The 58,561-nt window shown below is 26.9% G+C and overlaps 2 protein-coding genes across 4 annotated transcripts; both read left to right on the forward strand.

The window, feature by feature from the left end:
• Positions 1–10,685: 10,685 nt before the first annotated feature.
• Positions 10,686–28,576, forward strand: LOC135927616 (protein FAM78B-like). 2 transcript variants are annotated; one of them, XM_065463723.1, is made up of 8 exons: positions 10,686–10,830; positions 21,661–21,835; positions 24,222–24,335; positions 25,404–25,481; positions 25,890–26,074; positions 26,238–26,296; positions 27,061–27,244; positions 28,226–28,576. In XM_065463723.1, the coding sequence occupies exons 1-8, from the start codon at positions 10,806–10,808 to the stop codon at positions 28,324–28,326; spliced, it is 921 nt and encodes a 306-aa protein (XP_065319795.1). In that variant the 5' UTR covers positions 10,686–10,805; the 3' UTR covers positions 28,327–28,576. The 2 variants fall into 2 exon arrangements, with proteins under 2 accessions (XP_065319795.1, XP_065319794.1); XM_065463722.1 differs by lacking the exon at positions 10,686–10,830 and adding an exon at positions 18,100–18,622.
• Positions 28,577–42,209: 13,633 nt separating this feature from the next.
• LOC135927693 (excitatory amino acid transporter-like) lies at positions 42,210–56,168 on the forward strand. 2 transcript variants are annotated; one of them, XM_065463855.1, is made up of 10 exons: positions 42,210–42,418; positions 42,594–42,815; positions 43,210–43,408; positions 43,696–43,930; positions 44,312–44,484; positions 45,018–45,144; positions 45,366–45,599; positions 46,673–46,867; positions 54,002–54,136; positions 55,879–56,168. In XM_065463855.1, exons 2-10 carry the CDS (start codon positions 42,669–42,671, stop codon positions 56,048–56,050), a joined length of 1,617 nt encoding a protein of 538 aa, XP_065319927.1. In that variant the 5' UTR covers positions 42,210–42,418; positions 42,594–42,668; the 3' UTR covers positions 56,051–56,168. The 2 variants fall into 2 exon arrangements, with proteins under 2 accessions (XP_065319927.1, XP_065319928.1); XM_065463856.1 differs by lacking the exon at positions 42,210–42,418 and having other exon boundaries at positions 42,493–42,803.
• The last annotated feature ends 2,393 nt before the right edge of the window (positions 56,169–58,561 follow it).

Genomic DNA, 58,561 nt, shown 5'->3' on the forward strand with positions numbered 1-58,561 from the left:
TCAAGATAAATTAAGCGATTTAACCTTTGATTTACACCCGCAACTCCAAAATATGGATTTTTTTGTATATAAGAATAATTAACGAAGTTATTTAATTTTTTGTAAAAACCAATAATGTCCGAGTGGATAAAAATTTTTTTTAGTGATTAAGTTTTATTTTCACTTATTGGTGAGTGGAGGCCGGCCGAATTTATTGCTAATACTTATATTGAACACGGGTTGGTGTGCTGAATTTTCTTATCCTGAAAAATAATTTTTAATATAAAAATATATCGATAATTTATTTGAAAAAACCTTTTATTGTAAGTTTCATATAAAATTTACAATTTCATCTATTAAAATCGAGAAATAATATGTGAAAAATTATTTAAATATATATGAAGTATGGGATACCTGTTTGATTGCTTGGGGCCGAAGACCTACATCAACAAGATATAGTCCAGGCCACGATAAGCATTTATCGAAATTTTTTAATGATATTATATATAATACCACAGGGAATGGGGTTAAAAATGCAAGATCGTCATCGAAATTAGATGGGAGTATAAGGGTAGTTTCGATTTTAACTTAATTTTATTGCCAATTTAAGTTTTATATATTCTATATAATATATAATTAAAGTTATCTCTGGCTCGAAAATATAAATACACTGCGCAGATAATTGTTATAATAATTTTGCTTCTTTCTCTTTTCCTGGTATTGGAGATTTTCAATAAAAATTGTGTGAAAAGCTAAAATAAAATCAGAGTGGAATTTAAAAAGCCAAATCGGTTAGACCATTAAGAAATCCAAACCAATACCAGAACCTGAAGTTAGGTTTACTGAATTCTTAGTTCTACCATTTTTTTATCGTTTAAGAACGAAATTCTGATATAATTGCAAAGAAAATGTATTTTAACTTATATTTTCTAGAATCTTCTTTAGAGCCAGAATCTGAATCTAAAGAAAAGTAATTAATATTGTGGACTCCGATAGTATTTTGACCTCTCACAATAATATTATGATATTTTAATAATTATTAATAGAAATAAGTACTCATTCATGGAATAATGTAATTTAGAATATTGTTCGAAAATATGCCAAATATTAAAACGCATGGTATTTACATATATCTGAACCATCACTCTCTTTATATTTTTATTTAATATGGCTCCTAAACAAGATTTTTTTTTCTCTCTTCCAAATACTATTTTATTTCCTCTCCTTATTCTTTCGCATCCAAATCCTAACTCTTCGTACATTATTGCATATAATATTGTTCGCTAAGACTCTCGTATCAAGATTCGCCAATTAATAGCCAACAGGTTGATGAATATTTTTAACATTTCATTTATAAAAAAAAAAAATTTTGCCGAACCAAATTTTTTTTAAACCTCAAAACCATTCTTATAAAGCGTTTAAATTGTGCGAATTTGACTCTACCAAATAATGAATTTCTAAATATAGTGTTGTCGCCAAATATCATAATTAAGAAAGTGTAAATTTGCCATTCATTTATTATTTTTAAATCCTCAATATCGCCTCTATTTAAACAAAGCTGTATAGTTTTTTTTTAAATATTTCTTTTGAATCACAATCAAGCCCATATCCACGGTGGAATGGGGCCTGGGAGGCAGACCCCTTCAAAAATATTCGGTTCTTAATTTTAAAAAAATATTAGTTATTGAATTTTATTCGCCATTAACAATTAAATAAATGAAAAAAACAAAATTCTTAGAAAAAATTTTTAAAATTAATTTTATTTGGCCAAATTAATTGGATAAACAAGAAAATACTTATAAAAATATTAGTTATAAAATATCGATTCGCGACAAAACAAACAATATCCGAGTTTTTTTTCTCGGTAAAAATATACTAATATTAGTAAATTAGTCAGTTGCCGTGATGAGTACTCTCTCTTCTTGAACATGGTAAGTCAGTCAATGTTAGTTTATCATGTGATATAGCATTATTTCGTATATTTATATTCATTTTTACAAATTTTCAAAAAAAAAATATCAAAAATTTTCTTAGTTCCTAACAATTTATTTTATTTCAAAAAAATATTGGTCCTCCCTCACAAATTAACAGTTGCCTTTCTACAGGAAATTCCTGACTACAGGTCTGATCACAATATAAATTGCGATTGCTTAGTTAGAAAGCACTATTAGGCAATCTGTCAAGCACTGGGAAAATTTTCAGATAATATTTACAAAAAAATGTAATATATAATTTTAAAAAAAAACAAGCTTGATATGTCCAAGTTTGAAATATTAGAAGTATTTTTATATATAAAGATTAAGAAGACCTGCAAAATAATAATTCCTCGATACAAACATGACTCGGACAGGGGCTTGAGCTTAAAAAAATGTTATAGGCAAGAAATCTCAAATTCACAATATTTATTTTATACTCTTATTTTTTGTGCATTAAAAGGATATTTATCTATTTTATTCTATTAATTATAAAAAATATTATAAGAAAATTATTAATAAATATTTCTCACTCTTTTGCTTTTATTTAAAAAAAATTTTCTTAATTTTTAAAATTCATTTTTATAATTGTGATATTCAATCAGGCAAAATTAAGGAAAGAATTGGAAGGAAATATAATATTAAAATTTTTACGGGCCATGTGTAGGTATATTTTATTAATGATGTTCAGGCCAGCACTATAAGACTAAGAAATTATAATGCAAATATTTTATTGTACAGTATAATATTTCTATCTTTAGACAGGTACTTGAAATTGAAAGATATTTAGCTAGTTATGAAAACGCTATCGCCATTTTAATATTAAAAGGGGGAGGAGTGGGGGGTAGATTTGATTTTGATTCATTTGTTTTGATTTGATTTTTATATTTTTAATTAGGATTTGGTTAGAGAGGGGTAAAATTTTTGAGGAGTAAAATCGTAATTGGCTTAGTGAATGTATAAGGCACTGATCTTACAAAATTATTCCTACTTTATTATTTTTTTAATTAACCAATTAAATATATTCTTTTAACTTTTATTAATAAAGAGCCGAGATACATTATTCATACTATCGCGGCCTACATTCTATTTTAGAAAATGTTTTTTGGCTCATTAAACATGATGCTAAAGGTTGAACAGAATCTAAAAAATTTGTAATATTTTTCACATCGTTTGAATGCCTGTAGGTCAGTGCTTTAAAGAAGCGCCAGGGCCCTATAAAGAGGCGTAACTCGGGTAGGGGGATGTACTCTCTTCGTAAACATATGTCAATATCCATTTGATCTTTAGAGCATTTGATATTCTAGTCTCGGGGAGAGGAGAGGGGGGATTCTAAAAGGCTCTGAAGTATTATCTACATTTTTCAGTTTTATCTTCTTTATTTTAAAATAAAAAAAAGGTGTAATACGTAAATCTAATTTTTAATATTGTTATAGTTAAATTTAATTAATTTAATTACATAGTGGTTTTATTTACAAGCATAATTATGCTTTAAAATTTTTTTAAATACAATCGATAAATTAATATGAGAGTGAAAAGAAGAAAATCTATACAATGCATATTTGTACCACATTTTAAAAACATATCGTATAGTTTTTTAGTAACTAGAGTATTAAAGTAAAAATAAAGAAAGGGTAGAAAAGTTTTTGTGAGAAAAGAGAAAGGGCTATTATACCTAGTGGAATACTTTAAATTGATTGGATTTTTAGTTGACACGGTTTTATCCATTTAAATCACATAAAATTTTTAAGTCCTTTGATAAAAAGTGATGAGAGTAAAAGTAAGAAATAGAAATGAATGATTAAAAAAAAGATTTGAGGGAAACTGTATAAATTTTGAAATGTTCGCATAGTGAAGAAAAACTTGACCTTTGATTCAAAAATTGTGAAATCATTCTACAATGGTGCTTTCCAAAAAAATAATATCGTTTGAGTCTTGATGGGATACCAACAGATTTAATGAATAAATTACTTTATAATCATTCTCTTATTTTATCTCTTAATTTTCTTATAACTTCTAAATCTAACATAATTTATATTACTAGTAAGGAAATTATATAATTAGTGCTAAACATTGAAAGAGGACTTTTTTTTTCACACCCGTCACCATTTACTATTAGCCAAAATAAATGTAGTTAAATAAAAGAAAAATACTCTCACTTTTTATTAATTATTTTTTGAGCAAAATGCTGGTTTACTTTATATTGAAAAAATAAATTTGTATAAAAATAAGTCGTTTTAATATTTATGTACTATACTATGGTCATTCATAGAGAATTTTACACTCCATTAATATTTAATATCTTACGTAGTTTATTAAAAATCCAGTAAACCATAGATAAAGGACTCCCTCAAGGACGACCCTTTAGCAAACATCAGAGTTGTAGTATAACTAGATTCGACAAATATGATATCTGTACCTAGATATACTTTTATAAAAGTTGTATCTAGATACTATTTTAGAGGTATTTAAGATAAGAATATTTGAGTTAAATTCATTTTATAATATGTCAGAGTTTATTTCATTACAAAAACAAACCAGAAAAATTCTATTTTACTCATTTTGTATTATTATTTATTTTATTTATAGTAATTTAAGAAATATATATCTACTTTTAGATCAATATATCTAGAATATTTCTAAAAATTTAATATAAGATTTTTTGAGGGTACCCTGTAGAAAATATAAATATTCATGAGTTTTGACTCTAATTAAATTTTGATTAATTTTGTAATAACATATTTAATGATTATACCAATATACGGTTGTTATTCATTCATTAAATATAATAAACACTGCCGTCAAGTGAGAAAGAGCCTAGTGTGGCTAAAAATGTAATCACAGATAAACGAGGGTACCTTAATTATAAAAATTTTGTGAAAGTTTTATTATTAAAATCTAACATTTTATAATCTTTTAATGATTTATATTTTGTTTATAATTTATAAAAATCTATTATTATTTTAATGATACATTTGTATATAAATGTGATATCAGCTCAATATATTTTTTCCCCTCACTTCGAAATTTGAATTTTAGAAATAGAATCCTATATGCATTATGCATACCTTAATGAAGTATAATAAAAATTGTATCTAGATACGTTTTTAGACGATGTATCTTTATCTAGATCCATTATTTAGATGATGTATCTATATCTTGATCCATTTGAAAAGTATCATTTAACAACTCTGCTAAACATATAGAGTTCAACGTATAAAGAAGAGTTACAAGTCTGGAATAAAAAAAAATATTGGCCCAGACTAGTTTGAGTATGAGAAATAAAATTCGGGCTTGGCCCGTTTTCAATTTTTGTCTTAAGAACTGGCTGAAGGCCTAAAAAGGGAAGGAAAAAAAATAATTTTATGTATTATTTTATTAAAATAAATTCGTTCATAAATTTTATTTAATTTAACTTAGCAAATGTAAATATTTACTTTCAACTAAAAATTGGCCGCTGGGCTCAGGCCTATATAAATTATAAAATTTGAGTTGGGCTGAGACCACTAGGGTTTAAAAATGAATGAATTAATAATATACGATATTTTTTGTATGTTTTTTGTTAAACTTATTTCGAATAATTACTTAATTCTCACACTAATAGATCTTGAGTTATAAAATTTAAAAACAAAAAAATGTATAATTTAATAAGATATATAAATAAATTTTTAAAAAAAATAATAATATTTTTTTCACCGCAAGAGCATAACCAAGTAAAAATTTAACCTTTTTACAAATAAAAAATTTTAAATAGTGTATTTCTCATACTAGTTATCAATTCTTAATTGTAAATAAATCTCCATTTTAACTAACAAATATAAAAATATTGATAATATTTAAGATAATTTAATATTCTGAAATTAATTTTTAAATAAATTCGAAGATCAAGGTGTCATAGATTCCACCACCAGAGCAGGCCGGTTAGTCAGAAATTTCCAGCTAGGTCTGGGGGTGCGGGGGGGGGGGGGAGGCAACTGTTTATTTGGGAGGGCCAATATTTTTTGAAATAAAATAAATAGTTAGACACTCAGAAATATTTTGCTATTTTTATTGTTGTCAAAATACATATATCATTCACATATAACTCGAATTCGTAGCGAAATATAGAAAATATGCTGTATTTTTATCTACTTCGCTACAAACAAAATAATCATATAATACGACGAATTTGATTTCTAGATTTTAACATAAATGAATTAATTATAAGATAAATTTTGGAATATTTTTTTTCATATGTCATTAAAACTAAAAATAAAAATAGTCTATCTTTCATTGTTTCTAAGCAATTGGAAGTACAACTTAAAATGAAAATATTGAATAACTTACTTTATACTCAAATATTATGGGTTGGAAATTATTAATTAAAATGTAAGATATCTGTCTGAGTACTTCACGGTGCCTGAGGGTGGTTTAGTTACACTCCACTAAGGAAATTGATATTTTAAAATAATAATCGCCCTATCCATAGTAAAATATTCGTCCTTATATTATTTTAGTATTTGATATGTATTGATCTATAATTAACTTGTATGATCGCATGGTAGGCAGGAAGTAGTTTGACATTTTTAATATTTAAACTTAACTAGGAAGATAGATATTTTAAAGTATTCGTTATCTTCATATAAGAATATTCGTTCTCTTTTAATTTTTTAAAATATTATATTAATAGTTGACACTTGACTTGTATTAGTCTAATTATTAAGTATCATCTCATGCTAAGCAGGAAGTGATTTTCAATATCTATAATTTATCTTAATTGTTTAATAAATTAAATCTAACTAACATTGATTGAGTTACCATGTTCAAGAAGAGAGATTAAGAAGAATCATCATGGGAACTGACGAATTTAAAAAACATAATGTCTTTTTGCAAAGGAATAAAAAAGACGGATATTGTTTAATGGTTAATAAGTAAATGGATATTTTATAACTAATATTTTTATAATTATTTTCTTATATATCTAATTAATTTGGCTAAATAAAATTTTAATAGCTAAAATTTTTCTAAGAATTTTGTTTTTTTCATTTAGATTTAATTGTTAATGGCGAATTAAAATTTAATAACTAATATTTTTTTTAAATTTTAAGGCCGGAAAAATATTTTAGGTCCTTTTGTGGGGCTCAAAAATTTTACCGAAGGGCCAGAGAGTCGAGAAATTTTCTAGAGAGAGGGACTACTCTCTCTCGTGGCTACATGATTTCATGGGAGAAATGTACCAGGGATTTCTACTCAGGGATGGGGGACTAAAATTGGAAGGTAAATTTGATTTTTATTTTTTTATTTTATAATTATTTTTAATTGGGGGGGGGGGGGGGGGGGGAGATGGAGGAGAATAGGAGAGTTACAATTTTGAGGTAGATAGAGGGTAAAATTTGAGGCGGTATAATCCTCATTGACTTAGGTAGGGTTAAGAAGTTCATGCTTGAGGTAGGCCAAATTTCATATTAAACTTTTCTAAGTATTCTGAATCTAACTTTCTTTACAAATTAAATGACAGTTTTAGGTGACAAGTTCTTGTCAAATGATATACAGGGTGGTCCGATTAAAGTTACACCCTTTTTACATAATCAAAACTCCGTCAGTTTTTATGATTTTTTTACGGAATTTTAGAAGAGTGACAAAATAACTCATTCTTAACAATTCTGCAAAGTTTTATAAAAGATTTTTAATAGGTTTAGAAAATAAGCAACTTTTTAAAAATAATATTAAAAAACTAAACAATTTTTCGATACCAAATTGGGAAAAAAATATGTGTTTTACTAAAAATTATTTAAGTTTAATTAAAATTTTAGATCAAGAACAACATTACGGTACCAAATAATTATTTCAAAAGTTCTCAAATAGAAAATGGTCACCTTTGGGACTCAATCGGTTGATTCGCAAAATGGATACAATGGGATCAGCAGACAAAAGGTATGTGATGGGATATCATGAAAAGCACGAACTAGGACAAATATTAAACTTTGTTGATAACTTGTAATTAGTCAAGAAGACCAACAAGGTAGACGATTTTTCAAATATCCAAAGAGATTGATTTATATCACAAACTTCGGTATATTAAATTATTCATAAACATTTGCGGCAAATGTTTAAGGGCATTGCTCTTTTGTTTTGTGCTAAGAAACCTTTGCGTAAATTCAATCCAGGTTTGATTCATTTTATTTAGTTTATCGATGAAAAGTTATTTACTGTGACTTTACCCGTTAATTTTCAGAATGATAATTATGTTACATCCACAACAATAAAGAGAAAATTCAGTACTAATCGATTACTCAGCTGCCATTCAAACTTTTCAAAATCTCTCAAGGCTATTATTGGTGTTTAAAATTTTGACAGTATTTCATTTATATTGATCCATGTGTTAAGATAAACGGATCTTATTACAGGGATATCCTAAAAGAGTACTTATTGCCCACAATAAATTTCTGTTGAGTATATTTCAGCAGTACAATGCACTTGCTCACTGTGCCCTTGAGATAAAAATTTGCTAGAACGCGAGAACCGGACTTAATTACTCATTGTAGCCCTCAAAGAGCCCTAAACTCCGACTAGCGGATTTTGCTATTTGAGGTATTCAGCAGGAACGTGTGTACCGTACCACAATTAATTATGATAATAATATTAAAGCAAAACTTTGGAAGAATTGGAAAATTTTGATCAGGCAATCACAAGTACCATAAAAAAATAGATAAATCGCCTTCGCGCATGTCTAAAGAAGGTTACTTTAAGATAGTTCGTGTCACAAAGTAGGGGGGCACAGGGGCTCGAGTTGGAAATATTTTTAAAGGCCAGCTGAAGTTTCGAAAATGGTTTGAAAACTGATAATTAGGCAAATTTATTTCGTTTCCTTCATAAAAAATTATTTAAAGTCCCGACTGAACAACTTGTACAAAATATATTTTACGGATTGGGTCGGGTAAAAATATTTATGGGATTGGGCCGACAAATCCGTTAGAAAAATTGTACCGACTAGGTCGCCATAACAACTAAGAATAATTTTATACTTTCGATATTTGCTTCCAGAAGCCATCAATTGCATCATTGAAATTTAGGATAGGGGGGGGGGGGGGAGGGGGGAAGTACCTTATTTTAGTCAACATACAAGTCTTATTTATTTTATAATTGAATCATTAAAATATTAATCAGTGGCACCTCAGCATCGTTGCCTTAGGGTGAGGTCTAGAGATCGCCAGATAAGCGGGCAATCAGGGGAGGGGAGGGGGGGGGGTGGGGGGGTCTCGCCTTTCTATCTGTAATTTGTTTGTTCTCGTAAATATCATTTTAAGTTAATAAAAAAAATTCCCCCTGCACACCCTCCACCCATCTCCCCCCAAAAATGAATACAATATTTCACTATAAGGAAGAATTTGAAAGAAAAATTAGTAATAGATAGTTACAATAAATTTTTTAAATAACGACTATAATTCAAAAAATTTATAAAAAAAAATAAGTGAAAACCCCAAAATTATTTTTATAAAAATATAATATAGTCAAATGCCTACAATAAAATTTATGAAAGAAAAAAACTCCGTTTATTATGTTCACTCGATTTAGGAAAATTCTGGATACGCCTATAACTCCTGATGCTGCTTATTATGGGAATAAATTCCATAATTGTAATTCTTTTTTTTTATAGAATAAAATTAAATATTTTTATATATTTCATGAAGTGTTTTAATTTTTTTTTAAAAATTATCTTTTCTTTAGTGTTCCAGTGCGCGTTAAAATTATGCGTGAAGTTTACGTATATTATTTCAGTTAATATTTCTAGATCGAAATTCCTTTCCACTAACCCTACAGATATTTGATCTATTCAAAAAAAACAATTTATACAATGAATTTGAAAAATATTTTAAATTCACGATTTTATGCTTTATTCCCCAATCTATACATAATATTATACTCTTTATTTTCCATTAATTTTTTATAATTTTGGTTTTTTAAAAAAATTAATCTTTTAACCATTATTTATAATAGATTGCCTCATCGCATCGCATAGATGTTTTATGCTACATTTTCCTTATGAATTATCATATTTTGATTTAACTAAAAAAAATATCTATGATTGATGCAGCACAAATAGTATGATTTTGCTTATTGTGTGCGAAAAAAAAAATGAAAATATTAATGAAGAATCAAAAACTTTGGTTTATTATGAAAGAGAAAAAAAACCTTAGGCAGCTGTTAAAATAGGTTTTTTTGTTAACAAAAAAAATATGAAAAATACATTACCACAAAACCAGGTTTATTATTTTCTATTCTATTGCGTTTTATTTTTTCGTTTTTGCCTTTCTTTCGTTCTTTCTTTCTCTCTTTTTTCTTTTTCTTATTCCTTTTCTTATAAATTTTCTTTTTTCCTCTTTTGCGTTAGGTTATATGGCCCATATAATTTACCTCTGTTTGTTTAAACCATATTAAAAACAAATAGAGGAAGGATTTTTCAGAATCGACTATATTTACCTTGCATAACTAATTTAGAAAGAAAAAAACATATTTGTTTTTAATATTTGCATTATTAGCATACATTCATTCATAATCGTATATTAAACTACATTTTAAAAAAAATTATTGATTTTAAAATTTTATTTATTTTTATCACAAAAAAACGCAATGTAATTTTCCAATAAATTTTTAATTTTTTATTATTTTTTATTAAAATATTACAGATTATCTTCATTTAAACCTCATTTTTAAATTAAATTTTACATATTTTAAAAGAATTTTAATATTATTTAAAAGTAATTAAAAAACAAATTTTATCTTCCATATTTTTGTTAATTAACAAATTGAGTTTGGGTATAGCTCTTGCTCAAGTATGCATTCATATCTAAAAATTAGTTATTCTTATTACACATGAATCATGAGATGAGATCACAAAGTGAGAAAAATAAAAATAATTAATTTTTTTTAAATTACCACATAATAAAATAGGCGTCCATATAGCTGACTTTTTAATCGCTTTTTTCACTCGCTTATTTAACGCTGTATGAAATTTTTTTTTTTAATAGCAGCTGATTAAAAATTATAAATGAATTGGATCAACTCATGTCTCAAAGATTGGTTAAGAGGACCTTTAATATATTATTTCTTTGTTTCTTTAAATAGGTGATTTTTCAGATGTCCAGGATTTTTATTTGCCGATTACTAATAGTACTACTATTCTGTAATGTCCCTTAACCTTAACCTTTCTTTCATACATTTCTTTCATGTATATTAAGATGTCAAATTTTCTTGACAGTTAGAAGGAAATTATCTGAAAAAAAATTTAAAAAAAGAGATAATTTGAAATAAATAGCAAAGTTTAAACATGTGGGAAGAAATGAAGGTTCATCTTTGACTCAGGCAGCTCAACATAGTTTTAAAAATTAAGAAGAGAAGAAAAAAAATTGAGTGACCGACGAGCATTATCGACATCGGGATGTATCTTAATGAAGAAAAAATACACCATTCTGCCCCCTGTTCTAATAGATCTAGATTAACCCTCTGTCCAACGGCCTATAAAATCAAAACACTTATAAAGTGACAGAAAATCTATAGGTGGTGTTGGTATTACTAAGGTTTATAGACATCGGCGGTTTTTTATCAATAGATTATTGAAAGTCATTTTTTTTTTAAATTTATGAGTTGTCAGATCATAAAATCGATATTAATTTTATTATAAACTAATAACTGTTTAACAGAAACAAAAAAGGGAATAGTTTTAAAAGAGATTTATTTTTAGCATAAATCTTCCTTTTTAAATAAAAAAATAAATAATTTCCTTACCCCTTTTTAATTTAAATTTATTTAGTTATTGACTATTTTAGTTATTATTAGCTGATGCCAGATGGTTTAATTTCACATTCATTACCTTGGTCTTTAGGAAAATAATTTATTTAGGGACTTCAAGCATGCGTCTTTTCCTTTCCGAAAAATGTCAAAATTCTCAATAATAATATAATTTATATGTTTTTAAAACTCGCCATCTCTTCCTTTGGACATATGTCAAACGGACACATAAGTTTTTTTGAAAAATATAAGCTGTTAGATCAGAGCCATTACGTCAGAACCCAAAGAATTTTCTTCTATCTAAAACAAAAAATGCATGTTAATTTTTTTAATCAGTTGAATAGATCTTTTAGCTATCGATTGATACCCTATATTAGACATATCTTATATTATAAGACCAAAAAAACAACATTGAAAATTAATGAAACGAAACGCGTGGAAAACGCTTAAATAAGATTCCTCTTTATCACGATTAAAACGTGATAATACCATATTATCATTCCTAACATATAATCCTAATTTTTTAGTTATCCCTTTAAAACCAGTGAAGATCCCGGATAGTTATGATCCCTTTAAAAATTACGACATATATTTTATTAATTTAAATTTTCTATTTCAAATATTAAGAACGTTTTAAAAAATATATATTTAAAATTATTTAAACTAAAATATTATTTAAAAAATTATTGCATAGAGCCGAGGATGGAGATTAAATTAGATTTACATATCTCAAGAGATATTCTTTGTTTGAGATATTAAATATTGATAACAAATTATAAGTGAAGTTTTTTAATAAGAAATGAATAGTAAAATTAATTACTTTATTAATTTTTAAGTTTTTTTTAAATAATTTGAGTTATTTAAAACAAATGTGCATGTTAAATTTAATTTTCTGTTTTTACGAAGTTTTTATATTTTTTTTGAAGTTCAGAATTTTTTTTTTAAATTCTAAATATTGGTACTGTTTGATTAAACTAGAGAAGCTTCAAATACTACCTGGGAAAATTATTTATATACTCAATTAATTAAATTCAGTCATAAAAATTAAATTACTGGATATTTATTTAATAATAAATAATATAAATTAATAATTCTATTAAATTTAATAATAAGGTTAAGGTATATTATAAATTAATTATTATGAATATTTAAAATATTTATTTTAGTGTATTTTTGGATGAAGTTAGGGTTGTGTTAGGTCTAAAAGGGTCGCCAGATATGGGATAGGTAATAAAATTTTGTAGATTAATAAAAATTGTTGTTATTTAGTAATTTGTATTCGATTCGGAATAAGCCTTCATTTAGGTTGTGATATCGTCACTCCCTCATCTTGCAAACTCTACCAGCTCCCTATTCCTAGACCATAGCCTTCTTCATTGCCGCTTCTGGAAAGGCAGCAATCCTTATTTATTACCAAGCAGTAAATTCGATTATCGCAAGAGCTCTCTCCTCAGCCAATATTTCCTCAACGTTGGAATCAGGAACTTAATGTCGGAGACAATATGAGGTCGATGGGATGGCACTCATTCCTTAGAGCAACGAAATCCCAATAACCTGAATTACACACTCATTGATCGTTTTGCAGCATCCTTTAGTTCAAATTTTTGTTAGAGAGGAAATTAGAAAAATTAATAAATATTGTATCATTCCATCATTTTAACCCATTGTTTCCGACTATTCTTTCAAATCAAGACCACGGGATTTCTTCAAAACTAGAAAATTATTTTCTATATAATTATAAAAAAAATAAATGTCACCTTACGGATTAAATATTGTAATTTAATATTGACTTATTCTATTTTTTTTTGGATATAATAATTTAACCTAGCGGCCCGGTCCGGACAATTTTGGTTCGGGCTGGATGGGATCTAATATTTTTTTAGAAAAAAAAATCCAAATGAAATTGATTATTTTAAAATTTTTGCATGAAATAAGACTCCAAAAATTAAATTTTATTTGTTTGTAGAAAACTAGGCTGAAATATATATTTTATTTATAATATCTCGCTCTACCACGACTAAATTAGTTACGAATTTAGTCAATTCGTTAATTAATTTATCAAATGCCTCTGTTATTAACTAAAAATATTTTTTGCATATTTTTTTATTTTCAAAAATTGTTTAAAATAGTTCACCCTACGGGGTCCTATCTAGGGGAGGAAATCGAAGACATTATTTTTAATAAAAAAAAGTCGTTATATTTTATTATCTTTTCATTTTAAATTTTTTTTTAAAAAAATTTTTGTGTTTTTTTTAAATAAATTTTTGTGTTTTTTTTTATTAAACATAAATATGAATCTTAAAAATTAAAAAATTACTAAACCATCTTGTTGAAAAATTGTCCTCTTTTCTTATCTTAGGACCTTCTTATTTTTACTAATTAATATAAAATGTTAATATAATTATTTGATATCATTGTTTCATCTTAAAGATCATCCATCCAATTATCGCAAATATTATTCCTTTTTATAAGAGTTCTTTATCAAAATATATAAATACAAATAAATATACGAAGTAATCTTTTATTCTTCAAATTTATCGGCTCAGCAGCTAAGCCCCCAAATATTATATATTATTTCGCAGCCAACGTATTATTATAATTTCCAGTAACCAGTTACCGTCTGATTTTTGAAGATTAGATAATTTTTGAAGGAGTGAAGGAGATGCTTTTTTGGATTCCGTCATTAATAAAGGCCGGAATATATAATAAATTCCTCCTTAATTCAATGCATCATTTTTTTTAAAAAAAGTTATGCGGCGATTAAAGTATTAATTTTTATATTTTTTTGGCTCGTTCTTGCTTTTCATCCCTTTCAATATTTTTTTTATGCAATTCTGGTTATGTCCTGGTTTGACTTAATCTCGATACTTAATTGTTTTTTAGCCTAGACTGAACAGCTTTTTAAACTAAGACATCCTATTTTGATTTTTTTGTATTTGGTGGTGGCATTGTTATTTTTCATATTTAATTTTCCCCATGTTTTCTTTTGATTATGAAATTGATTATGTTTTTAATTTGTAAAAAAAAACGATATTAACAAAATAAATCTTGTAAATTGTAAAAATAAAAAGTAAAAAATAAAATAAAAAAATATTATGTTTCGAATTAAAATGAAAATTTTGAATTCGCTTCGTTTATCTTTATAGTTTTGTATAGCAAGGCTACGTTAAAATAATATAATTTATAAACCAATGACTAGGAGCTTTTAAAATAAATAATATTAATGTAACATTTATACAAATTTTTTTTTCTTTAAAATTTTTAAATTTATATATTTTTTTTTTGAAAATCGATGCATGGCGTGCTTGAGAAATCATTTATTTTATTTATTTTATTTTTTTAAAACTAATTAGATTATCTTTTATAGGATTAATTTTTTTTTATAATTATTGCCATTTGCCAGAAATTTTATTTTGTTTTAAAAAAAAAAATTTTGTAATTTATGATAATATTACAAATTTGAAGCATTTTTTGCGTTAATAAATTTTCAAATAATGTAAATTTTTTTAAAATGACGCGAAAAAATTTTTTTAAGTGTTAAAAAAAACGCACTTTTAAAATTTTTTTTTAACGCTTCTTGTTCAATTTTTAACATTATATGATTATACATAATTATCTTCTTTTTTCGGTGGTTAGAACTAGTCATCTGCATCGGGCCTAATTTTTAAAGACTGACCAGCCTAAAAAAATTTTAAAATATTTGTCCTGCTTGGCCCGATCCCGAATAAAATTTTTTTATTTGCCCCGAAAAGTCCGACCCGAAATATAAACAAACCCTGCCAGAATTTTTTTAAATATAAAAATATAGAAATAAAAAATATTAGAGCCTTGTTTCTCTCAAGAATTTTATATTACATCAGTTTATTGACAAACTAATGATATCATATTTAAAACTTTAAGCCAGACCAGGCCCGAAATTTTTTAAAAATAGGGCCGGGGACCATATGCAGGTTGGGCAGTGATTTGCAGATCTCTAATGAGAACCGAGCTGATATTTATTTTAGGCCTCGAGCCAATTCTGAAATTTAAAAATTAAACGAAAAATTTTTATAAATAAAATAAAAATCACTAATTGCTTTTCCTGATCCCACTGAAATTTTTTATTTTTTTTAAAGGATTACATCACTTTCTATTTTAACAAAACTCGTAATTGCCCCCCCCCCCGAAATGTTATAAGAACATACAAATTTCCAGAAACCGGTGACGGGCGCTGACAAAAATACAAATAAATTTACGTATGATATAATGTTCGACATGTTGTATCCCATAATGGGCATACTACATGATTTCCCTTTTGGAACCCGTTCACACAAAATAAATTAACGAGAAAGAAATACAAATCTAAATATGAGAGACAAATTTGAAGCCCGCTCAAATCCCCAAAATAGGGTACTTTTTATTTTCTTTTTTCTTTTCTTACACTTTCTATTGGTTTTGTTTGATACATTTAGAGTTTATTTCCTGTTTAGTCCTTTATTTATTTTTTATTGCATATTAGCAAAGTCTAGAAGGAACCATAAACCTGAAACACTCGAAACCTCAAAGGGAACAAGAAACATTATTTTTTTTTAAATATATTCATAACCGGACCCCCCTTTATTTAAGTTCCTTTTCTGGTTTCTTGATTTCCCGTTTAAAATTCTGGAAGAAAAAAAAAATACATCCTTTTTCTAAACATCCTCCTTTTCTTTCGTTAATTGTCTTTTTGTAAATAAAAATAATTGCTCTCAATTTTTTTTTCCACACTTAATTAAATAATATAAATAAATTTTTTTTTATAATAAGAAATAGATTTTTGTATATTATAATTACAAATCAAATTTTTAATTAAAAAAAATGAGCAATTATACTCGAATTTAAAATCGAAATGATTAAACTTAGTATAAAATTAGCCTCTAAGAATATAAATGAAAGTAATGTGCCTAATATAATATAAGATTAAATACTTACAACAAAAAATGTCCCATTCTCTTGTCCGCCCATATGCTACTTGACAATTTCTAGTTACGGCCAAGACATGTTCTAGAATAAAAATTTAGTGAAAGGAGACTAGTTTCTAACGTTACCCATAGTTACCCCCCCCCCCTACAGTATACGATATGAAATTTAAAAAATGTACTGTATAAATAATAACTTTCCTAATTCTGATACCATTAAACTCTTATTCTAGAAGGAACTACCTATCTTCCTATACGCATAATTGGGTCATTAAATTGCCTTTCTTCTGCCATTTGCCATTCCTCTCTCCTTCCCCTTTCCTCCTGTATTCTCTCTCAATTTGATATTACAATTTTACTATTCAATACATGATTTTTTAAATATTTTATATAATATTAACATATCAGAACGACTAATCTTTAAAAAAAATATATTATTTTCTGCTTATATTAGATCAAGGCATTCATGGGATAAATATTCTTTTTTTTAAACTAAATTACCTATTAATTTTAAAAAAATAGCAAACGTTTATTAAAACCAACTAAAAAAAAAAATTTTTGTCAAATCACGTCATATGTGAAATTTTCTTTTTCCCAAATCCAATCATAATTTTTATAATAATAATTTTTAAGTATAATTATGATTCGTGATTAAGTTATTTTATAGAAATTTTTTATTTTAATTATTATTATAGTAATCTTGTTGATGATTAAAAATTAAAGACTTTAAATTTAAGAATATTGTTAATGTTATACTTAACGAGATGGGAATTAAATATTGAAAGTGTCATCCCTTCTTATCATACACGACTAAATTCTTAAGTGATTATATAAATAAATAATTGTTTAGACATTTTTTATATTTATTTCAAAAATCGATATCCAAAAAATATAATTAAAAATTTTAATTTTTGAATATTAAAAAAAACCAAAGTTTGAAAAAAAAATCAAAAAAAATAAGATAGTTAATAAAAAAAATTCAAATAAAAAAAACAAGGTGATATATAAATTTTGTTTTTTTAATATCGTTAATGAACCTTCATTTTTTAAATATTTTATAAAAAATATTTTTCATCAAATAAAAGAAATATCCAAATTGTTAAGGTCAGATATGAAAATTATTTTGACATTAATTCATATTTGTTATATATATATTTTGTCTTTTTCGTTTTTTTAATTTAATATATTATTTTTTTAAATTTTGACAGGTAATACCTTAAAACATTACATATAGGATATGAAAACAATCATTTCTGGATCTCATCAAGAAAAATGTATAATGTTATTTATTTTACTAATATTAAAGAGACTTAAATTTTCTATAAAATATAAAACTCAATAAATTTCGTTTTTTAAAACTAACAAGCATAAATTCTCCCTTTACAAAGTTATTATACAATATCATTGGTTTATCAATGTGTATATAAATAATTATCATACTTCTAGAAAATGAAATTAGTATTTCTTATAAAGTTTTTGATTGTTTTTTTTTTAAAAAAAATTTCGTTTATTATGTTTACCTCCTAAATTTTATCATACTTCTTTTGAATTATATAAATCCTGTATGGCAATATCTCGCGCGCATTATAGCATTATAACAGAACTCTTTATTTCTGCCTTAGCTAATAAGGAACCCATTCTGGCTTTTAAAAAAAAAATTATTTATCTAATAATAAAACAAAATTAATACAATACAATACTCTTTTCATTCATTAAAGTTATTAAATTATTAAACCTTCATTTAATAAAATTCCATCAACGAATCAAAATAAATCGGAGAAAATTCCATGGGCAGTGGTTTGTCCAACTGCAAAGACGGTGAAGCATTCACTTTAGATAATTATAATCAACATATATCGCTTAAATCTACGGAGGATTTCGTTTGTGCCACTAATAACTTACACAATCACAACGAAATGAACAATAACTATAGTCATTTGACGAAAGATATGCCTTTTTATTCAGGTAATTATATAATAATTAATAATAATATAAAGATAGATAGTATGAAGGAGGAAAGAAAAGGAAAAGAAGGGAAAGAAGGCTTGAAAACGTTTCTTTTCTCAGTGCAATATATTTTCAAAAGGCGACGTTTCTTGAGTATACCTAAAAAATCTTTTATCAGTTTCCCTTTATTTTAGTCGGAATTTGTTAGTAAGCGCGAAAATAGTGTACGCTTCCCATCGCGATATACTTGCTTAATTTGCTGTGCAGAGCTATACCGCGCATACTATAAATTCCAGGATATTTTATAATAAAATAAGTTTAACATTTCAGGTAGGGTAAGAGTAAATCGACACTTTTAATATTTAATCGTTATCATTAAAGTTGACGATAACAATGCTTATACGACCTGTCCGCTGGTCAAGCGGACTGGTTATCCTGTATTAAAAAAAAGAATAATGTTGTTAAAGTTAACTAGTTAAATTTTTGCGAAAAGAATAACTGTTATATTGCTTGGGATGTGACAACAAAAGTAACAAGTTACACTAAGTTTTTTAAAAAAAATATGATATATATCCCATTTTACTTTCTATATATTAGATACCTGCAGAGGTACCACACGACCCGGCCCCGATTTAAAAGGAATATTTATTATTTTTTAAATTTTATAGATAATAATAACTATTTAAAATATTTGATCTTAAAATACTATCCGGTTACCCGGGCCGGGCCTGAAGGTCTCTGCTATATATAATGATTTCTCAAATTAAAAATTACTGTTTATAGCAGAAAGAGTTTGCTTAGCCTGGGCAAGCTTTTGGAGAAAAACAAAAAATTTAAACATGAATTTTGGAAATAGTTTATTGAATAAATTCCGAGTTTTATAAATAATTCATAACTTTCAATATAACTTACATTTGAAATGTGGCTGTAACTTGTTACTTTTTAAGGATATAAAAGTAACTTTTAACAATATTAATAGAAATGTGGGCATAAATATTCCCACTAGAAAAATATTTTCAATGGTAAATATAAGAGTTTTTAAAATACATGTTTTACTTATTTTTGTAAAATTTTGAGTTTTTTTCGGTTCTCATCGCTTGACATTTTTGTGAAGGCCATCACCATTTGGACAATATTGCATTGCTTGGTTATTACATCCATAGATAAAGCCCAGCAACTCAAATATTTTTTTGAGCTAAGCCCCCCCCCCTTCCACAAAATATTATCTAAAGTTCCACGAGGACTCGAATTTAATAATTTAAAAAATAGATAAAAATTAAATGCATTGCTAATAATTTATTTTGTAAACATTGTAGTATATAATATAATAATCGTGAGTGCAAAAAATCTATAACCTTTTGTTTAGGATCCTTTTTTTGGTATTAATTATAAATTTATATTTTAATCTCGTTAATTATTTATTATTGTGATTCAACAAATTAAATGAGCATCGAGTTTAAATTCAAAGATGATATCATCCAGCCTAAGTAAATCAATATATTTTTTTTAGTATATTTTTCATGTTTTGATTTTTTTTTAAATTGGTGTTTGTTGTTACACGGCTCCTTAACTTGATATTTTATCCAGAAATATTTAACCCAAGCCTGAAGATTTTGCTGGCCACAAAGATTTTGGCACCTATGAACGAAATCTCAAAGGGTTCTAGGCAATATTTTTCTGAAATATTGAGTTAACCGTTTTTTAAAAATCGGATCTCGAGCCATTTAGCAACTCTACATTGAGTGTTTGTTCTGTTTGTTCAACACTTCAAGGTATCACATTAAAACCATTTCCCCTAATAAAAAAGGAATAAACACTTTATTACATTATTAATATACACACTTACCTATATTACATTATAACTACGTATAGTTAAGCCATTTGCAATTATATTTACAAGTTAGCGTTATTAGACCACCCATTGATTTTTTAAACGCGGCCCGATTGAGATTTTAGCCAAAATAATTTTATGACAGCCGGGAAATTTTGCTCACAGATGTCAGAAAGGTTTGGAAATAATATTATTTTTTCTTAAATCTTAATAGGGCCATTTTTAAAAATCTACCCGAATCTGGCCGTTGAAACAACAATTAATAGAGGTATTAAATTTCGAAAAATTGAAAAATATTTATACACGAAAAATTAATTATACAGTATATTACTCTCTCCCCCCCCCCCTGACCTCTCTATTTAAGATCTTATAAAACTTTCATCGAGTTTATATATAATATAACCTTTTTTTCTCCTTCTGTTTCCTTTCTCTTAAAATATTTTATTACCATTCTATTAAAATACAAAATCCATTATTGATTTTTAATATTAAAAGAAAAATAGAAAAATATTTTAAAAAAATATATAAAATATGCTTCTTTTTTTCAAAAAATCAGTGTATTTATTTGAAGGGGTTTTTTTTATCCAATGTCATTTTTTTTTAGTAATAGATATTTATATCATTTCGATTCCTACATTATATGTATAAAAAATGAATTTTTATCTCAAATCATCTTGTAATAATAATTGAATTGTAATAAGATCCCAAATTATTATATTTTTTGAACCATACATATTTTGAAATAATGGAGTGTTTGGATAAAATTTGAATTTAAAAACAATCTAGTTAGGAATTGGAACAAAATTTATTTTTAAATATCAATCAAATTCTAATCTAAATTAAACAACTATTAAAATTTTAAAACTATATGAAATGTAAGAAATAAATATGAAATTTACCCGAATCAAACGAGGTGTATTTTTAAATTGTAGGTTTGGTTAATGATTACAGTTAGAATCCGAAAAGTAATTTAGGACAAAAGCTCACTGAACTGAGTTCACAGCTCAGGGTTCGATTCGAAACCTTGAATCAAAACTAATCTCACGTTTGATTGCTAAAATTGAATATAATTCTTTATCATCAGTCAAGGGAAAATATAATGAAGATACAATAAGATTCGTTTATAGAACTTTTGCTATTTGAATAACCAACCACGCTTACGCGTTTTCTCTTCTTATATTCTCATATTTATGTCTTTTTATTTTTAAAATACAAAACAAATTAGCTGCCGACAACAAGAGAGTTAAATCACTTCCAGAGCATAGGGTTAGGATCAAACGACCCGATAAGGAGAGTGTTGATATAGTCGTCCGTTCCTTTTCAATGGGAATCGATCCCGGGCCCATTCAAGTCGATGAATCATCTGACTCTATTTTCCGCTTCAAAACCCCATATTTTAGGTTTTTCTTAAAAAATGGATTATTATATTCGTTATCTTATCTACATTATAACTCTTTATTACAAATTATTACCAAAATATAAATGATAATAATGTATATGTCCGAAAACGAAATGTCCCGTTAACTAGAGAGTGGGAAAAGTATACCCTAATTTTGGTCTCGTCCGGTCTCAGTTTGTTTGAAAAACAGTCCGTCATTCGTAACGCGTCTGATAGACATTCTACAAAAACAAGACTGAAAACCAGATTTATTCATTATTATATTAAATACGCAAATTCTATTATAATTTTAGAATTATGTTACTCTTAATGAATATGGAAAATTAGGTAAATTAATTATTGACTATTATCACCGAATTATCATTAGCGAATTTCAAAATGTCCCAAGATCCGGGTAGGACAAATTTTTTTGGAAAAATATCACGTGTTTGAAAAAGGACACTATATTTGCAAAACGCTTTCTGTCCTAAAATTTATTTTACAAAAAATGTGTCCCAGAAACCGTCCTCTGTCCCAAAAAGACAGGGACCGGTTAAACTTGCCGGATGTAATGGGTATATTACATAAAAAGCGTTAACTTTATACCACCTCTAATACCTACATTTTGCATACTAATTGTTATAAACGAAATATTTATTCTTGCATTACAATCATTTTAACTCATTACCTGTTTCGCTTTTCATGATTGGTTCCTTTTTTCCTATGCTTCCAAAAAAAAAACATTTTAAAATTAACAATATTTTCACATTATGCTTAATTACTCATTTGAATAAAAGATTTTAATTAATATACAAATTACTTTATGCAAATGCAATTCTATTATGATTGCGAAATTTTTATGGTTAATACAAACTTTTAGATCATGTTTTTCAATTACATTTATCAAATAAAGTAAGGTTTTGTAATGATCCCCTTGGAAACATCATTTAAAACAATCCTTTTTGTAAGGAATATTGTATTTTCATTATAAATTATGCTTTCTTAATCAACCTACGCAAACTTAAAATCTAGGTTTTTATTTTTATTTTCATTATTATAGGCTCATATGTCATAACAAAAGAAAATACGTTACAATTACTTATTTTATATTATTTGGCTTTATCCTTAATATTACCTTGCAAGGTTAATTCAAATATAACTCTTACATTGACAATTTTCTTTATTTGAGCATTTTGCGAAATAAATATTTGTAACGTAATTTCATTTTTTCATAATTTTATTTATTTATTTTACGTTGGGGAAATCAAGTTGAAATGAGTTCCATTTAGCAATATATGATATATTTGATCCAAATTTTTTTGATAAAAAAAACGATTTTTTTATAAACTAATGTAAATTTTTGGCATCGAATCGAAATTGTATTTTAATAGTTACTTATAATTTATAAAACTCCATTAAGTTTACAAAAATTTTTAATTTTCTCATTTAAGTAAGTTTGAATAATAATGCCTAATAGTGGGGTAATAGCGTTGAACGTTATTGATTTTTTTTATAGGTATTTAGTAAAATATTGGATAGACTCGTAAAAATATCGTTCATTTCTGTGGCCTAGAGTAGTTATAGCTATATGATGGCTATCGTCATCTATCATTAGCCTCCTATTATGGAAAATTACATATTATGAATGAGTGTAAATAAAAATAAAAGCGAAGGCGGTGTCAAATTTAAATATTTTATACTTGGCTCTTGATCCTAGTTACAGATAGATTTATGTTTATTTTGGATGGTGGATATAAAATTAATTTTTTAATAATTAATAAAAAGGTATTTTCAATATCCCAATGTCAATATAGAAAAGATAATGGCTTACTAAAAAAAATCGATTTTTGAGTAAAAATATCTGCTAGCTTTGTTCGACCTGACTGCAAAATAATTTTTACTGGTCATGCCTTAATTTCGCGTATCTTTTTAAGCTTAGAATTAGATAAAAACCTTTTCCTTCATAATAAATTATTACGGGCGGGGGCAAACCACGTACAGAAATAATTCGGACCCGTGCGATAAACCTCTTCAAAAATTTCCAAGAATCTTAATTCTTATAACGAGCAAAAATCAGTAATAGTCTTTTTTTCTGGACTACATACCGTGGTCTAGCAAAGACGCTGCCAATTTTATTATTATTATTAATTTCATGAGTAAGTTTTTAAATCATTTTTTCTGGTATATTTAATTATTTGTATCCTTTATGATTTGAAATATATTTTCTCTTTACGGTTCCTTCATCTCGAATTTGCATCCCAACTATCTAAGGGACTCCTATCTTTAAAAGAAAAAAATAATAAGCTGATATCAGAGTTGTTTGAGTAATAATAAAAACTTTAATTATTATCTTAATCAATATTCGGTTATATACTCGTACAAATGTTAAATATTTATTTTGTAATTAGGGGTAAAGCAACTCTGGAAATTCCGCCCTTAGATTTTAAAGAAACGTGGATTTTTGGATGGATACAAGCGTGCTACGATCTAAAATTCGTTAATACATACGGAAAATATGGATAGTAAGTTATCATAATATATATTAAAAAAATTGATTCACATATTTAAAATAAATGAGGCTCTTCTTGAAGTTGATGGGTTCTAATTGTTTTAAAAAAAATTAGTCTTGGATTTCAATACCATCTCAAGGCAATTCTAACATATTTCTTCTCTGACATGGGCTTGTAGATTTAATCCAATATAGGATCCAAAACTTTAGCTATCAAATAAATAAATTTACAAATATACTAATTGAAATTATATAGTTGGTAAATCATTATGAATACTTTTAAAAAAAAATTCTCAAGCGAGATTTTCTATATACGACATTTAAAATATTTTCTCTATAAACGGCACATTCTCTATAATTGTTTTCTCTAAAAAAAAGTTCTTATATTATAGTTTATATATAATATAAAAGACGGTATTACCATCAAATTTAGTAAACAAAACAGTTTAAATATATTATTTTCGAATATACTATAAATAATTCTTTAAAAAATAAATTAAATGCATTATATTATAATTCATTTTTTAGTATATAAAAATAAATTTATTAAGCCTAATAGGACCGGTAACAAACGCGTCATAAATTACAATGAAAACAGAATTATGATTTGAAAAGCAATTTATAAAATAATTTAATTAATTTTAAATTTTATAATTAAAGTTGATTCCCTTTTTTATCTCTCTTCTAAAGCTTTTGTAATTTTATCATTTTTTTAGTGTTAATGCGGTTTCGTTTTATAAACATGATTATTTGTCGCGAATGAATGTAATAAATTTCTAGCAATATAGTAAAAAAATTTTTTAATAACACATTAGTATTAATTAATTACTTAAGAGTTTTGGTAATAAAATTCTTTATTTTAGTCAAGGTTATAAAAAACAAATAAATCTCCTATATAAATAAAATATAAAAAAAAAAAATTTTTTTTTATAAAGCCTAATTGTTTTTCGCAAAGGATTCCAATTTCGTAAAAAGGTGAAGGATAATATTGATATGATATTACGTATTTATTATTTACCATTTCTACAATTTTAATATTACACATTATTTTATCGTGAGTATTTATTCACTTATATTTAAGCTCTCAATGGAGTATACCTGGTCTGAATGGCACGTTAGAAAAAGCTATATCCGATTCGGACGGCAAAAAGTTCCCATGGTTAGCAACCTTTATAGAATTTATGTATAAATAAATATGAACGAATAAATGAAAGAATGAGTGAATAAATGAAAGAATGAGTGAATAAATGAAAGAATGAGTGAATAAATGAAAGAATGAGTGAATAAATGAAAGAATGAGTGAATAAATGAAAGAATGAGTGAATAAATGAAAGAATGAGTGAATAAATGAAAGAATGAGTGAATAAATGAAAGAATGAGTGAATAAATGAAAGAATGAGTGAATAAATGAAAGAATGAGTGAATAAATGAAAGAATGAGTGAATAAATGAAAGAATGAGTGAATAAATGAAAGAATGAGTGAGTGAATGAATGATTGGAAGAATGAATGTGAATGTTTAAATAATAAATATACGAATAAATGAAAACGAATCTTAATTTTTAATAGGTACGGAATTCGTTCGGACGAAGTTTTTGTTTTACCCTTCCCCACAACCAAAACTCACACTAAAGTTGTGTGCATGAGTGACAACTTTTACCCCCACGTTACGTGGGATTACCCCGGAGACAAATTCGAATCCGCTAAATTAACAAAAGTTTGCAGAGATCAGAGGTTCTACGTTTGGCTAGTTGGTAAATATTTTTTTTTAAATAATATGCTACATACAATTATATTTTTGATCTGATTTCCTTTGGTTCGTTCTGATCCATGTGAAAGATCTTAAGGCCTAAAATAAAATGGAATAAATTGTAATAGATTAAATTTCTATCATATTTTTTTTATTACGGTTTTTAGCAATGAACTCTACCCTGAGACAAATATACGTTTTGAAAGCTGCCAAATGGAGAATGAAGGTTTGTTTTTTAGTTTACTTTGTAAAACCTCATAAATGTATAATACCATATCAATATTAACCATTATTATTAATTAGAACCCTGTGTGGACAGGTTCGAACTTGGCAAAATTTTAAATTATTTTGTTTTATTTTAAAGTATTTATAAATATATATTTTCAAGAATTAACATACTTTTTTTCAATCACCTCTTAGGCTATGTCGTACTTTGTTTTATTTCTAAACAGTGGGTCTGTTCCTCTTAGGCTATGTCGTACTTTGTTTTATTTCTAAACAGTGGGTTTGTTTTCGCTAGCTATATAGCTTCCTCTGAAACAGCCTAAGGGTGTTCTAATTCAAAATCATTCATCCTGAACTAAACAGAAATAAGTTTCAAAAATGACACGAACCAGGATACTGCCTTAGAGAATTTTTTGTCCGCTTTCGTTAAAATATCCTACCTTTTTTTAAACAAATATATATTTAAAAAAATATTGGATCCGACTCTGAACTGTTTCTAAAATATAATTTCGGATTTGAATTGGATCCTTGGGGGAAAAAATATGCTGATCTGATTGGTCAGACAAAAATAGGCTGCTGCGGGACTCTGTTGTTAATTCGAAACCCATTATAGCGAATACTATCTCTAATCTTATATGAACCCATTATTAGAATATTATTTTAAAAGGCGCTTTTAATTAGGAGATTGTCTAAGTGTAATTTTTTTGTAAATTTAAATATACTATTTGATTGATATATTTTTTTGATTTTTTTTTAAATACAAAGGTAACCGTCAAACTAGACCCCCTTATGCCTTTGGGAAATAGAACTATATCGGTCAGCGGCAAGCTAACGCCCCCACAAATATTTTTCGCCGACGAAAAAAATAACCTGACAAAATTTATACCCTTGCAAGTTCTATCTCCGCCTTCGGCAAACACTTGCCAGATATTAACCTGGGTCCCCAAAGGTTTGACCAAATTCCTCACTAATTAATTTTTTGCTTATTATATATGTTTGGGGCAATTGTTTTTTCCGGCAATGTGTTATTTTTTCAACTTTAAATCATTTTTTGAGCGCGTCTTTTAAAATTTAAAAATTTGATCTTACCGGAAATGTATTCCATCATGGTTGGAATACCTATGAATTTCAAAAAATTTTGCCATTAACTTAATATTTATTTGGTTTTTGCATAGAGCTTTTATACAAATTATAAATTACTCAAAGTTTAGCCGTAAAATTGTCTAAAATTCATACGATAGGTACTCTAATCATACTAAAATACAATGGTAAAATTTTTAAATTTAAAAAAAACATGTTCAAAAAATGATTTAAAGTTGAAAAAATAACGGTTAATGGTAGATACTGCCTAAGGCAATATCTATCAAATTGGTATTCTGTTTATTTTTCATTTGGATAGAAACTACCAAATTTATTTATACATGATTATCGGAAAGCGTGTGTGGCCTAGTCGTTAAGAATGTCACTTGCCAATTCGATAGTTTTAGGTTCGAATCCCAGTCAGGATCATGTTTTTTTCAGAAGCCAATTTGGTTGTTCACTCCTTGGAGGAGAGTCAGACTCGACCACGTGATTCTATTAATATATACTAAATAATAACTATCTCTTATTATATTTTATTAAATTTGGGTCGGTATTTAGCAAATTGGGTTGTTATTTAGAAAATTGCTATATGTTGACTTGGCAGTATCTATCATTAACCAAAAATAACACATTGCCGCTAACATAAAATACCAAATCAAATTTTTACATTTTAATCTATCTTTGAATCTTTTTGGTAATAATTTTTTTTAAATATTATACATGACTCCGAAACCACCCTTGTATTAAAAATCAAATTTACTATTATATAATAATCATGTATAAATATTTATTGATAATAATATATATCCGGTTTAATTTTTAATGCCTGTCTTCTTTTTACATACAGGAAAAAATAACAAAGGAATAGTAGTTATTCCCGCTAAACGGCAACTGCATCACAACGAAAGAAAAGATTTGGAAGACAAAAAAGATGAAAAAAAATCATAGCATAATATGACAAATGGCTGATAGTTCTGTGATACAATATTCTTTAATATTTCCCCACTCATTTTAGTCCTATTTATTTATATATAAGATAATACAACTCACAAAAAACACATACACTTAATCGTGCAATATATACTTATAATTATTTTCAATATCAATTAATAATGAAGAAAAAATTGTGCAAATTATAATTATCAAATTTATATTTTTTTTACAAAAAAATGATATCAATAAAACTCTTTAGTTCAAATTTTGAATATTTTCAGTCGTATCACGTCAATGATGCATTAGCACAAAATTTTTCACGAAATGTATTATTGCAAATGCATTACCACGAATGTTGATTACCGCTAAAAGATGATTTAGCGAATGCATTATTGAGAATGTATTATCGGAATCTATACAGCGAATGCATTACCTCAGAAACATTATTGCGAATGTATTACAGCGAATGCATTAGGGGAACGTATTACTGCGAAATTAATAATACAAATCCATTATAGGGAAATTAATATAAGGAATGCATTAAAATGAATGTATTATCGCCAAGTCATTGTCGCGAATGCATCATCTTGAATGTATTATCGCGAAAGCATTATCGCTAATGCAATAATGTTTATTATTTGACAAATGGTTAATATAAATAATTAAAGTTCCTTTACTGCTTATACATTTACTTTATAATAAGGAGTTCATATTTTAAATATTTCTGAAACTATAAATTTGTTAGATTTTAGGAGTGCCCAGACCCATATTATTTTTTCAAATAAATTCTTTAAACTCTCTACTGCTATATTTTAACTCCGAGTTAAACCTTTTTCAAAAAAAGAGACCTATCTTAATTGACGTTTTTAATTTGGTTTGCGTATTTATATATATACTTAATTTAATTAAATTATTAAAGTCGTGAATTTACTATAATTCTTTTTAACTATAATTTAATTTGAAAATATTTTATGAATATTCCATGTTGATACAATTCAAAGAAATGTATATATATACCGGGTGATTCAAACTAAAGTGTCGTTTTAAGATCACTATAACTCTAAAGCACGTCACCTGCTATTTGAAATTTCATTTTTTTTAAAAAAAATATATATGGAATTTAATATCCGTAAAAATTTGATTAGTTTTTTTAAGGAAATTAAAAAATAGTAGTATTTGACAAAAATAATAATTTAAGACCCTCGTTTATTTTCATTTATTCATAAATGGTCTATATGGGTTCCCATTTGGTTTAGCCGGACTCTCGCAACGGGAATTCGCGACGAAGTATGTAAAAATACAGATATTAAGTATACTTTGCTGCCAATTTGTGCTAACCGTGAATGCAGGGTAATAGAAAACAAAGCATATTTTATTTCAAAATTGAGTAAAAAGGCAAAGCCGCTCGTAGAATTTATTGAGAAAACCGGAGATAGTGTTGTTGAACGGCCTGATTTTTAAAAATGGCTAACCCAATATTTTAGCCAAAGATATTACACAAACCTGGAGAGTTTGTTCATATATGTATGTTAGAAAGATTTGGGCATCTATTAGCGAAATCTCAAGGCTTGCGCAATATTAATTTTACTATAAAATTTATTTAAAATTGGCTAAATCGAGCTGCACAACGCTACAAGGAATTTCCCATATATAAAATTATGTTTTTCTTAATTTAATTTTAAAATATTAAATATTTTTATTTTCAATTTAAGCGTATCGCCTCCGATGGTCATACATACCCAATACTTAATTTTTAATGATATACTCTTTTTCTCGTCAAACATAAAAAATCCAAGAATCACTTATCATAGCAATTCTTTTAAATGTAATATAATCAGCTCTTTCAAAATAATACATCTGTTGAAATATATAATTTAACCAAAATATACGTATAAAAAATATGTAAATGAAGTTGTAAATACAACACGCCCACCATTAATAGTTCAAACGCCCTTATATTCATATAAAATATTATAACATAATAAATCTTTTTTAACGATTCATATGTTCATTTCATTTTGCTTCAGGATTTGTCAGCAATCCCATAAATATTCGGGCATTGACTGCTTCCCAGCGCCATTGTTTAAATATATAAGTAAATAATGTTAAGAACTGGGCTTAAAAGTGAGGCTATTTTGAACAAACAAAATTTTAATTACAACTCCCCCCCCCCCTTTTTTAATCAAGCCTAAAAGCTCATATTAAATGGAAAATGATGTCCTACTTTACTTACAATTGGTTCAATACGCGATGCACTACTTCCACATAATATGGGCATTCTCAGGTAAAGCAGTAAGAGCCATGAATATTGTTCTCTATATAACCCAGATCTAAGTTTTAAAATTACTCTTCCCCATGTTACTAGTTTTATCGTAAAGCAGTAAGAGCCATGAATATTGTTCTCTATATAACCCAGATCTAAGTTTTAAAATCGCTCTTCGGGTAACTATTTTTATCAATACATACCTTGCACATGACATACGAATACATCAATGTAAATATCCGTAGTCCCTTAGTATGTCCCAAATTAATCTCACTTTTTACAAAAAAATATCATATCAAAAAACATAATATCTATACTTTATGCATACATATACAATTTAAATCTAAAAATTACTATGCATTTTCATTGATTTTAATATCTTCTCTGCCATCCGATCAACCCATACCCAAAATGAGTTAATCTTTGTTTATCACATCTTCTTATCGTTAACTGTGCTTCTGATTGGCCCTTATTGCAAATCTCTTTATCCCTGGTTTATAGTATTAACATATCGAACTAGTATCCTCAAGCCACACAATCATCCTTGTACTTGTCCTGATTCCTTGCTGTTTCATCATTTCGCTGTTCAGTCTTCTTGCTTTTTTGTATATTCCTCTTTTAAATTTTTTATCTTCTAATTTCAAATTTCATTCATTTTTCTTAACAATATTAGATATGGGTAAATAACCATAATAATATATACATAAGTAAAAATTTAATTCAGGTTCATCATTTTCTTATAAAAATTAAAAACACATGTTAAATAAAATAAAAATCATTCATACTAAAATTAAAAATTTATGGTAACCACAAAATAGAATAAAACAATTAACATATTTTCACTCTCACTGTATATATATGTATTCACTCATATCTTCTTCTATCTCCTTCCTTTAACAATTACACTTACAGAATGTCAAAAATATTTTATCAAATTAACCTGTAATTGTTAATCCCAACATGTATTTTATTTACCACCAAAAAATTTAATATACAATTAAAAGAAACTATAATAGTTATTTATATCAACTATATCCCAAAATATTTTAACCAATTTTAAAATCACAATAATCCTAAAAAAAATTAATCTTTATATCTTTTGTGGAATCACAATTATTTAATCAACATTAAACTTATATCATCCTTCCACTTACATTCAAATACATTAAATTCTTCCTTAATACTTCACCACTTCTTCCTTTTTTAGGCTATTAAATAATGTTGCTTCACAATTTTGATCTCAAACCTTATTAAAATTTCCCCAAAAAAAATTCGATCTCTAATTGAGCTCTATTGTGACATGAATTTTGATGATTAGACCCAATTAACTTCATGATGATTTGGGTTAATTCAACAATCCTATATGCCAAATATTATCTATCTTATCTTATCTTAGTCACCACTCTATTCTAAATTAAAAAAACAAGATAAATATTAAATAAAATTCTATTAATTCTGCCTTTAGCCTTTAATGTCGATATAAATTATATTCCCGTATATGCTTATTCGTTTCAATATCTAATATATAATATCACTTAACAAATTATTCCTAACTAAAAATGCCATCTATTAAATCACAACCTACCGTTTCCTTTAAAATAATATATTTATTTTGAGTAATTTATATATGAATTAACAGTTTAATTGTCACATCTGATATTTTGGTTTAATTTCATCAATAACTTTTTCTAAATTTTATTTTATTCCATAAAATTTCTATCAAGTTATTTTATTTTATTCCATAAAATTTCTATCAAGTTATTTTTTATAATTAATCAGCCTAAACTACCACACAACCTAAAATTTATTTTTCTATATAAATCTTATAATCCCTAATATCCTTAATCATATACATATCAACCTTATATACTCTATTTTCCTTTAACTAAATTTATAACACTAAAAAATCATTATTTACTACATTCATTATTACACGTAGCTTCAATATATTTTCTATCTATATTCTCCCTTAATTATAATTCAACACTACAATATTTTTGTTTTTTTTTACTAAAAGCTATTTAGCTTTGGGAGAACATATCATGGATTATTAGTAATAAATGTGTCCATAAATATTTTCCTTTTGAAATTAGATTGAAGATTTAAAAGTCAGATTACTAGCCATGTCATTCGTCAATCTTTAAGTACTTCGCCCTTCTGTGTTGTTGTGAACAACAGAGCTACGCTAGATTCTTCCCACGTTTGGGTTAAATGAAATATATGGGGGTTAATATAAAATGATAAGAATCATCCACCAATTTTTGGGCAGTCTGTAGTCGCATATAAAGACTAGCTTCATACTTAAACGCTAATGGAACATTAAAAAGATAGTGAAAGGAACCCATGCCCGCTTTAAACAAAATTTTTTTATTTGAGTCTGGATAAGTTAAATTTAATTTTTACTGAATTAAGGTTTAACAAAGTCTATGTGAGAGATTAGTATTGAGATGCGTTTTGTTTTATAAGAATATTCTAAAGATTTAATAAATCATATCCATTGAATCATCCTAAATGGATAACATTTAATATATATAACTTCTATGTTCCTTCACAAAAAATTTCACAAACAAAATTCTTTCCACTTATCAATTGATCAAATTCAATATCCATTTGCACCGGAAAACTGAACCCAATCAAATATTTTCTATAAAAATTTTAGTGGCTAAAAATTTCTAAAATTAGTAGTTTGAACGAAAAAAATATAGGCACTAGGCAGCACATAATATCCTACAGTATGAGGCAAGCTAGTTTCCCAGCAGCTTTGTTGAACATCTGTTGATTGATTTAAATTTGAATATTATTTATTTTATATGTTGATTGATTTAAATTTGAATATTATTTATTTTTATATTTAAGTTGTTCAATTAACTTTTAAAATATATATATATATAATTTTGTGGATGAAAAAAGAAAGGATAATAAAATAGTTAAAATAAGTTTTACAATTTTTAATTTTACAATTTACATGGTGCCCCGGTTACGGTGGTACGTTTTTCATTTTAAATTAAATTTAAATGATAAAAGTTTTAAAAGAAAAATTTAAAAAATATCCTTACCTTGAATTCTTATGTTAAAAATAAAAAGTAAACGAAATACTTATCAAATTCGTCGTTCGATATGGGAGATGTTAAAGGAAAAATAAAATTTTTTGACTTTTCTTTTCGATAGTCAAAATTTTATCCAAATTTACAAATTTATAAAAAGGTAAAAAAAATATATATATATAAAAAAAATAAAAGAGTATATATATACAAATATAAAAAAATATTTTTCATAAAAATAATGTTTTGTTTTAAAACGTATGATATATCAACACGTTATTATTGATGATATGTTAAATGTAATGGGAATTAAAGAATTTTCTTATGTACGTGATAATAGGACAAACGAAATTGTTTTTTATTTTAAATCTTTACGTAAAATGATTAATGCATTTATGTGTCTTAATGGCAAACCATATATTCTAGATGACAATAATTTTATTTTTATATTTTGTAAAATTATTGATTATTAAAATTTAAATATCTTTATGCTTTAGATATTTGACATTATATTTATAGAAAATTTTCTCTATAAATTTACGTAATATTTAACTTATAGAATGTCAATAAATTTTTTCTAAAAACTTAGTCACGAATTAGTATTAAATTTTTCAAAGACAAATTATATTGAAGCTTAGTGGATCAAATCCTCTTTACGAATTCGAATTAGAATTTTTATAGATAAACTATTAAAACTTAGTGGACCATATTCTCTTGATTAAAATTAAAATTTTTAGACAACTTAAATTTGATTTTAATGAACGACAATGTTTTGCTTTTACGATTTTAAATATTGAAAGTTTACTTTACTCAAATAAAATTATATAATGGACGAAAAATTAACTCTTACACACACTCAATATGTTCCTAAATTTCCCAAGTTATCAGGAAAATTATCTGAGACTTACCTTAACTTAATAGAAACATACTTTGAAGGACATATTGAGTCAGACTCATCTAAAATTAGGACACTACTATGCAGCTTACCAATTGAGATTGTAGACCAAGTTACGTCGATATGTTCTAAAGCACAGTTAAAAGACTTTAATATTGTTTTTGGTAAATTAAAACTGTTAATTCCAAGTGAGGACATTAATGTAAATATAAAGAACTTTAATTTAGCGGTACAAGGTGCCGAGGAGTCCTTCCATACTTTTTATTTTAGAATTTCAAAACTTCATAAAAAATGCGATTTTGATAACGATACAAGAATGATTGAGAAATTAATAACTTGTTCTTTAAATGATAATATTAGAAGGAAGTTAAATAAACATAAGCACGAAGGTTTAGATAAGATGATGAAATTAGGAGTGGAGTTAGATGGCAGCAATATTAAACCAGACGTTAGCGATACAAATTATGTAGATAATGATAAAAAATTGGATAAAAATAAAAAATTTTACAATTTAAACATGGATAAAATACCATGCAAAAGTACTTTTAGTAACAATGAGAATAATTCTAATGATTATGAACGTAATAATTTTAAAGAAAATAATTTTAATTATAATGGACGTAACATTCATAAGGAAAATTTTGATTTTAAGAAGAGGAATTATAATGATTTTAGGCCTAATTATAGTGCTAGCCGAAACTATCAAAACAATATTTTTCGAGACAGTGAGGGTAACTCTAGAAATTTTCGTAATAACCAATCTTCGAATAACAATTCAAACTATTATGGAAGAAACTCGATGTGGCACAACAACAATTATAATAGAAACAATGCCTGGCAATACAATAACAATTCAAACAATTATGGTAGAGGTACTTGGCAAAACAATAATTATAATGGGAGAAACAATTCCTGGTCTTACAACAATCAAAGAAATCAGAGTCAATATAATAATCGATATGGTTATCAATATCAATCCTATAATAACAACAATAATGGAGAAAATAATGCGTGGAAAAATTATAATCAGTATATTAATCAAAGAAAACCATTACAATATAATGACGTGAATCAAATTAACATCAATTGTAACATGAACATTGAAGAGATTGTTGAAGAAAAATATAACCCTACACAAAATAATAATGGTAGTGATTTTAATATCAACAATTTAACTGAGTTTAAACATAATGATAATGCGTTCATGACCACTTTAAAAGTAAATGATGCTGTTGTTACTATGCAGGTTGATACGGGATCCAAGTTTACAATTATACCTCATGAAATGGCTAAACAAATAGGTATTAAAGATCTTAAAAAGTCCACTCTACAACTTTCAGCTTATGATGGAAACTTAATCAAGATTATTGGCGTCACTCAAGTTAAAGTAACCTACGAAGTGATCGTTAAATCTAATAAAAATGCGTTATTGGGACGTATGTGGATTAATGCCTTTAGTAATATTTTGAACAAATTTATAGCAAACATTGATACCAACTATGAAGATGAAATAAAGAAATTAATAAAAGATTGCGAATCTAAACTGACTAAAAAACCGATCAATAAAGGGAATGTCAAAATATATCTACGTAACGAAGCCAAACCGAAAATCATACCACCTAGACGGTTACCTTATTCAAAGATAGACGCTGTTACTAGAGAACTTATGAGATGGATAGGAGATGGAATCATTGAGCCTGTAACAGATGTCCGATGGGCAAGTCCGATAACCGCTGTCTACAAGGATAATGGGAGCGTTAGGGTTTGCGCCGACTTCAAAGACACTGTCAACCCAGCCCTTGAGGACTTCAGATACCCACTTCCAAGAATAAATGACCTTATCGCTAAGCTCAAGGAAGGTAAGAAGTTCACCAAGATAGATTTCAAGGATGCGTTCCTACAAATTCCCATTGATGAAACCTGCAGAGACATATTAACTATATCTACACACAGGGGGTACTACCGGTTTACCAGACTTCCTTTTGGGTTAAAGACTTCATCTGCGATTTTTCAACAAATTATGGATCAAATTTTCAGTGACATGAAAGATGTCATATTTTATATTGATGATCTACTAATTACGGGAAGTAGTGACGAAGTTCATTTCAACAACATAAAGAAGGTTTTTGAAAGAATACTATCTCATGATTTAGTGCCTAATTTTGCAAAAAGCTTATTTTTCAAAAAAAGTCTAAGGTTCTTAGGACACGACATCGACGCCAAGGGGATCCACGCCAACCATGACAAGATCGAGGCGATCGTTAAAATGCCGGAACCAAAATCAGCCGCGGAATTGTCAACGTTTCTAGGTATGGCCGGGTACTACAGAAAATTTTTGAACAACTTTGCTGAAATAGCTGATCCTTTATACAAGATTGTTAACAAAGAAAAATGGGAGTGGAATTTAGAACACTCCAAAAGTTTTGATGATCTAAAGACATTGATTAGTCTTCCTCCAGCTTTGACGTACTTTAATCCTGAACTACCTATCGGAATTGCGACTGATGCATCTAAAAGAGGTTTAGGAGCTGTTTTGTTCCACACTGAAAAAGATGGCAAAGAAAAACCGATAGCTTTTGCATCAAGAACTTTAGCAAAATCTGAAACAAACTATACCAATATTGAGCGTGAAGCTTTGGCCATTATGTTTGCTATCAAGAGATTTCAAGAATACTTGATAGGGACTAAGTTCACTATTATAACGGATCACAAGCCGCTAATCCATATTTTCACCAAAGGGCTCAAAGATAATAGCACCATGTCATTAAGGTTACAGAAGTGGAGTATAATTTTGGGGGGTTACGACTTTAACATCAGATATAAAGCTGGTAAATACAATGTTGTTCCCGATTGCCTCTCAAGACTACCACAAGTAATTGATGATGACGTTATTGATGATATCGCGATTATAAATGACTTTGGCGATATACCTCTTAGTTTTGACCGAATACGTGATGAAACATCCAAAGATTTTGAATTATCTCAAGTTATGAGTGACATAAGAAATAATGTGCCTATCCAAAATAAAATTTATGAAAATATTGAACAAGAACTAAGTATCATTAAAGATTGTCTGTACAAAAGCGACAAAATAATAATTCCGTCAAGTTTGAGAAAGAACATACTGAAGGCGTTACACGAAGGTCATTTGGGAGCAGGTAAAATTAAATCCTTAGCCAAAGATCGTATGTGGTGGTCTGGTATGGTCAACGACATTGATTTGGAAGTCAAAAGTTGCGATGATTGTAATATTTATCATGACAATCCAAAGAAAATACAAAATCCATGGGTAGCAGCAACTAAACCATTTGAAAGGATACACATAGATTATGCGGGTCCGTTTTTTACAAAGAATTGGTTAATAATCGTTGATGCTTACAGTAAATTTCCGGTTATAGTTCCGGTAAAGAGAATTACGACTGAATTCACGTTAAAGGAAATTTATAAAACTATTTCACTATTTGGTATACCTGAAACCATTGTTACAGATAATGGTACCAATTTCACGAGCAAAGATTTTGAAAAATTTTGTAGCAATTATGGTATAAAACATGTACTAACGTCGGCCTACCATCAGCAATCTAATGGACAAGCTGAACGTATGGTGAGAACATTTAAAGCTCATATGAAAAGAAACATAAAGATTGGCTTAGAAACTGCGCTGGACAGATTTTTGTCCAACTATAGAAACACGCCGAATGACACTACGGGAGAGACACCGTCCAAAAGAATGTTTAACCGCGACATTAGAATAAAGTGGGATTTATTAAAACCTTTGGAGGACAAAGTTGGTGAAGTCTTCATGTCGTTACCACGAAATCGAACTTTTAATAGAGGAGACTATGTTTGGTATAAGAAACAGGGTGATGATACGTGGTGCAAAGGCAGCATCAAGCTTAAAGAGAGTAACACCATGTTTCAAGTTTATACTGATAAAGGGATAGTAAGTAGGCATATTGATCAGTTAAGGAAAAGAGAATGTTACAATAGTTTAAAATTTTATGAAATTGACCCTAAAAATTCCTCTAAGGGGGGAAGTGTGGACACAAAGAATGAGATTAAGATACCAATTACTAGACCAATAAGAATTAAAAATAAACTTGATTATTTAAAAGATTACGAGCTTAAAATTTAAATATAAAACGCAAAAAATATAAAACGCTAAAAATATAAAACGCATAAAACTATAAAACGCTATGATTAACTTAACACCTAAAAAATAATATAATAATCATCATGATTTATCATTCCTTATTTTGGATTTTATTCCTTATTCCTTAAATTATCATTCCTTATTACATATTGTTCCGAAATTCAAAATTTTATTCGTGCATTTTATTTGATCAACTATTCCAAATTACATATTCCGATTTATTCCAAATTCCAATATTCAACTGGATTAATTATGAAACATGATAATAACAATTTTGAGAAATGTGAACAACATACGATAAGGATATCAAACCAACGATAACGTTCAACGATTTTATCAAACCTACGCAATTGATTCAAGTCTACAATAAACGTACAAACTCACGCAACTCTAATAAACGATTTTATCAAACCTACGTGATAGAATCAAGCCTACGAGAACATTTGAGACTTATGCGCTAACCAAGATTAAACCGAGTACAATCGAAACAGGAAAAACTTCTAGGACAACAAGCTCTCGATGACTGCTGAGAAGAAGCTTCGTTGTTTGTAGAAGAGGGGGAATGTTGATTGATTTAAATTTGAATATTATTTATTTTATATGTTGATTGATTTAAATTTGAATATTATTTATTTTTATATTTAAGTTGTTCAATTAACTTTTAAAATATATATATATATAATTTTGTGGATGAAAAAAGAAAGGATAATAAAATAGTTAAAATAAGTTTTACAATTTTTAATTTTACAATTTACAACATCATTGTCTCACATATATAACCAGTGACCCATACGGGGATTAACGAAGTTTAGCTAGATCTTTCATGTCTTCTGATAGGAAATTCCACTCGTATCATTTAAATGACTACTCAGATCTCTCAAACCCCGGTAATAAGAATTAAGGAATTCGGTTCTCTGAACATGGGAGAAAGCCGCATCGTCCGTTACGAACTTCCCATTGGAATTGCGGTGTTTTTATCCATAGGATGGATTCGTCTCACGAATAGAAATAAGGAAATGAGGACTTTTTGTTTAAGAGGACGCCATTTGAGTTGCCATATTTACAAATACGATGTATATAACACCACAAATTATCATATTTTTGAATCGAATACTCGAATAATATCCTATATGATTTTAATATATTCCAAATTATATTTTTGGATATAAAGCAACATCGCGTTATCCCTTGGAAAAACGATTTCAAATATTATGAACATATTCTATTACGTGATTAATAATAATAATCCCAAATAATATATTAATTTTCCATTACTCCAATCCTTTACATTCAGAATTTGGGATAAAAATATATATTTGGTTATCAATACAATAATTTTGATAAGGATATAGGAAAAATAACTAATGTATCTTGAAATTCTAAGATGAATTTAATTTATTTTAAATAATATCTTTAGATAATTTATTTGTAGTGATAATATAGTGGTGATAGCATTGTAATATTTTTATGTCGCCCCAAAAAATTCGATACCATTTCCAAAATTAAGTAAAGAGACACCGTTTGTAGAATCTAATAAAGAAACAAGAGATGGAAATGGAAATTCCCATATAAAATTATGAAAATTTATTTAAATATTTAAAAATATCAAATATTTTTATTTTCCTTATGGCGATACCCTATAATTAATTTTCAACAATACTATTTAATTATTGACAAATAATAAATTCATACGAATTATTAGTATTATTTGTAAATTTTCGAGAATCATAAATTTTAGTAAATATTTGAAATATTTATTAATAATAAAATTATATGTATATGTTAGCACCAATGTATTGATTCGGGCAATGTGTTGTTTTTTCAACTTTAAATCATTATTTGAGTGCGTTTTTATAAATTTAAGATTTTGACCGGAAATGTATACAATCATGTTTGGAATATCTACCCTATGAATTTCAGATAATTTTGTTATGAACATTTGAACTTAATTTAATATTAGTATATTAGTTTTTCCATATTTTTTTTTTCATATAAATTATAAATGAATCAAATTTGCAAGAAATAATCAAATAGTTGATTTAGAGTGAGAATATTTTAGGGTTATAAAGTAAATATAGAAATGTTTCCTACACTTCTTTCTCTCTCAAGGTTACACACCTAAGTGTGAATACCTCTTCCCAGACTCGCTTAGCTTAGGTGATTAGTCACTCCGTGTGGCCAAATGTTAATAAAATGATTTTTCGCTCGCAAATTTTTGCTAATAAAATCTTAATTAATAATTGATAACTAGAAATAGATAATTTTCAACAGAACAAGGGATCCGCTCTTTTTTTTTAGCTGCAACCTGAACAGGGGCGTATATTTACCAGTTCTTCATAAATTCGACAAGATTTTTATAAAACCTTATCTTGGGATAGAGCAAATAAATTATTTCATTAAAAATCGAATAAATTAATTTTTGATCCAAAAATAATTTTATTATTAAGGTTAGCCGTATTATTAACCTGGCCTGGCCATAGATTGGTTTTGCACTCCATTACACTTATTCATATTGTTAATTATTTTAAATGTCAATGCATAATTTTTTCTATACTTTTATATGACCCTTTAGAAAATTAAATTATTTTTTTAAGCAAAATGATTAATGATCATTGATTTTTCAGAAAATTATAAGAATAACTCCGGTACTTAAAAAAATAGAAAGGTCATTTATAATGTTTCTGACCTAATGTTTTTTTTGGACACAAACCAATTATAAAAAATATATATTTGAGGAAAATGGAGGATATGGCAATTTATTTTTAGATAATACAAATATAACGGGATTATTTGTGGGAAAAAAACGAATCCCGAAGCTAAAAAAAAAATATGAAAGGCTTTATTTATTACATTATATAATCGTTAAACATCATCTTTATTTCTTTTTTTCTTATTCTCACCACACCAACACGTAAAATTATTGGTAAGTGATTTCCTTTGGTATCTTAAGTAGGTTCACCTTCATTTTCATACTGAGCCACTCATTCATATAAACATGTCATTCTCTCATCATACATCTAGAAAATTTAATTAAATGGTAGTTTAAATCATTTTTTGTTCAAATCCTGGATACGTCACTGCCCTATGCCAAAAAATCTAAAATCGATTTTTTTTTCTCCCAATATAACATTAAGGATTTTGTTTATTTCAATCTTCGCCACAGTTTAATATTTTAATTATATTATATAGTTAATAATTTATCTATTTTCAGGTAAATTCAATATTTTAATACAGCGAGTTCATAAATTTAATTTGGGAAACGAATTTACCTTGAAAATTATTTATTTTATATAATAAAAAAAATGTTATACATTTTGCAACTGCAAAATATTTCTGTTTTTTAATGACTTAAATTGAAAATAACAAATCATATTTATATTTTAAATTAATTCATTTTAAATTTATAATTTTTATGGCTAACCCTGAGATGATATAATTCTTTCTCACAACCTATATCCTCTTTCTAAAAAAAATTTCTTACCAACTTTGAAAGATAATGAATATATTGCATCTTAATTTTCTAATATCTTTATAAAAAAAAATAGATTAATATCTGTCGATAAACAATATAAATTTTACGCATGATTTAAAAAAAAAATTCTTATTACCTTCTAACCATAATAAACCAAATTTTTACTAAACGGTTATTTTTATATTATTACATTAAATAAATTACATTTATATCGCGACTAAATGTTAGTTTAAGTTCAAAAGATAGGAAAATATATTGATATTTTGGATGGACTAAAAAAGAGGTAACAATAAAACTTTACAAAATTTTTAAAAAAAATTTGTGAATGGAATAGGGAAATTTGGAGATTGATATTTTTTTATAAAAATTCGCCTAGATTAAATTATTATATAAAGCAAACATGAATTCTTCATGATTGATTTAATCTTCGCATAAATTTATCTTTTCTCGTGACAAAGAGGTATTTAATAAAATGATCAATCGAACCCACTTTCGCAATTCATAAAATTTTAACCTCACACTGTGCGGTCATAATGAATTCTTCCGATAGTCCCAACAACTCTCTCAATAAAAGCGACGCAGAAAGGCGACTGTTAGTGAAAGAGGATAATATCATAAATGTGGATGTGAATAATGCTAAAAATCGTTCATTCGCCGCCGAAAGGAATGTAAAGGAAAAAGTATTATTATAATTAACCTCTTTCTCCCTTTTATTTAGAGATTTTTCATTTTATATGCATATTTTTTAAAAAAATTTATACTTTAACCCAGTGGGACATAAAGAATATAGTTTTAATTTTACAAACGGACAATTTTTCTTTATATCGTTTAATATTAAAAATTATGAAATAAATATTACAGACTTAATTTTTGTAAATTTTGTACTTGGCAATTAGGGGTAGGGGGTATTAATTTAATTTGTCTTTTATATATAAAAAAAAATTCACTTATTGTTATTAGTCAGTTTTATATAAAACATTATTATACAATTTTCTTTCGAATAATTTTTTTTTATTCTTTTTTCCCCCCTGATAAATTTTTTCAAAAAAAATAATTTAATATTATTTTATAAAGTGGCTGAAAAGACTTAAAGATAATCTACTGTTATTATTGACGTTTATCGGTGTAGTATTTGGAACCGGAATAGGGTTTTTGCTGAGAGGTCTCAATTTGTCGGCAGATAAAATTGAGCTCATACAGTTTCCCGGAGATGTATTCATGAATCTTCTAAAAATGCTGATAGTCCCGCTTCTGATATCCAGCGTAATATCAGGTAAACAAACATACTATCTTTTATAAATCATATATATTTATTTTACAACTCATTTTTTTTCGTCTTTTACCTTAAAGCGTGTCATATATACATTTAAAATTGTTTTAAGGATCAATTCGAAAAAGAAAATAGGTCCGAAAGGTCACTGTATTTATAATATCTTTGGAAGTTATCTATTGCTTAAATTTTAAAATTTCATAAAATCTATTTTAAACGTTTTTTCCTTGTATCCGTAGGGTCACGCTGATTTAATTTTAATACAGCCCTATTTTTCTCAAAATTAAAAGGCATATCTCAAATGGAGAGCAAATCTTTTGACAAAATAGGGATTAGAACGGTGGCTTATTTTATGTGCACCACAATCATAGCAGTGATATTAGGGATTACATTGGCTGTGACTATTAAACCCGGAAAGTTTTACTTGAAATCTGATCATTTACAATCAGTATCAGAGCAATATGAGTATGTGGAAAATCAACATGAACGAGTTGGTACAACCGATGCCATCTTGGATCTAATAAGGTAAAATACCTATAAAAATATTTTAGATAACAATAATTTCATCTAGTCTGCTAAAAGATTTTAGAACTACTTTATCGTTTAAAATGTAGGCATTCTTGGGGTCCTTGTCAGCTTATATTATTAAAGTTCTTGTCATTGACTAGGTGTGGAGGGGGGGGGGGGGACTTATATCTGTTCCTGTTCATATCTTATACATTATGTACTATCGTTTTTTAAATTAATCATTTTATACAGGCTGAAAATAAAATTAAGCACAGCATATCAGTTGTATTAGCCTAAATTCGTTTTATTCAATATTACAGATCAAATAAATCATAATATATGGATTTAATATTTCAAAAAAAAAAGTATTTGTTTATATTACATCTATATTCACCAAAGAAACATCTTCCCCGAAAATTTGTTTCAGGCGGCCTTTGAAAGCGCAAAAACTGTTAAAAGTAACGTCTCTTACCTCCATTTCAGCAAGAATTTAGGAGGGAGTCAAGATGTTCCAGAGACGCGATATCATATATTAAAGAAATTAACATACACCAACAATCCCAACATATTAGGTTTAATTAAATAATGTACATATATTTTTAAAAAATTAAGATATATAAAGGTTATGTATTTTGCCAACTCTTATTTATTATGTTAAACTTTAAAAATCGATAATATTGCGTATTTATTTTATATATTACATAGAAAAAAATCGTATTAATATTATAATTGAAAGTTGATTAATACCTTATTTATTCTTCACTTAAAAAAATTGGCATATAAACTTTATCTCCAATATATAATAAATGATATAGAATTATTACCCAAACATAAAACAACCAATCCTATTTTGGGTATTATAATTAGAATTACCAGGCCTCCCGATTTATTTTAAACTCTCACTTATATGGGTAAATCCGCCCTATAATTATTTACGATTAATTTGATAGGAATAGGCAAACCTCCTAATTTTTTTTTAAAATTCCCATATTCCTAGAGGCTAAAAAAGAATACTCCGCCCCCTTGAGATTTCATCTCTAACTAATTTTGCTATTTGTAAAAATACTATTTTCTATCACAACGAAAAAAAAAAACTTAACAACAGGTATCATAACTGTCTCCATCGCTTTCGGAATAATCATGCAAAAGTTGGGCAAATCGACCAAAATTTTGGTTGATGTATTCATAAGTCTCAATGACGTCATAATGAAAATTATAAGCATTATCATGTGGTATACTATATTTTTCTTCCTTTTTTAAATTATTTTATTCTTGTCTATAAAAAGACACAAATTACTTAGCGTTTTTTTAACGCAAAACATTACCATTTTAAAATATATTATTTGACAATAAAACGCACAAACGCTTCAATTTGTATGGACCGTCTATCTCTTTTCTTTTATCTTACAGATTATGTTTAAAAAAAAATTGATTCATCCTCTAAAAATATCAGGTATTCTCCCTTGGGAATAATGTCTCTCTTAATAGCTAAGATATTGACAATCGATGATTTGAAAACCATCATGTCTCGACTGGGTATGTTCATGTTAACAGTAGTAAGTGGGGTGCTCATACATTCTCTCATCATTTTGCCTTTCATCTATTTTTTGATAACCCGCAAAAATCCTTTCGTATTTGCTCGAAACATGAATCAGGCTTTACTTACTGCTTTTGGAACGGCCTCCAGGTTATTAGAATATTTCATTTATAAAAATTTAGTATTTTATCTGTAAAATCCAGTAAACTCTTAAATATTATAACCCTTTAAGTGTATTCTGGTGGGGAAAATAAGAATAAATCACAAAATTTTTACATTTAAAAAGAATTACTAAGCCAAAATAAATGAAATTTCGGATATATTATTTACTCTAATAAATATAAATAAGCTATTGAAGATTTTAGGTCATAATAAAAAATAGTTTTTAGGTAATATTAATTTAACATGATGGAGGTCCTGTTGACCTGACCTGAATCTTGATAAGATTTTTAGATTATTGAAGGATTTTGTTTTTTAAAAACTGTGAATTATTTTGAAAAAAATTATTCGTGTAATTTATCTTCGTATTAAATTTGGACAGGGCCAGACCGGTGGTGACATTGTCAATAAAATATAGGCCCGGCTCGCTATCCAAAAAATATTAATGTTTTTCTTCCTATTTTTTCCTTTTTTTGAGAGATTGAATATCTTATAAAAACGAATTTAAAAAATAAAAAAATTATTTTTACTATCATATTTTGTAATAAATAAAATAAAATATAAATTATCTCTATATTTTTCTTAAGTGAGCTAGTAATTTCTTAGAGCCTAAAATTATTTTGGGTTATTATTATTTTATTTTTTTTCTCAAAATATTTTTATATGAATACAAAAATAAAAAAAAAACTTAAAAATATTTTTATATCTCAGAATACGCGCCCAGATTTTTAAATAATGACTTATGGAAACGAATAGTTGATGCAAAATAGCTCCATTTGAGCCAATTTTTTTAAAAAATGTGACTCAGTAATTTTATCCAGAAAAAAATAGCATGCAAGCCTAAAGATTTTGCTCGTAGATGACACAAGGGCATCGACATCTATTAGCGATATCATGAGGCTCAGGAAATATTTTTCTGGGTAAAAAAAAATGAGTTCGCCGTTTCTAAAAAATCGGCTAAAATGAAGAGGTTTTGCATCATCTACATACGAATATTTACATTCGGATTTAATATGAAATAATTCAAATAATACTATAATCAATGCATGCAAAAAAAAAATTAGCGCGGCCACGTTACCAATTACCATGAAATGCGTCGAGACAAAAAATAATGTGGATACCAGAGTTAGTAGATTTGTTTTGCCATTGGGTGCTACAGTCAATATGGACGGGACAGCGTTATACGAGGCCGTTGTTGCTTTGTTTATAGCTCAAATCAATAATATTTACCTCAATTTCGGTTCAATTATCACGATTAGGTTCATAAATTTATACAATGTAAAATAAAATCTAAATTTGAACTAGTTCCGCCCTAACGATAGTATATTATAATTTTGCAGAACCTGATTGTGATTGCGAATAAAAAATGCACGAGGCGAAAAAAAATTAAGAAAAGAATATATATGGATTGAATCTTAATTTTTTTAAAAAAGAAGAAATATTAATTACTCAGAAGTAATCACCTTTAGAAGTTTGGGTATATATTTTAGAAAAATAATATATATCTTAGAGGTCATTAGGTGAAAAAGATTACGGGCTGGGCCGAAAATTCTTTTCGAATTTTCATGGTCCCGCCCCGATCTCTAGTACAAGATATCAATTGGGGATTGGTTAATTTAATACCTTCATCAATCCGTGTATTGCCAAATAAAATATAAATAAAAAATGAATAGTAGGGGCATGGCTAAATTGTCTGATATGTACAGAATGGGTATTACACATATGCTGGAATATATTTTCGGTAAAATTAGTTTTTTTTTCAAATTTTAAAAAAGCGCCTTCAAATTATTGTGTGATTAAAATTTTAGAGCAATTTTTTACTCTTTTTTAATTTTTAAAAGTCTGATTTTGCTAGAAATATATTCAGCTATGTGTGCGTAAAATATATTTACTCTAGTCAGAGTTTTAAACTGATATTATTCAAAATATATAGAGGTGCATCGTTTAAAAGTAGATCTAAGTACAGATATATTTTTACAAATGTATCTAGATACAGATACAATTTTAGTCATACTTAGTAATGTGTGTATAATACTTTGTAGGATTCTATTGTTAACATAAAAATTTTGAAGTGATAATCTATAAAATTAATTCATTTACAGAATATATAATTAAATGATTATAAATAATTGTTAGATCTTAATATTAAAAAAATATCCTAATTTTATAATTAATGCACCCCCATAATTTGCTATAGACATTTTTAGCCATACTAAACCCCTTCTACCTGAATACTTGAGTTGTTATATTTAATGAATAATAACTCTATACTGGTATAATCATTGAAATATATTAAAATAGCAACACTCATTTTAAAAATAAATTATTCAAAATTTGATGTATCTCAACTTATATCAATATTTATATACAGAGTTGAGCAGTATCGTAAATCTTATATATTATTTGTGAATTTTGAAAAAGCATTACACTTTAATGACTTTGACTCTAATATATATATATATATATATGCAGGGTTGCCAGGTCAAAATTTTCAAATTGTGGGAGAAATTCGGTATTTTGTGGGAGTAATATAAAAATTGTGGGAGAAATATAAAAATTGCTAAACAAATTTTTTTGCGGGCTCGAATCTATTTTCCAAAATAAAATAGGTAATTATTTTCCAAAATAAAATAGGTAATTATTTTTCAAAATAAAATAGCCAACTATTTAAAATAAAATAGCCAACTATTTTTCAAAATAAAATAGCCAACTATTTTTCAAAATAAAATAGCCAACTATTTTTCAAAATAAAATAGCCAACTATTGATCAAAATAAAATATCCAACTCTTTTTCAAAATAAAATAGGTAAATATTTTCCAAAATAAAATAGGTAACTATTTTCCAAAATAAAATACGCAACTATTTTTCAAAATAGGTAATTATAGTAGGACACAAAATTTCTTAAATACTATCTTTATTATTAAAATAACATATTGATTTATTATAATATATTAATTTTGTTTAAAAATAATAACCAAAGATCTTTTTTAAATACAAAAGAATGTAAACAAGATAAAATTTTATAAAAAAATTGTAATTTTACAATGTAAAAAAATATATTTTATGCTAATGTATAAATAAGATTTTATAAAAAAACAAACAATTTTAAATTTACAATGTAAAAAATAATTATAATCAGTGCGGGGAAGTTGTTCTACAGTATTTAGTTAATACAATGTGGGAAGGGAATATGATATTTTGAGGCATCAAAAATCTTCAAAGCATAAATCAGTACAGGGCAGTCTATCAACATCTATTGCAAAACAAAAATATTCTTCAAAAATAAAAAATAATAGAGATGCAACTACAGTTGCGGAAATGGTAAATACCTATCATGCAGTACAACATTCAGAGAGCTATTTAACATCACAATGTTGGTAGAATCTTTCCCCATAATATTTAACGACTAATATAAATGAAAAGTATACTTTGTAGAACACAAATGAGCAAGGTTATCATCAATGTTTTAGAATATAAATCCAGAAGGTCAATTCTTCACGATTTGAAAGATGTGCAAACATATGCAATTCTAACAGATGCATCTAATAAGGAGATATCAAAACATTTCCCTTGATCCTCCCCTATTTCAACAAAATTAATGTTATTTCAATAAAACTATTAAAAAAATTTTCTCCAGATATGAAATATCCAAAGACATAGCTAACCATATATATGGGTAAATATGGCAGATTTGGCCTTACCAATGAATTGCATGCTTTCTGATCTGATAATTCCTCAGTGAATTTGGCAAAAACCAGAGTCTATTTACAGAATTGAGTCAGCATAATGTTGGTTGACAGGTTCCTCCTAATACGCGCCATCGTAGAATTTTAAAATTTTACAAACCTTTAAAAAATAAATAGATTATAAAAGCTGTCCTAATATTTTGAAAAAAATTTTCAAAAATAAATGGCAGAAGTATATTTATGAATTTTATATATAGGAAATCTACTATATGCTGTTAATATGCAGTTGCAATCAGAAGAATATAATTTAATAAAGGTTCACTAAATTATGCTGCAGAAATACCAAAGTAAGAATATTATTACTATTATCGTAATTATTAATAAGATTTAATATGATGTCATGTTTGAGGAGATTGTAATGCTTCTTTATTTTTATGATTTGCCAAAATATTAATTTTACAATGTAAAAAATAAATTTATTTGATTTTATGCAAATGTATAAATAAGATTTTATAAAATATAGAAAGTCAAATAGTTATAGTTAATTATATTTTATTTGAGATTTAAATAATGGAACTAAACGTTTACCGTCGTTATTAAGATATTTATAAAATTCCTGGCATGATATTTTATAATTTTGTTTAACCATTAACCTCTAATGTTGTTAAAGCAATTCGATTCTCTCCTTTCTCCAGGCAGTCCTCATCAGGCTAAAAATGCGCTCCGATGATGCATTAGAATGAGGTAAGGAGAAAACATACTCGCAAATTTTTTCCAAGCATGGGGATTTATCGTTATTACGAAAAATTTCCACCCATTTCTCCTCTGCTTTTAGACCATCTAACTTTAAGTATCTGGCGAATCATAAAAAATGGAAAAAATTACAATCTCTTTAAACAAGGCTTCAATGTCTATCGGTAATTTTAATATATTTATTAAATTACAAAAACCATTAAATGATGGTTTCTGTTCCAAGGTCATAATATTTACACACTTGTAAATAGAGTTATTAAAATCAAATCTTGATTGTAAATATTCCAAAATTGTCTTAATAAAAATATTTGCTTCATTTAAAAATACGTTAATTATAGTAATATTTGAACATTTTAATATGATATTTTTAGCAATAGCGCCGTAAAATTTATTATCTATTTTTAACTATAGAGATGAACAGAGCTGTAGCATGATTTTGTGAATCTTTATCAATAAAGAATCTTCTGATTGCAACTGAATATTAACTACATGAAGTAGATTTCCTACATGTGAAACTAATCCCAAATCTGCTTCTGACATTTCATCCTCGAAAAAAATTTTCAAAATTTTATGACAGCTTTTAAAATCTTTATTTAAGAAGTATTTCTTTAAGGGTTCGTAAAATTTTAAAATTCTCTCGATGGCAGGTATTAATGATAACCACCTGATAGGTTCATATCGCAACAACTCTCACCATTCCAAATCAGACCACTCCACCAATTCTTTTAATTCAGTGACTCTTTTAGTTGATGAACTAAATTCGTTAAAACATTTCATCACAATTACTTCGACATCTACAGATAGTACATTCATTGCCTTCTTGCAAGAATTATGCAGTATATGGCATATACAGAATTGGTATTAATTCATTATTGTGCTGCCTCAATTCGGTAAATACACTTTGATTTTTACCAAAATTAACAGAGGCATTATCGCAGAAAGCTGACATGCAACTCATTGATAACCCTGAATCAGCTATATTTACCATTATGTGGTTAGCTATATCGTTGGATTTTTCACTATCGGATGAAAAAAATTTCAATAGTTTTATAGAAATGCCCTTATTCTTGTTGAAATAGCGAAGGATCAGGGGAAATGTTTTAATATTTCCCTTATTTGATGCATCTGTTAAAATAGCATATGGATGTCCTTCTTTCAATTCGTCTAGAATTGACCTCTTGGATTTAGGTCCTAACACATTTGTGATAGCCTTGCTCATTTTTGTCCTACCACAAGTAAAGTTAACACTATTTTGGAGTCGTTAAATATTTCAAAACATTAAAATGCTAAAAAAAAAATTGTGGGAGAAATTAAAAAATTGTGGGAGCTTTTTGTGGGAGCTTTTTGTGGGAGATTTCTAATTGTGGGAGTGAGATGTATGTGGGTAAACTAAAAAATTGTGGGAGACTCCCACAGAGGGGGGGAGACATGGCAACCCTGTATATATGTCGTATTGGGATATGGAATCATGTGGGATTCGGAATCCCTACGCTTTATTCGGGATCTTTTTTTTTAAATATTTTTTTTTAAAATATTTAAAAAATATTCCAAATCCCCATGAATAAAAAATAAAATAATATAACTTTTTCTTCTCTTTTTTGCGGCTGGCACCACATAATTAAAAGGCCAAAATAAGGGATTTAAAAAGGGAATTTAAAAAAAAGTAAAGAGTATAAAATTAAGGCATATAATGAATGAAAAGGGATGAGGTTAAGATTTTTTTGTTTTAAAAAATATATTTATAAAAATTTCGAATTATTGCAAAGCAAAAATTATTCAATGCAATATGGCATTTCATTGAACATTTAAGCAGGGATCCAAACATTTATAACGGTTCAGTTTGGTTACGGTTCAGTATATAAAAAATTACATTGGTTTATTTTTCTGGATGTAATATTGAGTTAGCCGTTTTTAAAAATCAAATATGAATAAGGAAAAATAATATGTATCTTTAGGTTGAGACAAATAAGGTCAGACTCATTTAGAGATTGTTAAAACTAAATTATTTATAATAACGAACAAATTTTAAGTTGAGATTATCAAAATGTTTTTTTATAAAAAAAAGCTAAGGACCAATATATATTTTTATTTAGTTTTTATATATTTTTTTTACATATTTTTATATAGTTTTAATATTTTAGTGTTTTATCATTTTTTTTAAATTATACCAATATCAATATAAAATTTTAAAAAATAAAACAAATAACAATGGCAATATTTTAAAGTTTTGGAAGCAGGAAAATTTTTCATTTTTTGAGAAAATTAGAGAGTAAAATTTTGTCAGCCCTGGCAAATTCGGCTTCTAGTGAAAGGTTATTTTCTGTAGCCAATCGCCTATTAGAGGAAAGGCGTACACAATTAAAATAAAAAAAATAGACATTCTTCTTTTTCTAAGTAAAAATTTGGATTTATAATATGTATTTATTTTTTTGTTATTATGGATTATGGAATTAAAGAAATAAATAGAATAAATTCAAAAAAGTGTAAAAAATTATAGCATTAAAGTTTTGAAAAATTTAAAAACACCGTGAATTTTCGGGCGTGAAACAAAATATTGCCTTCGAGTATTTAACGATTTAAAGCATAAAAGTAATACATATTAATTATCTCTAAAAAATAAAATTTTCTGGTGCCAGCCAGGCGGCAAAAAAATATAATTTAATTGTTTTTTTTAAAAAAAGATTCCGAATCCCCTTAAATATTTTTTTTAAAAAAATTTATTTTTGTTATAAATATCTGAACCATAACCGTAACCGAACCGATATAATTATTTTTTGAAGGAGTAAAAAGAAACCTTTATAAAAAACTATTAAACCGGTTCAGTTTTTATATAGAAATGGAAATAATTTGAATATCCAGAATTATATAAACGTGCTCTTATATTACTGGCGGTTTCCCGCAACACAAATTTCTGTAGAAAGGGCTTTTTGTGTTATCGTCACAACGAACAAAAAGGAATCCATTTATACTTGAAAATATATTACTTATAAGTTCAAATAATATATTTAAAAATGAGTTATTTTGAATCTTATATATTTTTTTTATATTTAATTCATAGATACTTATAATAAAAATAAATTAAGATGATGTTGATTCAATAAAAAAAAAATTTCTAACCGTAATGAACCTTTATAATTAGCTGAATCAAACGGAACTTTTATATAAATTTCTTCTCAAGAACCGTAACCAAAACGAAACCATTATAATTTTTTATATACTGAACTGTAACCAAACTGAACCGTTATAAATAACGGTTCGGGTCCCTGCTTAAATGTTGCAATAATTCGGATTTTTTATAAATATATTTTTTAAAACAAAAAAGTCTTAACCTCATCCCTTTTCATTCATTATATTTCTTAATTTTATACTATTTACTTCTTTTTTTTAAATTCTCTTATTAAATCCCTTATTTTGGCATTTTAATTATATGGTGCCAGCTGCAAAAAAAGAGAAGAAAAGTAATTAATATTTTTTAAAATAAAAATGTCTTAACCTCATCCCTTTTCATTCATTATATTTCTTAATTTTATACTATTTACTTTTTTTTAAATTCTCTTTTTAAATCCCTTATTTTGGCCTTTTAATTATATGGTGCCAGCCGCAAAAAAGAGAAGAAAAAGTAATTATATATAATTTTTTTTTCATGGGGATTCGGAATATTTTTTAAAAAAATATTTAAAAAAAAAGATCCCGAATAAAACGTGGGGATTCAAGCGGAATCCCACATGATTCCATATCCCAATACGACATATATATAATCAGATAATTTTTTTTGTATGATATCACATATATTGATAAGATAATGCACGTATTGAGATTTACTGAATAAGTGAAATGACTGTAACTTAGAAATTTACTAAATCTTCAAATAGTTATTAGATATTATTACAAATCATATTTGCGATTATATCTTATTTCGATATTCTTTCAAAATATCTTTCAAATTTGGATAGCTTAACCGCAACGTTATCTAGCATAGGAGCAGCAAGTATCCCCAGCGCGGGTTTATTCACCATATTCATAGTGTTAACTTCCGTCAATCTTCCTATCAACGACATCACCTTAATCATGGCGGTTGATTGGCTATTGTAAATTTCAGTTTTATATGATTTTTTTTCTTATATTGCCTCATTTAATATATATTGCAGCAAAGCTTTATGGTTAGTAATGTTGTTAAGAAGTCCGATTCAGGTCTATTTATAAAAACGACCCGATTAAAATTTTAGCCAAAATAATATGTAAGCTTGAAGATTTTGCTCTTAGATGGCAGCAAAGTTTGGACTTTTATTTGCCAAATCTCGAGGCTTACATAATAATTTTGGCTAAAATCTTAATCGGGCCTTTTTTTAAAATCGAAGCAAATCAGACTTTTTAACAACTCTAAATTGTTAGATCTTATTTTCTAGAAATTAAAATGGTTTATTCTTACTCTTTAAAATATTGGATAAGGGATCAAAATTAGATCATGTGGCTTTCGTTATTTTTTATAATATATTTTGATCCCATTCCATGACTTATGATGAATTAATCACTAGGCCTATTCAAACGAATAAGATTTCGAATAATCATTATTCGTATTTGATTAGCTTTAATGAATCATTAAAATTTTCTTTGTATATTGGATTCGAATTATTCGTAATTCTTTTTATTTAAAAGTATTATAAAATAATTCATAAGCTGACAGATTATTTTTTTATTGCAAGAATATTATATAATAATATGATGATAAGAATATGCGGTCAAGTTAATAATTAAAATTTATATTAATTGAATTTCTAATGCCAATCCACTCTTTTAAAGTGTTTTTCTTATTGTTTCTTCTTTATAAGACACTAAGACATGCTATTTCTTGACAGAAATATAGTTCCAACCAATGGCATTAATACTATAAACAACTGTAATCTATACTATTGGATGTAGTCGACGCCATTGGAAGAATTTTGTCGAAATATCTTTCACATTTCGACTAAATATCGTTGACATTTTGTTTAAATTCCTTTCAATGGTGGACTTCTATATATGCAAACTTTTTAATGCATTCCTTCTTCTTAATCTCATCACCTGTCAGAATGAATGGTTATCAATAGAAATGACAAAAACATCTGATAGGAGATCCCAATGGATGTGTTTATCTTAAGCAACAAATATCCATATTCATATGCAAATCTACCTAACCTTTATTCATAGTTCAATACTTGTCATGGCCGAGATTATTTTTATTTTAAGTCTTTTTAAATATTCCTATTTAAAAAATTAATTCTTTTATCTGTTTTAAAATATTATCAATGCTCTTTTTGAAATATTTTTTTATTTGCATGATTTTTATATATATTTTTAAAATATTTGAATCTTGAAAAAATAGCTTATATTTTATTAAAAGACATTTAGAATCAAATAATTGTTTATTCGTTTCGTATTAGAACAAAAACGAAATAATTTACTATTTGTATTCTTAACCAGTGCATTCATTCTTATAGGACTCTACTAATCTAATTAAATCATGTCTATTGTCTTTAAGATTTAATAAAATATGTTAGTTACCTAGTATCAATACCATTTATAAAAAGTTTAGTTTTTTAAAAATCTGAGAGATTGTATAAACTAATGAAGGATATAGTACGCATGACATGTGTTAGCTTTAGCTTAGCTAATATACTAACTTATCTAGCTTAAAAACTAGCGAGCTAACATACAAAAGCTAGCTAAATATATAGAATAGCATATAAAAATGGAAACTCTTTTGCTATACAATACAACTTTCTATAAATGGGTTATTAAATTTTAATTAGCGGTGTATATTAGGTTCTATTGTAATGTTTATAAATTATAGAGATAGATTCCGTACTGCAACTAATGTTTTAGGTGATTCGCTTGGAGCTGGAATTATTGATCACTTAAGCAAAGGGGATTTAAATAATGATGACAATAATGAAAATATTGAGGCATCAATAAATCCTGCCAGTAAAACATACCCAATCAATGAATCGCTCCATCATTTATGATATATAGTTTTCAAATGTATTTCCAACATAATACGGCATCCTAAATATTTTGTTGGATTTGCCTTATACATAGTAACTATAGCCGTTTATGAAGTTACCGAAAATAAATCCCTATCTCAACTGTATTACACTTTTATTGTTTAAACTTATTTTTGTATAAAAAAATTATGAATTTAATTGCTTTGTACCTGAAAAATACTCTATTACATAATAAATTATTTTATTTATAATCATCGAATATTTTTTTAATGTTTATAATATTAATTTAACACAAATGACTATTGAATGTTTAATCATACTCTAATAATGTTATTGATAAATTTTCAGTTATTTTAAAATAAAATCGTGAATAATATTGAATACTTTACTTATATTTATGGAGGTAAGGAAAATATTCACACAAGTTCACCGATTTATAATACTGTGTTAAACAGTGATCTTCTATTGTCAACAACCCTGGGTTTCCCCAAGTATATAACTTTTTTTAAACATTGTTATTCATACCTCTAAATTGTAATATCTGCTCAAATCTTTTTCTCTATTTGACATTAATCTGTATCCATCCAATCTATCGCACCCTCATACAGAAAAATCGTATCTCTCATTCTTTCCTGGACAGCCGGCCCGCATAATTCGACCTATTACCTGAGTAATAAAACTTCCCCAATTTTTAAAATCACTCCATTGTCAATATACAGGGTCCAGGCACGTAGCCAAAATTTTTTTACACGGGGTGTGGGAGAGAATTTTTCCATATAGTGAAGATTAAAATTAATTGAAAATATTCATAAAATTTATTGACCGATCTTATTTTAAAAATTTCAAGTACAAAGTATTTGAAAAGTACAAAATAATAATAAAAGAGAATATAAATAATGCATGGTATTGTTAATAATATTATATGTGTACAAACTGGTATGGGAGACCGGGGATAATTTGTCATGTTCTTGCTCGGGGTATATTCAAAACTGAAAGCTGCTCTTAATAAAATAACTTTAGTTAGTGCTGTTAAACGCCTCGTTTTGAGCCGATTTTTAAAAACGGCTAACTCAATATTTAATTCCAGAAATTACGCAAGCCTGAAGATATTTCTCTTAGAAGTAACAATGGTCTATATATTATCCATATCTCGAGGCATATGCAATATTTTTCTGGTTAAAATATTGAGTTAGACGTTTTTAAAAAGGCTCAAAACGAGCCGTTTAACAACACTACCGTACAGTATAGTCTCCTAACATTTATTTGTAATAAAATTAAAGCTATAGCTCTAATAGTTTTACAATTTTATTTAAACAATTTTACATTAATATAAAGTGAACTATAATAAAGATATATAATATATTGAGACTCCAAACCTGAACTACCATTTTTATCTAAATTCGAACCTGAAACAATATTTGTTTTGGTTCAGGTTCTGGCTTATGATTCATGTTTACTATTTATGTTCCTATAAATACTAAAAATCTATAATTATTTAAATATCTTAAATATAATGGATATATATAAAAATAATATTAATTTATAATCTCAAGTTAATAAAATTTTACGATTATTATTTATGACTAAATCCATGGGCATTATCACCTTTCTATTTATTATTATTAAATTGTCATCATTTATATAGTGATAAATAAAGCATTTAAATTCGGTAATTCCGTAGAACGCGATTTTGTTTAACGGCATATTAAAAATAATGTTTTTTTTTTAAATTTTAGTCAAAATAATCAGAATGATGATGTATAGCGTTGAACGTTAATGATTATAGCATTGTAACTTTATCCTGTAAAATTTTCTTCCAAGTAGCGTTAGTCGGATCAATTCGTGTATCACAATCCGATAATTTTGAGTTTGAATCCAACACGGACCAGGTTTTTTCTAAAGCCAAGGCTAACTAGGTGGTTCCGTCCTTGAATGTAGGGGGGGGGAGGTGTTATATTGTGGATCGAACTCGACCACGTTATTCCAGCAATATATTTTTAAATGTGTCTTTTGCATTTTGATATGGTCGGTGTTAGTGGACTAACATATACAGTGGCGTATCCAGGATTTTCTTATAAGGGGGGGGGGGGAATTTTTTGAGGACTTCGCTCCCAAACCCCTTTTATCTGGCCTTCGGCCAGCTTTCCCCGGCCTTCGGCCGGGTCTTATGTTTTAGCTATTCCATTTAATTATTCATAATTTAATAATAATTATATTTCTATTTGTAACTATTATTTACTAATTCGTGCTAATGGATATTTCAAGACTATTTTTTATTATTTTTAATTAGGTAGGGGAGACCGGGGTAAAGCGATTGACGGGGTAACAATGTTAACGCGAATAACTTTTTAACCATTGAGTATAAAGACCTTAAATTTGGTGTGAAGATGTATTTTTATATCTAATTTCTTACCTATGTTCATCTTTTAAAAAACTTACCTGGTTTTATATATTTTGTCAAAAAACTGTTTTTTACCCAAAAAATATAAAAATCAATCTCTAGTATATTTTGCTTTTAGTAAAATTTACATA

Source organism: Gordionus sp. m RMFG-2023, chromosome 3 (genome assembly GCF_954871325.1).
Source record: "Gordionus sp. m RMFG-2023 chromosome 3, tfGorSpeb1-WG-v2, whole genome shotgun sequence".
Lineage (NCBI taxonomy): Eukaryota > Metazoa > Nematomorpha > Gordioida > Chordodea > Parachordodidae > Gordionus > Gordionus sp. m RMFG-2023.

Bases quoted from the DNA above. Each gene is read 5' to 3' on its own strand.
- LOC135927693 (XM_065463855.1), top strand. From the start codon at position 42,669: ATGAATTCTTCCGATAGTCCCAACAACTCTCTCAATAAAAGCGACGCA. The intron at 43,409-43,695 runs GTAAACAAACAT...CAAAATTAAAAG, and splicing joins GATATCCAGCGTAATATCAG to GCATATCTCAAATGGAGAGC. The intron at 43,931-44,311 runs GTAAAATACCTA...TATTCACCAAAG, and splicing joins GCCATCTTGGATCTAATAAG to AAACATCTTCCCCGAAAATT.
- LOC135927616 (XM_065463722.1), top strand. From the start codon at position 18,445: ATGGGCAGTGGTTTGTCCAACTGCAAAGACGGTGAAGCATTCACTTTA. The intron at 25,482-25,889 runs GTTAGCAACCTT...AATTTTTAATAG, and splicing joins GACGGCAAAAAGTTCCCATG to GTACGGAATTCGTTCGGACG. The intron at 26,297-27,060 runs GTTTGTTTTTTA...TTAAATACAAAG, and splicing joins CTGCCAAATGGAGAATGAAG to GTAACCGTCAAACTAGACCC.